The 72,089-nt window shown below is 37.0% G+C and overlaps 1 long non-coding RNA gene across 2 annotated transcripts; it reads left to right on the top strand.

Moving 5' to 3' along the window:
* The first annotated feature begins 18,603 nt into the window (after positions 1-18,603).
* On the top strand, positions 18,604-51,385 carry LOC131873458 (uncharacterized). 2 transcript variants are annotated; one of them, XR_009371402.1, is made up of 4 exons: positions 18,604-20,525; positions 23,318-23,419; positions 49,721-50,887; positions 50,990-51,385. It is a non-coding gene; the product is annotated as an uncharacterized LOC131873458 (long non-coding RNA). The 2 variants fall into 2 exon arrangements; XR_009371401.1 differs by lacking the exon at positions 23,318-23,419 and having other exon boundaries at positions 18,606-20,525; positions 50,990-51,383.
* The last annotated feature ends 20,704 nt before the right edge of the window (positions 51,386-72,089 follow it).

The following is a 72,089-nucleotide window of genomic DNA, read 5'->3' as shown; positions in this document are numbered from 1 at the left end:
CTTTTCTATAGTAGGCTTATTTTGTTTGCATTGTTTGGAGGTATGACCAATTGTATTACATTTGAAACACCTAATCATATTAGAAAATCCAAAAGATTGTTTTTGACCAAATCTTGGTGTTCTAGGCATCATGAATTTGTATGTACTCACTTTGTGACCTAATTTGTTACAAAAGAAGCAATATCCATTGAAGAAAGAATTGAATCTAAAATTGTTCCACTTATTTTCAAATGACTATTTTTTACTATCAGTTGTCACATTCTGATTTGCAAATTTAGAACATTCACCCGTGTCATCAGGTTGCCTTTGTTTTCCAAGCATATTGTGCAAGTGAATAGTTATTTCATGTTCTTCCACTTGCTTTGTGAGAGAACAAACTTGATGTTTGAGTGCTTGAATCTCATTTTCTTTATCAGACGGTACTGATTTGAGATTCTCTATAACTCTTTTAGAGTCATCTAGCTCAGTTTGTAGAGAAATAGTCAAATTATCTGAACTTTTCCCCTAAGAGTAAATATGTTTCTTGAGTTTTTTAATTTCTTGAAGGGCACAAAGCAGTTCACCTTCAAGATTTATCTCACAATTTTCTAAATCTGATTGACTATTCAATTTACTAACAATTTTACTGCTTGAAGTTTTAGATAAATCAATTTCAGCCATGAATAAGGTTTCACCTTCATCACCTAAAGAGTCATCTGACTCATCATCAATGTCTTCTTTACAGAATAGACTCTTTTTCTTTTTGAAGTTGTTAAAGTTAAATTTCTTTTTAGTATTGAAGACTTTTTTCTTATGTTTTTCATTCTGATCATCATCATTATTTTGATCAGCATAAGGACATTGGGCTGCAAATTGACTAGCTTTGCCACAAGCAAAGCATTTTAGAGGTAGTTTGCTTCTGTATTTCTTTTTGAGATTTCTCACTAAGAGAGCCTCTAAAGAATCAGATAATTAAGATTCATTATCCACATCCTCTTTTTTCTTTGTTTTGAAGGCAGTCTCTTTCAATGATGAATTGGCATTGTCAACTTTGCTTGTTCTCATTTCAAAACAAGTCAAGGTTCCTTGAAGATCATCTAAGGTAAGCTTATTAAAAAAAATCTTATCTTCAAGGGCAGAAATTTTAATTTCATATTTAGGCAGCAAGGTTCTAATCACCTTCTTAACCACTGTGAATTCATCTACCTCTTCACCTATTCCTCTCATCCCATTTATAATTTCATCAATCCTTAGAAAGTATTCAACAATTTTTTCATCATCCTTCATTCTCATTTCTTCAAACTGAGTTTTGAGGGTAAGTATTTTGGACTATTTGACTTTTTCATTTCCATGATAAATATTTTCAAGTTTTTCCCATATTTCATGAGCAAAGTCACAGTGCATGATCTTGAAAAAGACATCTTTAGTCAAAACAGTCACCACACAATATTGCATATTTGGCTCTTGCATTCATTTCATATTTATTTTTTCCATCAGGGTCTATAGGTGTAGTAGCAGGTGCTATGTACTTACTACAAACAATATTCCAGACATCAAGATCTATGAAAATCAGATATGTTTCCATTTTGATTTTCCATAACACATAATCAGTTCCATCAAACAATGGAGCTCTAGTAACATAAGACCCCTCTTGAACATGTGACATGATGAATGACTTCCAAGACCAGGATCTATCCTAGGAAAGACCTAATGCATGACCCTGTGCTCTAATACCACTTGTTGGAAGTGGAAATAATGAACTGTAGAACAATATGATATGCAATGTGAGAGATTTATAACTCATTTTAAAAGCTTGGTATAGTATTGTTCAACTATACCCATGAACAACCTTTAGATGCTTTCTTGAACACAGAAATATAAACCAACAAATGACAAATTTCTTTATCATTCAAGCATACAATATTACATGACAGAATTGAACAATTGAGTATCGACCTTTTTAGACAACTTGAACAATGAGAAAAAGTATCAGAGCTTTGCATGAACAAAATGAAAGACTTGAATAATTAGGCACAAAGACTTAAAATAAATAGCATCACATAACACATGGATTTACTGAGTGGAAAAACCCTCATGGGGTATAAAAACCCACTTAAAACTTGTCTCCTTTATTTATCTCAAAAACCAACTCTTTACAATGGTGGAGTATCAACTCAAAACCTTATCTGAATTCCAATTTTTTGGGAGCACCAACTCCTCAAACTACAAAGTCACTTTCAAAATTTTGTAATCACTACTGACCTTACAACTGCACTAATTGTGCATTCCCAAAATCATTAATGAATACAAAATGCAAAGTATGATTTTCAATGATACCAATTACAATATGTACTATATCTAGCAGTACTACATAATAATTTCTCTCAAATTTGAATAAACTTCTTTGTTGTAAAAACCAGAGATCACAAACCCTCTTTTAAAACTTTTCGGATAGTCAATCTAACACACAAAGAATCTTTCATAATGCTTTGTTTCCTTTGTACAATCATCTAACTGAGCAATGAATTAAAGCCATGAATTTATAGAGCAGAACAAATGAAACCCTTACAACAACTAAAAACTCGAGTCAAGAACAAACCCTCGTTAGGGTTTCCAAAACAAACTAAAGCTCATAAATAGTTGCAAAAATTAAACAATTGTAACTACTTTTTACAATTAAAACATGAATCTTTTCCTTTTTTTGTTCATGAGCAACTAAAAATTTTCCTTTCTTTTGCAAAGAGATGAAACTACTAAAACGAGAAAAGTAAAAAAAACTTTTCCATTTTCACTGCTTATCAAATTATTAACTGATTTCATCCTTTTACAACACGAACTTAATCTCTTAATAGTTTGTTTTCAAAACAAAAAGAAATAAAAAATGCATTCATTGAATCTAAATTTTTCATTTTGACTTTTCCAATTGAAAAATAAAAGAATCAAAACTATGTTCACCTTGAAAAGAATCTACTTGTTTGTAGACCGATAAAATGATATAACCGATTCAACTATTGTTGGCAATTGACACTCAATTGGTTGGTTTCACTATGTTGTCATTGATTCAAGTTTTGCTTCAGTTGTATACTGGCAGACATGTCACAGACACTATACTGACACTGGTACCGGCAGGAAAGAAGGACTTCTTTGGTTACCGACAATGCAAGACGACATGGTTAAGAATATGGTTATCGGTATTGGAGGCCGAAATCTCTTGGATATGGCATGGGAAATTGTTTTTGATATTCATGTATTTATGTTATCTAGACGACATATAATTTGATATTGTAATTATCTTTGTAAACTGACATAAGGCATGATAAGTTGTATAGGGTATATAGGTCAGTTGATTATATCAATTTGATATATGATGCGAATATGTATTAGGAAGGAAATAGTGAAGGTGATGCGAAACATATGGGAGAGATCATGTATGTGAGAATATTTATGTTAGGGTTATTCCGGTAAAGGGTTTAGGGTTTCAGACCGGAATAGTCAGAGCTTAAATCGGAACTGTATTTTGGCATAGAAGATGTTATCTTAGCAGTTCAACACTTCTCCAGATTGTAGTCTAGAATTATATCTTGTCAGTGAGGCTCTATTTGTGATTGAGCAATGTGCTCTAGGCTGTAAGCCTTCCTGCAAGTGCATGCCCCTTATATTTTGTAATATCTCTTCATATGGCTAGTGGATTGATATGGTGGGTCACAAATCCCACTGTGGTTTTTCCTCTTTGAGGTTTTCCACATATAACTCCGTGTGTTATGATTCTCAATTATGTGATTGGCTTATTGGTTGCTTTACTTCTTTCAATTTTGTATGTACTGGTATACTGGTTGGTGTATGCATGTTTTAATAAGGCTAAAATTGATCATTTTGGTATAACACCAATTCATGCCCCCCTCTCAGTGTTATTAGATTCCAACAATTGGTATCAGAGCCTTGTTCCTCAGAGGAAGTTTAATAGCTTAAGGAGGATCCCGAATCCATAACCCATGGGCATGGCTTTGGAGAAGCAACTTGAGATGGCAGTTGAAGATTATGATGTTCAAAGGTTGAAGAACTTAAATCTACAAGATAAATTAAATTCTGCTAAGGAATTCATTTTTGTCCTACAAGAGAGGCTATCATCTATTCAGGCTAGGAGGAAGGAACTTTTGTAAAATCAGGATGATGAAGAGAAAGATGCACTTAAGGAACAATATCAGAAATTGAGTCAAGAGAACATGGTTATGAGAAATGAAATGCAAGCTATAACTATGAGAATGTCTAAAGAGATTAAGGACCAGAAGAAAAAGGAGGAAAATATTGTTGTATCCCTGAAGAACAAATTTGAAGAATGTGGTAGGTTGGTTCATGAGAATGATATGCTGAGAACTAATTTAGTACAATCTCGGAGTAATGAACAAGAGCTTGAGAGACAAATGATAATTTTGAGAGAAGATCTAACTACTGCAAGTGAGTATAAAGAAAAATTCAAGATTAGTTCAGCACAACTTGATGAGTTGTTGAAGAAACAAAGGCAGATTGGAGATTCCAGTGGACTTGGATTTGAGCAAGGACAGAGTTCCGCTACTACTAATGAAGATAAAAACCATAAGGCACTGGTAAGGTAATTTAATGCTTATAAATTTAATGGTAGATGTTGTGTTTGCAATAAATTTGGTCACATGGCTAGGCAATGTAGAAATAGAGCAAATCAGAACCCTGATTTTGCTCCAGGTAAATGTTCTAAATGCAATAAACATGGTCATAAGACAGAAGATTTCAGAATGAATGTTAAATTCTATGCATGTGGAAAGTTTGGACATATGGCTAAACAATGCAGGTCAAGCAATTTCACTGGTTTTAGCAAAACAATTCAAAGGAACAATGTTACATGTTACGCATGTAATAAGGTTGGACATATTGCTAAATTCTGTAGAAGTAGAAATCCACCGATTGATAATGGAGGATCAAATGAGAAAGGGAAATAGAAGGTTAGTGAAATTCAAAAAGATCATACTTAGAGATGGGTTAGGAAGACTGAAGAACAATCATCAGATGGAAATGCACTAGTTACTTATCTGACATAGGAGGTTGCTCCTGCACCGGCAGGTAGCTCATCCGGTAACTAAGGCAAATGCCTTAGAGGTAGGAAAAATTCATGAAGATGTTGCATATGCCCCCCGAAGAGGTTCTGAAAGATGTTCCAGACATTCAAGATGCTTATCCAGCATGGATATGTTTTGTTCGAGATCTGGTATCTTTCACCGGTAGTCATTAATATCAATAGAAGATAAGGGTTTTTCTCGAAGGATAAAAGGTCGAATTCACTTTATTATTGACCACCTTGCATTCAAAGTGACTTCAGAGTGATTAAAGAGCGACTAAGAGCAATCAAAGGCATTTCAGAGCAATCAAATTTCTTCTTGAGCGATTTCACTGACGACTAGAAGAATTTGTTAAGGGTTTTTCATCGGAAGTGATCGACAGGTATTTATCTTTAAACATGGAAGCAGGATCATCATCTATTCCTATCTTTGTTGCAAATCTGACTGTAGTAGAGGTCAAGGACCGCCTCAGGACAATTTTCAAGTGGTATCCGCATGTGGCTACCCCAGAAGATTCTGTTGGAGCATTTTCTCATGTTCCAGAGGGTGTTGTCTATATTGAAGATGTTAGGGCATACATACATTGTCACATTGAGGATTTGGGCACTTATGAAATAAAGGGCATGTACATGAGTGAGGTGATGGGAGAATCTGGAAAGATCAAACCGCCATACAAGCACATTGAAGACTTAGGGTTTACCGACATTCTGGACATCCCAGAATTCGAAGATGAGATAATTAGGTATGTTTTGAGAAGAGTACATGGGGATTTTATTTGGGTAGAGAGACCTTACAAGATCACCAAGGAAGCTATCAGGTCTATCACAGGTTTACCACTGATTGGGCGACATCCAGACAAGAAGGTTTCGAATGATTATGTCAACAAAATCACCAACGCAACATTTGACAGGAGGTCTATGAGAATCAACATTATTACCAACACGAACATCAGATTTGATAGCATGATCATCGGATATAAGGTAACTCAATCAAACCGACTGAATTCTATTTCCAATTACTGCATTCTCGCTGCATACAAAATGATGAGAGAAAATGTGAAATTGGATCTATGCGATTGGATGCTAGATGAGCTATTAATAAACCTAGGAAAGATTAAGAGAGAAAAGAAAGGAACTTTTCAGTATGGCAACTTAATTGTCTTCTTAATGTTATTTTTCATGAATGAAAATCCTAGTTTTGGAAAGAAGCGATGGGCATTTAATATCCCAGTAGGGAGACAATTGAAACATGCAATTGCTACTTTAGGCAGTCAGAGAGATGATAAGATTTGGGGATATTTCAAAGCATTCCAGAAACATATGAAGTCTAGGGAAAGGGTTCCTAAGCATATTGTTGAAAAATATTCAATCGACATATGCTTCACAGTGAAGAAGGATGAAACACTTATGGAAGCAGTTAAGCCCCATAAGATATGGATTGAGAAAATGGGCTATGAAGTGGATGCATAGATTCTTGATGCTTATGCAAAAATGTTGATTGATGCACCTATTGATGAGGCAAAGAAGCCCTATGGTACTACACAACAGAAAACACATGAGGTTGAAACAAAGTTCAACCAAAAGAAGAGAGAGAAACGGGAAGGAAAGGCTAGCAAATTTGTTGAGAAGGTTTCACAGGACATCAAAGCATTAATTGATGTTGTCTCGGAGAAAGGCAAGAAGAGAAAGAATCTAAAAGTACACATTGAGCCTGTTACAATAGAGTTTGAATCCAAGGATGACACACCCATGGCTTTCAAGAGGGTTATAAGGAAGAAAACAGAGGAAACAAAGATAGAAGGTAGAAAGAAACTGGTTAGGAAGGTTACATTCAAAATATCGGCACAAAAGAAAACAACATCTTTAGCTGCATCTGGTATTGCAAAGAGGAAGAAGAAGAGTGACATCGATCTAGAAATTCAATATGGTAATACGACTATCATTCCACCCAAAACTTGTGCAAAGTTAATAGATGAAATCACTAAGGATAACATGTTAAAGAATGTACGGTTTTATTATGAACATTTAGAGGATGATGAAAAGAGAGAGGTAGAGGAAGCAATATTATTATATTTGGATATTTATAAGAAAGCCTTAATAGAAATTGAAAATCAAATACCGAAAAAATTATATAATATGTTAGATGCTAGAAGACTGTTAGCAATGGAAGAAGACAAACACATAAAAATTCAAGAATTGTCATTTGTTTGTGTTTCTATTACTCCAAGGGAATTGGATAGGACACTTGAGGTGGCAGATAGAAAAGTCTTTAATAGCAAACATAGAATAACCAGTCTGATGCTAGCAAGGGTAAATGAGATAATAAAGGAGACTCAAAAGGCATGGGTTAAGTTCTTTGGAGAGAACATAGGGTTCTTTACTTCACCAGAATCATAGAAGGATACTGCAGACATCCCGGTTGAAGGAAAAGGAAAGGGTATTATGTGTACTTCACCCTTAGTTTTGAAGAACATTAAGATAATGGAAATCAAGCCCCCAGTAGACACACGTGTACAGACAAATATTGAGATATCGACTAACATAGAGAGTGAAAAGGTTGTCGATGTACAAGATACTAATATTGAGGATATCAATCCTCTAGATACAAATGTATATGTTGAGGTTACTGTTCCTACAGAGGAACCAATAGTTACAGAGACTGCACCAAGTGGTGAAGCCACCGATGCAAGTGTGGAAGCTATAAATGATAAATCATCAGAGTAGAAGAAAGGGGAATCCGATAGGGAACTGGTAGTAGGTCCATCATTGTTGTCAATTGACACCTCACAAGTTGTAAAGAAAAACATAACAAAGATGAGTCCTACCGAACTCATGATGATGGGAGCACGAAAATTAATGAAGGAGAGATCTACAGATAAAAGGATTATTGATCAATCAATCACTGTTTTACACAGACTAGTCCTAGAGTGCAAGATTGACAATGAAGCAAGCCCATCCGACAAGCTTAAGAAAATTACTTAGCAAATTTCAAAGGATTTTCAATCCTTATAGCAGATTTCAAATAGGCAAGCACTGGAGAGATTCACTCAGGCTAAAAGAGATGCATTTGATCAGGTGATTGAATCTAAGAAGAAGATTGATGAAAAGCTAAAACTGATAGATAATTCTTTGAAGCAATGTACAAATATTTATAGGGTATGTTGTAACACAGATATACTTATAGTTAATGTGGATAAGAAGATAAAAGAATTTTAAGAGAAAATTGCGAATATAGATAACTCTTTTGATGGATTGACTTCATTGACTACATCCATTGATGGTCAAATTTTGACTTGGGAGCCCAAATTTCTGCTCTTGAGAAGGAAAGAGACAAAATCATTAGAAGAGCTAGAAGTTTGAGAGGCTTGGTGAGTCCCTAGTTGGATTCACTCAATGTACATAAAAAAGAATGTATGGATATGGTTGAAAAGCCCACACCGACAAAGATAAGTGAGAAAGAGTCATTTGCAATATATTGAATGGAGTTGTATCTATATCCGAAACTTTCAAAACTAGTTGGGATACTTATCTTGAGCTATTGGAGAAGGCTTATCCGGAAATTTTAAAATTGGTTAAGCTCCAGTAAGATATTTTTGGGAAATTCATTGTATAGTTTTATGATCTTTGACATTCTTTTTGGAATTTTTGATGGCATTGATGTCAAAGGGGGAGTGATATAGATGTGAAAAAGAAAAAACAAAAGGAGTTGTATACATTAGGGGAGATATGGAGTATGGAAATATGGATTATTTTGCATTAATGAATATTTAGCTCAGGGGGAGAAGACAGGATGAAACCGACAGATGAAACCTTGACCATTTTTCACATGAGTGTTGCCATCAATGCCAAAGGGGGAGATTGGTGGCAAATGACACTCAATTGGCTGGTTCACTATGTTGTCATTGATGGAAACATGGTATCTTGTTCCGACTCCGTGTTTTGGTTTAGTTGTGTACCAACAAACACTTCATAGACACTACACCGACATCGGTACCGACAAGAAATAAGGATTTTTTTGGTTACCGACAATGCAGGTCGTCATGGTTAAGAATATGGTTATCGGTATTGAAGGCCAACATCTCTTGGATCCAGCATCGACAATTGTTTTTGATATTCACGTATTTATGTTATCTAGACGACATATAATTTGATATTGCAATTATCTTTGTAAGCCGACATAAGGCATGATAAGTTGTATAGGGTATATAGGTCAGTTGATTAGATCATTTTGATATATAATGTGAATATGTATTAGGAAGGAAATAGTAAAGGTGATGTGAAATATATGGGAGAGATCATGTATGTGAGAATATTCATGTAAGGGTTATTCCAGTAAAGGGTTTAGGGTTTCAGACTGAAACAGTCAGAGCTTAAACCGGAACTGTAATCTAGCATAGAAGATGCTATCTTAGCAGTTCAACACTTCTCCGGATTGTAGTTTGGAATTATATGTAGTTAGTGAGGCTCCATTTGTGATTGAGCAATGTGCTCTGGGCTATAAGCCTTCTTGCAAGTGTTGGCCCCTTATATTTTGTAATATCTCTTCATATGGCCAGTGGATTGATATTATGGGTCACAAATCCCACCATGGTTTTTCCTCTTTGAGGTTTTCCATGTATAACTCTATGTGTTATGATTCTTATTTATGTGATTGGCTTATTGGTTGCTTCACTTCTTTCAATTCTATATGTATTGTTATACCGGTTGGTGTATGCATGTTTTAATAAGGCTAAAATTGATCAATCCAGTATAACACTGATTCACTCCCCCACTCTTAGTGTTCTTGGATTCCAACATAAAACCATGACACCTTTTTTCAATTTCTCAAATTTACCTTCAAATAAACATAATAATGTGTAGATATTACCTCTGATAAGATGATTAAAGTAACAAACACAATCCCACAAAAAAATGATTTCTTCATTTTCAGCTCATGGAGAGTCCACCAATCAACTCGCCATCTGTAAAGACGTCAATCTAGGATCTAACCCTAAACTATGCTTTATTCATAAATAAACTTAAAATTTCAATCTCTAAGCATATTTTATACAAGATATAAGCAAACATTGAATATATCATAATAATGCACTTGAATAATACAATATCCAATACAAAGAAGTTCTTATTTCCTACTTAGGCTTCCAAATTGCCTTAAGAATATACAAGAAGATGCATCTGTCGATCTTTAGTCTAAGTCGCTTCCTTCTATCTTTCGAACGCAGACGAGAACAAGAATCGGGCGCTTTTTCCGCCAACCTTGAAGCTTACGCTTCCCCAGAATTCTTGGTCAATCAAGAATACCCGACCCTGCACGAATTGGTTTAACCAAAGAAATTCAAAAGCAAGAGGGAATCTAGTGCATGCCTAGATAATATATGCATTTTCATTTTTCCTAGTTCATTCTAAGAAACAAGCATTCACTATCATACTAGGATGTGGTAGAGAGCATAAATAAGGAATTTCCATCTTTTTCTACGGATAATTCAAACAATAACTCGACCGAGTAAATGCCATGCACAGCAAAATAATAGTTGGAAAAAGCAACTATTCTCCCTAAAGCATCCACATTCGGCACCCGTCCCGAAAGGTAAATTTTTCCAACTCAAGCTTAACCCTAGCTTGATTCCCTCAAACACAAATTCTTTTGAGAATACAATTTTTCTTTTAAAACAAAAATAGAGATATCATTGTTGCTTACTAATCATTACTTGTCTAATATATCTTTCGAAGACAATCTTTCATAAAAACAACAAACTTTTATAAGCAATAATCTTAAAATCAATCTCTTGACCAAAATAAAGTACATACAATAGAAGGTGTTAAACATGTATGAAATTAATCTCATATGTAACCAAAAGTACGCAAACACATTCTAAAAATAGAATTTAAACTAATTATTTTTGTGCAAAATACGATATTAACAACATCTTTTCTCTAAATTCTTTTCTTCTATTCCATAATGGTTTATAAAGCATTTCAAATACGATATTAATAATTGATACCCATTTGGATGTACATATCTATTATCTAAACTTCCATTTCTACACATTCTATACCAAATTTAACAAATAAAATAAAACATAAACAAAGGATTCTAACCTCTTGGAAACTTTAGAGTGGATTGTAAGCTTTTGACCTTGTCGTTCTTCGTCAAATGATTCCACGCCTTGATCGCAAGTCTCTCTTTCTCTCCAACTATTCTTATCTCTATCCAACTATCTCTCTATCGCTCAATCTCCACGATATTATCAAACTATTTTTTCCTTTCTATCAAACTATTCTACCTCTCTATCAAACTATTATTCCTTTCTATCAAACTATTCTACCTCTCTATCAAACTATTCTTCCTTTCTATCAAACTATTCTAACCCTCCCTTCAAGAAATTATCACTCTTCTAATCTCGTGTGAGAATGAATGAATGAATGAGTGTGTGCATACGTCTATTTATTCTAATCTTTGGCTATGTTTGTTGCTATCCTCTGGGTCTTATTTACTGTTCCACTATTTATATTGTCAAGTGGTTGTAATTATAATCTCCACGCAGTCTTATGGATTAAATACCACCCTTGTTTCATGGCAAGTTTGAGTCTTATTGTTTAAAACTTCCAACCGTTTTAGTTGGAGTTTGATTGCTGCATGGAATCTGTCGACTTCAACTTATCCATCGCATAGTGATGTTGCATGCCAAGTTGTGGGAGTGTTTTACATGTTGTTTATGTTTCAAATGGGAGTAGTGGTAGTTGGTAGTATCTCCCTTAAGCTACGCCTACCTTAAACATCTTACCTTATTGCCTCCCACAGCATTTGACCTGCGTTAATGCTTTGATAGCGGCTACCGTGGATGGAGGAGTCTGTTAACACACCGACCAAAGCGGCTCTTCCTTTGGCTTCGACGGTCGACCACCTTTTTCAACCCGCCACCTTTATTAACATGTTTAATAAAGTGATATATAATATTATATGTGTAATATGGTTTGTTTTATAATTTATTTATAAATGACTTTTCATTAAACATTAAACTTTGTTTTTAATATATTCTTTGATAAACCTTTTCTTTGATAAAGAAATATATATATCAGATTTTCATTTCCTAATTTAATTTCATGCATACATATTCAATATTTACAAATAGATGATCAAATTATTATTAGACAAATTTCGTATGAATAGACAAAACATTTGACGAAGTCAAATTTCACGATAATCGGTTATTGATATATGTATATGATTGAATAAATTTCTCATATATATATATATTAGACTATTATTCAATTTACAAAATTTAAACTCGTAAGTACTCTTTTCATACATTTACATACCTGAACAAGAAGGACATAAAAACCTAGGGTCAATATTCATTTTCAAATCATCTACACATTTTATCTCTTTTAACCATAAAGCTTAATATTTCACCATTACTCATGCAACTTAAATTCAATTCAATCGCCACTCACATCATACAATCAATACACATGTATAATTATTTAAATCAATCTACTACTCATTCCAAATTCATCATTTCAATTTGAACAAACACTCAAATAAGGTCATTTAAATCATCCACATTTTCAAGATGCAAATTATAAATCCTAATGTGGTGTGTGAAAGATTCCCTTTTCTATCGAAGTCGTTCAGTTAAAAGCAATTCTACCTGATTCGTGTTCTCACCTTCGACCTCCTTCACCTCATCCTGCATTACTTGCACTCAAAATTTTATCAGCGTTGACAAACCCAAAAGAATATTGAATTTCATATCATTTGCAGGAGTAAAAAGCATATTATATTTCCTCATACTAGATTATGAATGATCTAATCCATTTTAAATTTCAAAATCACATTACATCTTTAAATTGCACAATATTAAATAAAACGATTCGTGACACCATCCATCATAGTCATGTATATTTGAAACCCAAAACAAAATAACAGCTAAAACACATACAACCTGTGATTGCAGTTGCACCATGGTAGCTAGGGTTCAAAATCAGTCTTGCGAAAAAGAAATGAATATTTGTTTACCCTAAATGCTTTCATTCGTGCCCCAAAGCATAAAGAATAACTTTTCAAGTCGAAAACATATAATTAAGATGGACTTTATCAAATACGGGAAAGATAATAATATAATCACTTTTTAAATGTACTAACCACGTGCCAAATGAAAGGACGACTTTATAACTTGAATTATGATGTCCAAGTATGTTTTTTTTTGCATCAGTATCTTATTTGCAAGTAATTAAGATATCAACTATCCAAGTAATGCATGTGAACCCAACCACATATACCATAGTCGGCTAAACTTTTAAGTATTAAAAAGATGAGATTCCATAACACTTATAAAAGTGGACAAAATTATTAGTCCTTAAACAACATATGTAATGAGTCAATAACCAGAAATAGAATATACCTTCACTTTGAATAGTGATGTAACAAAACAACTACTGGCTATCATCATCAAAACAATATAATGATCAACCATATACATGATAACACCTGAAAACAAACACCATAACCTTGTGAGCAAGAAACCTTATGTCTGCACATGAAACCAAATATATATCAGTATCAGTACCACAACATATAATAAGATTAAAGTGCCAAAACTGAAAGTGTTCATCACCAAACCAAGTATGCTAAATGCCAAGATCACTGTACCAATCACCAGTTTTGCAATCAAGGACAAATATCACAAAGAAAAACTCAACAAGAGGTTATGTTTAAAGGATTTTAATTGAAGAGGGTTAGGTTAAACCCCCACATCAAATCCTCTTGGTTAGAACCCCTCTAGTCTTAAATCATACCTATAATGTAGTCTCCTCTGTACTTATCAAAATGCTAATAAAAAATTTACTTCTAGTTTACCTTTTAGGGGATCAAATGAATTCATTTAGAAGTTATATTTTGTAAATCTATAGCCCTTATTATAATCTTTAAAAAAAAAACAATTTTGAACATATTTAATTTGATTATTATATCTATTTTTTACTTCTTATGAATGAAGGTTTTCACCAAGCATTAAGGTCTTCTTTTTACATGTTAAAAAAATAGAATTTGAAATAATTCTAAAAAATATATGTTCCCTAGTTTATAATTTTCTCATTTCAACAAGAAAGAACAACTTAATTCAAATGTATACAAAAACACAATATGCTATGGCATACACCTCTGTCCAAATTATAATTACTCTCTCTTAAAAAATATAAAAAAATATCCATACACTAGATATTGGTGTGGTAGATGTATATTTTAAAAAGTATAATTTCATCCTTTCTTTATAAAAATTTTTGCATTACAACATAAACGTTAATTTTTAAAAGATTTGAACAATTCACTTCTATTTTACAAAAAAAGTTACGATCCACACGCAAAATCTCACAAACCACTAGTTTTCTTAATCTTCAAATTCTTATTGGTTTAGCTGTTATAGGTGTCTAAAAGTGAAGATTTGGTTAAAAAATATTGATTTCATTGTCTTAATTTGTCCAAAAAGTGGGATTCATTTATTGTAGGTCGACCTTTGTGTTTATAAACACATTTTGTGATAATATTGAAGTGTAAGTGTCGTTTATCCTTAATTGGACCCATATTAGACTAGATTTGTAGGTATGAATGGAAGATCAAAGAAAACAAACATGTGTGCAATGGACCTAAGATGATGTATATTGATGTAATATTTGAATAATGTTGCTATGATGCTCTCATAAATTATCTATGAAAAATCTTCATGTAAAACTTTAGATGATTTAAATGAGAAAATGCATGCTTATAAATACAACCAAACATACAAATCAACATAAATATCAAAGATCAATGAAAATCAAAGAGCAATTATTACAATCAGTAAGAAAACATGACAAATAGCACATGGGGACTTGAGAGAATAAATGTAAAAGTTCAATCCCTCAATGTCTCCCCCTCGACTACTCATGCCACCCCTTCCATATCAATATGTGGTAAAGGAAAGAAGGAAAAGGCACTTAATCTAGAGAATGAAACTGAGGCCATTCTGGGACCGTCAGTTTGCACTCGTAGCAAGGACAAAGATAAGCTAGTGAATGCCAACATTATTGAGGACTTATTTGAGATTAATAGGAATTTTATAGATAAAAATCAATGAAAACCTGAGGAATTTTATAGGAGACGACGATGGTAAAGATCAATGAAAACCTAAGAGTGATTATTGTAGTCAGTAGGACAACCCTGACAAACAACATAAAGGGACTTCAACCACTAAATGAAAAAGCTCAATCCCTTAATGTCTCCCCCTCCATATCGGTTTGTGGTAAAGGAAAGAAGGAAAAGACGCTTAATCTGGAGAATGAAATTGAGGTCATTATGGGGTTGTCGACTCATACTTGTAGTAGGGGAAAAGGTAAGCTGGTGAATGCCAACATTATTGAGAACTTATCTAAGATTAATAGGAATTTTATAGATAAAAATGTTAATTATGTCCAAATGTTGAACAATATTATGTAGTTTCTGGGTTGTTGGACCCTGTTTTGTTTTGTTGTTTTGCTACTACCCCATTGTTGCTTAGCATTCAGTTCATCCTCGTGACTAGTTTTTTTGTCTGGGTTTTGGGTCTCTATAAAACCTATTTTACTCTAATAAAAAATATAAATATACTCTAGGTTGACTCACAATAAATAATATGAGGGAGATGAAATATTTTTTACTTATTTAAAATTTAAAGGTTCAAAGTTTAGATTTTCCACTACATAAATGGCTGGTCAAGTCCACACCCATAATTATAAATTGGGATAATTAATAGGAGATGAAGAAATTAGGACCAACTCTCTAAGAATAATTAATAAAGTTATAATGATATCATTAGCCAAGTTCACGAAAAATATATCTTCTAGAAACTTTTTCTTTGAGGCAGAATAATCAAAGTGGCCCCAAAACATAAGTTTTTCTTAAAGAACAAGTGTTATATATTAATTTGTTAAAAGATTAAAATTACACATATTTACAAAAAGAAGCTACCAAAAAAGTCACCCCTCAAAGTCCACAAAGTAGAGCCTTAACCGACACATCTAGATAGATTAACAAGAATAAGGCACCCAACTAGTAATTACACCTTTTTCATCTTCTTCTTCAACAAAGGGCTAAGCATCACAAATAAGAGAAATGGCCAAAATAAGACAAAGAAACTTTCTAGATTCTAGCCATTTAGCCGCCCCATGCTCACAAAGGTTGAGAAGACTATTTAAATTGAATCTTCTTGTTCAACCCATAAAAGAAATCGAATCCTCTTACTGCCTCTAATTGATTTACCATCATTCATTAGATCATAAGGGATTGATAAGTTATAATATAACTATTAATAGTTCCATTTTTCTTTATAAGAAATGGATAAAGGAGAGGACCTAATAATTGAGCACCCTAACTTCTCATACCTCAAGCTTATAAACGATACATCTCATACCTCAAACTTCTAAATGATACATCAATATTTTTTCAAAAAAATTAATATGCATTTATATTTGAGTTAAAGGCTTAAAACTATTTAATATACTTTTTTTTTTATCTATAATAGTTATATTTTATTAGTTAAGACTAAAAGGTACATCTGCACCAAAATTTCCAAAAACAAATTGTCTCCCCAAACCACCCACAAAAACCATCCAAACCTCCCATCTAAAACCATAGTTTCCCAAAATAGTATACCGCTCAAACCCTATCCCAACCCCACATCATCAAGAGAAGAAGTTCATAATTACATCATGCCAATAAAAAATTTGGCCGAAAATTGTTTATAACAAAAAACAGAAATTCAAGTTTTTCAAATAAACTGCTATCTAAACAAACAGAAGCGCCCAAAAGCACCCTAGTCCGGAGAATTCCTCATCTCTCTTTCTTCATAGTTGCTCTAGCTGAGGCATGTGAATCTCCAATTGTCCTTTCTGCACCTTCAACCGCTAGCCCATGCAAATTTAGTCCTTCTATCACGTCACCAAACCCACTAGCCACACCACCCACTACACCCTGCCGTGCCAATTCCGTCAATAGCTTTCGTAATCGGTCTCCTGCATCTCATCTCATCCACCATCCTCACCTCCTCACTCTCCTGACGAATTACATCTTCGATTTCCATTATTTGGACATAGACCATCAACCCTTCCCAACCTCGCCTCGCATCATCCCTAAAACGGATGCGAGCTTCCTCGCGATGATGAAGGAATTGGATTCGAGAGTGTCTCGCCCACAAATCTAAATTTTCCTTTGGGATTCTGTCAGAGAGATTGAAGCCCCAACCCGACACGACCCATTCCAGCAAGGACTCCATATTTAACAGATACTCATGTGGAATAATCTTCTTCAAAACTTTTCTCACATCCTCGCATGAGTAGCCCAATTCCAATCCCCAAGCCACGATGAGAGAGTAAATGTCCGTTCTGCATCTGTATCTGTTGCCGATAACCGCCACCTCCTCACCCAGGACCAACTGGATTGCCTTAAAAAACAACGAGTCTTTTGCAAGAAACATCTTCTCAAGCTTTTTCAGTGGGACGGGTCCTCGAAAAGCTCGCATTAGCTTGGAGGACTATAGAGTAAAATTTGCTTCCATTTTGATGCTTGCAGGAAAAAATTTGTAGAGAAAATTCCGGTGAGGTTTGTCAAAACCAGTTACCTTCACCAACTTACATACTAATGCGCGAGAATACCAAAATTAGAATTAAAAGTAATACACTCCACCACCGCTGCCATTTCAAAAAGCATTCCACCATAAATGCGCATTAACACGTGACCTTACTCATATGAAATATCGGGCAACTGACATGAAATTTGAAATTGTAGGCATACCAACTTGGCAGGAAACCTTAACTCCATCTCACTATGCCTTCTTTACAATTGTGCCACCTCACTTCCCCTATCGCGAGCTCACACACTTCATTTGAAAGGCCGTCAGCAATGACATTTCCTCCTCTTTTCACACGAGAGATACAAAAGTCTTGGAAAGATTTAAGCTTTCCACTAATAATGTGTATGTATTTATTCAACTTCCAACACGGTGTATTGTCTTCAATCAAAGCATTGACTACAATTTGGGAGTCACCCTCCAGATGTACCTTCGTTACCTTCATGTTTACTGCCAGATCAGCTACAAGTAAAGCCGCTTGAGCCTCCGCCTCATTATTGGTTCCATCTTGAAGCCTTCTTGCACCTGTGAAGAGGATCTTCCCTTCATCATCAGGCCACACATCCCACACCCGAAGTCCATGCATTACCTTTTGAGACCTCATCGAAATTTATTTTCACCCACCCCTCCTCTGATCTTGACCATTTCACCATCTCCCCATCAAGGAAAACACACAAAGGATTAACCCTAGAAAACCCATGAACAGATCTAAGTTTAATGAACAGATCTAAGTTTAATGAAGCCACCTGATGAAGATCTAAGTTTAATGAACAGATCTAAGTTTAATGAAGCCACCTGATGAAGATGTAGCTACCTGATAAAGATGTAGCTGTCATCACTGAAGAGACTACTTCATAAATAACCCGCTCCATCCTCCCACACACTCTATCAAGCCCTTCAAACCCTTCCCATTTATCTTGAAAGATTCTCCTATTTCTTTCTTTCCACAATTCCCAATAACAATGGAAGCGCGAGACTTCTCAATAACAATGGAAGGCGAGACGGTCCATACACTGAGAACAGATTTGTTCTTCTCCGAAAACCAACTCTTAAGAATAGGCACCTGCTTTACCATGTCCTGTGACTGGCAGCTACATATGGTGCGTATGGGGTCGCTCAGTTCTTGTAACTACGAAGTGCATTGCGTGATTCAAACAATCTCATCCATTGCGCATTGCGCATTTCGCAGTGCTGTGTAGAAAGCTTTCTTTGAAGGATGAGCTGCATGATTTGTTTACGACACAGCTCTCCTGTAGACTTCTACACACCTTCGACTGTTGCAGATTGCATTGGAAAGAATTCTCTTTCAGAGGGTAAGCGAATTAACTATTTTATGGAATATGATAATAGGAGCAGACGGAGGAAATGGGTTTCGTCAAGAGGCATTGGCATTGTTTCACCAAATGTAGAGAACAGGTGTGTAACCCAATCATTTAACCTCTGCCGGCATCTTCCCAGTTTAAGCCTAAGTAGGAGCTTTGGAACAGGGTCCGGCGATCGATCAATGCATAACCAGAAGTGGGCTTGCTTCAGATATTGTAGTCCATGGTGTTTTGATGGACGTGCTTGCAAAATGTGAAAGCATCCAGAAAGCTCGCAAGTTGTTTGATAGAATACCTCAACGAGAGTTATTGCAGAATATTCACAGCATATGCTATAAACGGGTTTGCAACCAGATCAGTGCACCTTCGTCAGCATCGTTCCAGCGTGTGCGAAAATGAAAGCTTTGGCAAGGGAATGGACATCCATCATAGCATAAGGAAAGCTGGATATTTGTCCAATTGTATAATTCAGAGTACACTGATAGACATGGATGCAAAATGTGAAAGTATAAAAAAGGCCCGCCAACTGTTTGACACAATGTGTAATCGAGACGCGGTCTCATGGACTGCCACGATTTCAGGATATGCAATGCACGACTATGGCAAGGATACCCTCAAACTCTTTGAACTAATGATGCACTCTGGAATTCAACCCGATCAAGCAAGCTTTGTCTGTGTTTTATTTGTTTGCAGCCATGAATGTTTGCTGGATGAGGGCTGTAAATAATTCAATTTCATGAGTGACTCCTATTGCATCGTGCCTAAAACAGATCATTATATATTATGGTTGACCTCCGTGTACGTGCTGGCTATCTCGAGGAAGCCTTGAACTTTATTATCAAAGCGCCGATCAAACTTGATTAAGTTGCCTGGATTTCTTTGCTTGGTTTTTGTAGATTAGATAAGAATATTGGGTTTGGAGAGTTTACAGCAACTCTACTTTTTGAAACCCTGTAAATACTGCAGCTTTAAATCTTATTTCAAAAGTATAAGCAGAAGTGGGTAGGCGTGGCGACTTTCAAAAGGTAAGGAGATTGGTGAAAGATAAAGAGGAGTTAAAAAGACACCTGGATGCAGCTGGGTTGAAATTGATAAAATAGTATACGTGTTTCTTGCAAGAGACAGATCACACCCACAAACACAGGAGATCTACGCAACGTTGCAGGAATTGTCTCTGTAAATGAAGGTAGCAGGGTATATGATAGATCCAAGATATGTGCAGAGTGATGTGGAGAAGGAGAAAGATTTTCTCCACTACCACCATAGTACGAAGCTGGCAATCGCATTTGGGCTGTTAAACACGTCCCTTCAAACAACCAGTAGAGTTGTCAAGAACCTTCAATTATTTGATGATTGCCACACTGCAATCAAACTACTCTCCAGGATAGTTGCAACAGAAATTATTGTGAGAGATGCACACAGGTTCCATCATTTCAAAATTGGAGATGACGTTAAGTGAAGAAAGCTATGAACAGAGGCTTGACCTATAACAAGGTGCATTGCTGTGCATTTTCTTTGTTAAGAAGAAACCAGTTTTTTCTGTTTTCTTTTTCAGTTTCAGAGCTAGATAACTTGATCAAATTCTATGTATAATATTGTATGTATAGCCTCTAAAATCAGAAATATCCACCTTTATTTCGGAACTTTGATTGGTCAATGCTTCAATTAGCCTTTCTAGATGGTCTAAAGCCCTCTGAGTATTTATTAAGTTCTCTTGTTCCTCTTCGGATTCGTCCAATTGCAATCTGGTCTCAAGGGCCTCTAGTCTTCTAAACACTTCCTCAGTGTTTCTTTGATGGCCTGCATTTCTCCTACCCCTTCTTCCACAGTTCAAACGGATTTCCCTCTGGACCATCGCAGATTGCTCTGATACCAAAAAGTGATGCAGATTGAACCTCTGTTCTCTGCAAACAAGTCTCAGCAATGCTGTTCAATTTTTCTCAGTAACTTTCATGATATGCTCTACTTTAGGAAAGAAAAAAAATCATACATCTCTGAAAAGAAAAAATAACAGTGATTACATATACATATAAGCCCACCAATATGAAATCTAGATTCACTGAATCAGAATATATATGTCAAGTCCAGAAAACACAAAATGCAGTATTAACTTATCCTTTAACAATCCAAAAAAGCCCAATAATAGATAGAACCAAAATCCTCTCAAAACAGAAAGTCTAGCACCCAATATCATCCCTCTCTACACGAACATCAAAAATTCCTAAAAATAAGGAGTGACAAAAACAAAACCCAAAAATAAGGAGTGACAAAAACAAAACCCAAAAATAAGGACTACATGAATCAGCAGTTACATCACACCGCTAGCGAACAGCTACAAAATAGTAAAGTGCACGGGTAGTGGGAATCTACAGTTAAAATGAAAGATCCCTGATAGATCTTTGCTGTTAACCTGCTGTAATTTTTTTATTTTTAATTTTGTTTTCCTGTTTATTTAAGTTTTTCTTACAGAACTAGACAGAAGTGCAGAAAGGGTTGTTTGTTTTTGTGTTTTTGATTGTTTAATAGCATAGGAAGGAATAGATAACAGCAAATATGAAGCAATACTGAAATAAATGAGGTATACAGCAAAAGTCAGAATTATTGCAAATCGTACCAGGCAGATTTGTCTGAATTACAAAGCCAAACAATGAATCCAATGTATTTCCCAAGCTCTCATACAAATTCAAAGTCAAACTGGAAGATGAAGAATGTTCTCCAACCCCACATACACTAGAAGTGAATACAAGCAATACCCTATACACCACGTGGTGTATTTGCTGCAAATGGCATTCCTCCAGCTGCAATGAACCACGTCTCCACTGGAAAGATGGTAGGCCACGCTGAAACCCTACTGAGAATTGATGCCTCTGTCCTTAATCACCACACACAATGCCTTATAAGTCCGGTGCCAAAGATTGCTGAGGGCTACGTCCCAGCCAATCCTAATCCTGGGGTTTGCGTCCCAGTCTAGAAATCGCTCTCCAGAGCAAATTCATACAAGTTGTCAAATATGCAAAAGATGATGATAGAATGAAGCTCCTATCCCCTTATAACCCCTCTCAATTGCAAATCGAACCCTAATTGTCTCCAAGTGGCATGGTCTAGTGGAAATGTTATAATTTCTTATTTTAAAGTGGTCATGTTACTAGAAAATGACCTTTTTCCTCATAGACAGAAATCCGCTCACTGAATTGCCCTGAGACCAAAGAGAAAGATTTAAAGAATTTCAAGATCTTTCCAACGAGCTATCACACAATAGGGTGCGCATCCAGATGAGGCCAAAAATCCCCTTATTACTCCAAAATGGCTAACAACTTAGCCTTATTTAATTATTAAACGCTAACTTAGGAAATATTAAAAATATAACCCAAATAGCCATAAAATGCCCAACTGACATTACAAACCCTAAAATCATCCTGTCACCTGTCTGTGACTGAAGTCAGAAATCAAGGATTCACTGGTAGTCTCATCCCTAAAATCTAGGGATGCTCCTAAAATTTAGGAAACAAGCCCAATCTCTCTGAAACTGAACCCAAAGAGGCATCTCATGGAGACCCAACCTTGGGCATGATCAAACCTCCTAAAAAGTAGGAACTGCCTCCTAAAAACAAGGAATGTCTCCCAACTGATCAATAACTACTAGAATACCAAGTCTCCAACACTGAATAACCATACCGGGTCTCTGTCCAACCCTGTCAGCCTACAAGACCCCATAATAAGCTGACTCACATGTCTCTGCTAGACTGAGCTAGAGTGGGGACATGACATAAAACAGCCATTACGTTACATTATTAGCTAGTTAGTTAGAACCCAATATTGTTCTGATCATTGTGAATGTTGCAGAGAAAGATCTATGAAAAGTAGGTAAGAAACCTTTTCTGCAAAGTTGTTTTCTCAGTTCTGATCTCATTAATGCAACAGATGACCACAAACAAGCTAACTATGACCATTGTTGGAATAATTAGGATATTACCTTAGTAATTAATTATTCAATCATTGCTTAGGTCCCTTATTACTTTATTATACTTAAGCTAAACTTAGGAGTGCTTTTCTATTATTAGATTGAGCTAATAATAGCTCATGTTGTTCATTGCATATGATGAGGACTTTTGTCATTAGCTAATTTAATCTACTTCTAGGGTTTATATCTAGGGTTTCATTATCCTTTCTATAAGGATTCATCTTTCATTGTAATTCATAATCTTTTGTGCTTCAATACAATTCTTAGGTTGTTGAGCAAATCTATCTTGCTTGATCTCCATTTTTGACAAGTGTTTTTCGTGCAGGTGATTGCTAAAGACTCGTGGCGTAAAGAGGAGACCAACCTTGAGAGGAAGGAGTCAAGGGAACCTTTGTCACAGTGCATTGAGCATTACCCAAGTGATCTAGTATGACTTATAACTAAGCCACTTCAAGTGCAACTTTGTTAGCTTGCACATGAATTTGCAATAACAAATTAGAATAAATTATAGCTTTAGCATAGATAGAAAATTGTTGATTAACATAACATCCTAAGATGATAGTAGAAATTTTCTCTTTCCATATGCTAAACAAAATCTCCACCCTGAAAGCATGCCTGATCTGAATGAATTTATGGGGGATATCTAATAACACCATATGCAAGGAAAATGGCTATGTTCAGATGTCTTGAAGAAGTCATGAAGCTAGGACCAAACATCTTTAGCCTTGGGACACAATTAGAAGAGGTGTTTGAGATATTCTTGTGTAGCGTCGTAAATTGTACGCACTCGCTAGGGTGGTACAATTTCACACCTAGTTTAGCACACGCCTTAGCGCATTTTGCATTCTGCATTGCATTTCTCCTTAAGCACTTAATTAATCAAATTAATTAGGTCTAAAGTCTTATTTCATCATTCTCTACATCATAAAGTAGGGCCCTTTCACTAAAGCGCGCCCTTCGCATTTTATTCCTCCAATACATCACTTAACAAAAACCCTAATTAAGTCCTATTTCGAACTTGGGGGCTTGGTTTCGGGGTCTAAACATCTCGAAATCACCTGTAACTTCGGGATTCTCTCTAAAATCATCATATCCGACGGCCCTGAAAATTTGGTGAAAAGTTGTCGGGACCATGGCGCCCATGCAACATGGTCCCGGACATTTTTCCCGAAATTTTGGGAGCACGATCCAATCATAAAATAAAGCTTAACCCCAAGAAATTGGCGGGATATTCAATCTCTAGGTCGGCCAAAATACGAATTTACGACCTAGGGTTTCATACATAAAAGCTCTCTTTCCTCATTGGAAGGGATCGGATTTTTGTTTCCAGGAACTTCATATGCAGCGACAGAGCAGATCTTTGAAGACTTCAACAATACTCAACATCATTCTATCAAGCATCTATCAAATTCATTCATTCATCCAATTAGGGCTTGGAAGACATTGAAGAACAATAGGAGATTACCGATTGAAGATTGGCTTGTACTCCTCCCTTGAGGGTTGGGTATGATTTCATATTGTTTTCATGTCTTTACATAAGCTTTGATATATCATTTATTCATGCTTTAGATCACATTGCATCTTGATTTAGAGCATTTGCATTATCATTTACAAGCAATTAGGGTTTACTTTCTAGGTTGCTCTAGTTTGCTTTCTTGCATTTTGGACCTTGCACACACACTAGGTCTGCACACACAATACATTTTACAAAACAACTTGGCTATTCGTGGAGGTGGAAATCACCAAAGCGGGGGTTTGACTAAGGCAAAACCCTATATAGCCGCCCCTCCCCCTTTTCAGATATTATTGCAGGTTTCGGGATTCGGACGACGCCGCAGGACACAGATTCGGAAAGAGGAGACTGAGACAGAACTCTGTGTGCAATTGCAGCTCAGAAGACTGGGACAGGAGCGCTGGGCGCCCTGGTCCTGCTAGGACAGGGGCGCTGGGCGCCCTAGTCCCTGGGACAGGGGCGCTGGGCGCCCTGGTCCTCCGGACCGACAGCTTTCCGACAGTTTCTAGACAGTGTTTCAGGGTGCAAAACAGTGGTTTCCGGTGCAGTTTTCAGGACAGTGGCGCCCGCGCCCCCGTCTCGAACATTTTCAGTCTGATTTCGACTCCAGGTACATATCTGCATTCTTATTTTATCCTTACATTTACAGTTGTTCATTGTTTAATCTCAATTTTGCAAACTTGTTACTAGTTCATACTTACATTTCGAGGTTAGGGTTTGAACTTGTATCATTTTAGCTTTCAATTTCAACAAGGGAATAGAAATCCTAATAGATATCCCGTGGCGCTCTCTTTCACCAAAAGAAGTAGCCAACCGTGCGATATCTCTAGGCTCTTTTGTATTCCGCAATGTGTGTCAAAAGTTAGGATTAGGGTACATTGTCCTAGTCTCGCTTTTTCCCCTACACATTTTGGTGAACCCGACGTGAATCTATCATTGCTTCCTCTTGCATTGCATGTGTTAGATCTAGATCTAGATTTAGTGTGTTTTCATTTCATTTCATTAAAAGAGAAAAAAAAAAAGAAGAGAGAGAACTTGTGTTTCTTTGCATTGTGTGTTTAAATTTTATGCAATCTTTTCAAAATGTCAGATTTTTATTTGCAAAATGTTCATGCATTTGATGATTATTATGAGTATAGCCAAGATGAATTAGATGAAGCTTTAGATGAGTTTTTAAACCCTAAGGATGCTAAACCTTCATTTTACCAAAAACTCATAAACCTTGTTACTATGCCATTTAGGTGTGATGAGAAAGATAAGTCGAATGATTCCTCTCAAGGATACATTCCTATCCACTCTTCCCCTGAATCTAGTAACATGGTTGTTTTCAATAATCCCCTCTATGAGGAGATGTCTCCTTTTGAATCAAAAGACAAACCTTTTAACCGATATGATTATGCTTTGTTGGATGATGCCCTTGATGACTTTGTGGCCTTGTCGAAACCTATAAACAAAAACAAGACCTCTAAGTTGGTTAACATGATAAATTTGAATGAATATAACACACCTCTCTTTGAAGTCCAAGGTGCTTATTCTTCTCCCACCTTTCAAATTCCTAAGACTCCTCTCCTTACTGTCCAAGGGAGGTATGATCATGATTCCTTTTGTACTCCGAATAAACCAATCATTACCGTACAAGGAAGACAACCTATAAGTCCTTACAATTATGCTAAGCAAATAACTAGAGAGAGTTATCATGCGGTTGCCCATACTTATCATACCAGAAATAATAAGCAACCTAATCCTCCTCCTGTTGTTCCAGTCTCTCTTCCTAATCCTCAACCAATTCTTCCTCAAGCTCCCCGTATTTCGCAAGTTATGGGTAAGGAATATGATCTCATAGAACAGCTTAAGGCTACCCCTGCTAAGATATCCCTTTGGGATTTGATTCAAACTTCTTCCGCTCATCATGGAATGTTACAAGATGCCTTGAAAGATTTGAATGTTCCTCCACCGAATACATCTAGTAATATAGCATCTTTTGTTAACTCTGTGATGAATCCTAAACCTCAAATTGTGTTTACGCAAGATGAGTTGCCTACTAGTGAAGTCCAACAACAATATGATCCCTTGATGATTGTGGTTGTCATGAAAGACACTGCTATAAGACGAACACTAGTAGATAATGGCTCTGGCCTTAATGTGTGTAGCATCAATCTATTGCATAAGATGAATGTGGATACATCTCTTATGGAGCCTGACTCTCGTTCTATTCGTGGCTTTGACAATCTGGCTAAGACTTCATTGGGTATCATCACCTTACCTCTCACAGTGGGACCTGTTACTTTGCCTACTCCTATCCATGTTATGCCGGGAAATTTAACATACAACTTGTTATTAGGGAGGCCTTGGATTCACAGCATGCAAGCTGTCCCCTCTACATTGCATAGACAAGTTAAATTCATCTATAACAATAAGACATATACTTTGATGGGAGATACTAATTTTCAAGCTTGTCTACAAACATCTAATTCCAAAGGAGATTCTTCTAAGCCATCCTCGTCTAGTGATGAATCTTTAAACAAGAAACCTATCGATGAGTCTTCGCTTTCCGATGATCAAAATCCCTGGGATGAATCTAGAATTCCTAAGGAAGATCCTTCTCGGCTTGAAACTACACATAAAAAGGATTTTGATCCTGAGAAGGTTCTCGTAGAAGATGATTGGGGATCTCTTGACTTTAACCCTACCTTTGTGGGTGAATATAAGATTCCTTCTAGAGAACTTAAAGTTGAAAAGAAGGAAGAAGCTGAAAATCACAAAGTTGGAAAGAAAGAAGAAACTAAAAGACAATCAACCCTGCCTGAAGCTATGAGTAATAATTTTGTGGCCGCTTCTCAAACTTCCTCTTCTCACATCTATAACTATGAAGAGTTTGATTCTTTATCTTATGAAAAACTACCTTCTTTTCCTGAAATGGCTGATCGCTATGGTCGTGGTTTTCGCATTTTTGCTAAGCATGGGTATCATGGAAAAGGTTGTGGTGCTAATGAACAAGGGATTAGAGTTCCTCTAGAGACTAATTTTCAACATTATGCCTTTGGACTTGGCTATAATCTCTGCAGACGTACTAAAGCCTCTAAAAGACCATGCATTAGTGTTAATGCCGTCTCTACATCTTTATCAATACAACACCCTGAGTATATTGATGAGGATTCTTCGGGTGATTGTGCTCTAGATATCTTCCCTACTGACGACGCTTTAGCTGAGTTCTTGGGAGCCTATGACACTCTTCCTCGTTATCATCACAATAGGGGACTCCCTTATTGTTTGAACACTGAAGCTTATTTTGGAAAAGAGATTGATAATGATAAGACTGTGAAAGAATTCCCTCAGTTAAAGGATACTCCTCAACAAAGTAATCTCCTCATAAGTGATACCCTTGATGTTAAGATGGATCCTTGCAACAAAGAAAAAATCATTAAAATTGGAAAATGTTTGGATGAAGAGGAACAAAAACAATATGAAGAACTGTTGCATGAATTCCCTGAGATTTTTGCTTGGGCATATTCTGACATGCCTGGTATAGATCCTAAGATTGTTACTCATAATATCGTCTTAGTACCTGATGCTAAGCCCGTGAAACAAAAGATTCGAAAAATGAATCCTAAGATAGCTCTGCTTGTTAAAGCTGAGATTGAAAAGTTATTGGAGGCTGGATTTATCCGCCCTATTGACTATTCCCCATGGATTTCAAACATTGTCGCTGTGGCTAAACCAGATAACAAAATAAGAATGTGTACCGACTTTCGGGATCTAAATAAGGCTTCTTTAAAAGATGATTTCCCTCTTCCAAACATTGATATGATAGTTGATTCTACGGCAGGACATGCCCTTTTATCCTTCATGGATGGTTTTTCAGGCTACAATCAAATTTTCATTAACCCTCAAGATCAATACAAAACCGCTTTCACCACTCCTTGGGGTACGTTTTGTTGGATAATGATGCCTTTTGGACTTAAAAACGCCGGTGCAACTTATCAACGAGCGATGACCCTTATCTTTCATGATTATATGCATAAGATTTTAGAGGATTACGTTGATGATATTTTGGCTAAATCCTTTCTTCGCATGGATCATGTTAAAGTCCTTCGTCAAATCTTCGAAAGAATTCGTAAATATCACATGCGCTTGAATCCCCGAAAATGTGTTTTTGGTGTGGGTAGTGGAAAACTATTAGGGTTCATAGTTTCGCATCGTGGGATTGAGGTGGACACTAAGAAAATAGATGCTATTGTTAACATGCCACCTCCTCGAAATGTATCTCAACTTAAAAGCTTACAAGGAAAGATTCAATCTATTCGTAGGTTTGTGTCTCAACTTGCGGATCGTACCTTTCCTTTTACTCAACTTCTTAAAAAGGATATCACTTTTCAGTGGAATGAGGATTGTCAACAAGCATTTGAAGATTTAAAAGTGTATTTAGCTAGTCCTCCTATTCTTCAACCTGCCGAACCTTCTAAACCCTTTATCCTGTATACAGCTGCTTCTTCTCATGCTCTCGCAGCATTGTTAGCACAACATGATAAAGATGGTAAGGAGTGTCCGGTGTATTACATAAGTCGTACCTTACTCGATTATGAGACCCGATATTCTGTGATAGAAAGACAATGCTTGGCCGTGGTGTTTGCGACTCAGAAATTGAGACATTATCTTTTAAATTCAGAAGTCCATGTCATGGTTAAGTTTGATCCGTTGAAGCATCTTTTCTCTAAAACTGATTTATCAGGACGTCTCGCTAAGTGGGTTATGATGTTAACTGAATTTGACCTTAAATTTGTTTCACAAAGAGCAATTAAAGGACAAGCGTTGACTGATCACTTAGTTGAGGCTCCTTCACCTTTTTCATTCCCTAACCCTGAGTCCTTTCCTGATGACTTCATTCTTTCTATAGAGAAAGATGAAACTTGGGAGTTATATTTTAATGGCTCTAAGTGCCGTACGGGATCGGGGGCAGGTGTTGTTTTGGTTTCTCCTACAAAGAAACCTATTCCCTTATCATATCGTCTAAATTTCCTGTGTACCAATAACATTGCTGAGTATGAGGCTCTTATAGCAGGAATAAAAGCAGCCCTAGCTCTTAATATAAAACACATACATATCTATGGAGATTCGCAATTAATTATAAGACAAGTAACAGGAATATATCAAGCAAAACAAGACAAATTATCACAATATAAAGACCTTGCTATATCGTTATTACAAAATTTTGATTCTTATACCATGGAACCTGTCCCTCGAAAAGATAACTGACATGCGGATGCGATGGCATGTGTGGCTTCGTTAGTATCTTTAGAGGACCCTATGGTCGATCTTAACTTCGTTATTCACAATCTTACTTCTCCAGCTATTGAAGATGATTCTAGCTTGGTAACATGTTGTGACTTTGTAGACTCAGATGAATGGTTCTCGCATATTGTAAGATATTTGACCGATGGTACCTTCCCTGATTCTGCTAATAGGAACACTAGGGCTAGAATCCGCAAGTTGTCTGCTAGGTATATCATCCTTTCTAATGTCCTTTATCGAAGGGGTTATGATGGTCTCCTTCTTCGTTGTCTTAACAAGTCGGAAATCCCTGTTGCTCTTGAAGAGGCACATTCGGGTGCCTGTGGGGGGCATTTTGGGGGCAAATCCCTGGTTCATAGGTTGCTTCGTATGGGATACTATTGGCAAACTATGCAGAAGGATTCCTTCTCATTTGTTAAGAAATGTCACCAATGTCAACAACACAATAATCTGATTCATGCTCCTGCCCAAGAACTTCGTTCTCAAGTAGCTTCTTGGCCTTTCTCCGCATGGGGTTTGGATCTTATTGGAAAAATCTCTCCTCCTTCATCTCAAGGACACACCTTCATTATAACTGCAACAGATTACTTTACGAAGTGGGTAGAAGCTATTCCTCTTCGCTCTACTACTGCTGAAGTGATTTGTCAATTTCTTCTAGAAAACATTATTTCTCGATTTGGGATACCTTCCACTATTATCTCAGATAATGGAACATCGTTTAAGAACAAGGACGTGAAGAAATTCCTTGAGAAGTATCATATCAAACATCGATTTTCTACACCGTATTACCCTCAGTCAAATGGTCAAGCCGAATCATCCAATAAGATAATTGAGCAAATTCTTCGTAAAACCGTAAATAAGCATGGTAAGGATTGGAGTAACCAGCTAATCTACGCTCTTTGGGCCTACCGAACGAGTGTACGAATTGCTACGGGAACTACTCCTTATAATCTTGTTTATGGTGCTGACGCTATTATGCCCTTAGAGTTAGAAATTCCATCACTTAGGGTTTCTCTTAAAGGTATAGTAGATGATGACTCCTATAGAGAACAACGACTTCAACAGCTTGAGATGCTTGATGAACAGCATATAAACGCTCTTGAGCATATTCAAGCGTATCACAAAACCCTACAGCGAAGCTATAATGATAAGGTCATTCAACGTTCCTTCTCAGTAGGTGATTTAGTCCTTTATGAGAATCAGCGCAATGTGAATGCCTTGCCGGCCGAAAAGGGAAAATTTAGTCCTAATTGGCTTGGACCATATATCGTTATTGAGGATTATGGATCAGGTGCTTACAAAATAGCGGATGTAGACGGTACGCCTCTTAAAGAACCTATCAATACTATGCACTTGCGTAGATATTATGCTTAAATTCTTCACTTCTTATCTATCTTCTTCAACATTGGATAATATGTTAGTGTTTCTTAATTAAAAGCAAAATAGAATTAAATGTTATGATGTTTGATCTATATTGCTTCGTTCCTGACAAGCATTTCTTCTTACTTTATAGTTTGTCTTGAATTCATTAATGTAAATTGTAAAAGGTTTACATTTTTATAATGCTAGCATATTATACAGTGTTTTTATGTGTTAAGTAGAATCGTATCATGTTGTGTTTAAGTTCACAATTAAATCACATTAGTTATATGATTCTTAGACTTAATGCATATTTCTTCCTTATCATCAATGTCGTACTTGATTAAATATTTTAATTAAGTCACACATGTATCAATTTAATCATGGAGCATTGAGAAATCAATCACATAGAAATTAAAATTCTGAACATACATGTACATTTACCAAATGTATTAGATTTAATCAAAACAAAATATACATTGTTTTAGGCATTAAAGATAACACATTTGAGACAGAACGAGAAGCATGTATATATACATATATATGTGTGGATCGTATACAAACATAGGTCACTGTATATCCAAAATGTGATCTCTCTCTTACATCATACAATCATCTCCTATCCCTAGGGCTAGTGGCTGGAGAGTGTCGACTGGATGCTCCCTCCTGATCTGGCCGTGGAGGTGGACCCATGGGTGTGTAGCGCGATACAGATCGTGATCGACTCCGAGAGGAACTCCTACGATCCCTATCCATGAGGATCGCATGATAGGTGGTAGCCTCGGTCTGGGCCGCTACTAGATCTCGCCGCACCTGCTGGAGGTCCTCTGATAAGACTCTCTCTCTCTGCCCCGCCTGATGGAGATCCTCTGATAGGACTCTCTCTCTCTGCCGCGCCTGATGGAGATCCTCCGATAGGACTCCCTCTCTCTGCCGCGCCTGACGGAGATCCTCTGATAGGATTCTCTCTCTCTCCCTCCATATATCTACCTGTAATCGGAATGGGAAAAACAAATCCTCATGCCGACCCGCGTTCCCCTGAGGCCTGTAGGTAATCTGTGAGGAACTAGGAATCTGTGCTATCATGGAGATATCTGTCATTGCCTGCTGAATCAAGGAACGCCGGTCCTGCACATTAGTTGTGGCAGTAGAATAGATCTTTGTTAGTACAATTCTATATCATCAAAGCATTAATCAAATCAATATAAACCTACTATACCTGGATCTCCCTCGCGCCAGTAGGGATCATGATATGGTAGCATCTGTGACTGGGAACCGCTAGGCTCCCCTCGCTCGAATACTCTATCCACGATGGGTGTAGGCTGGACGGTACTGGTGACAGGTCTCCGTATTGCCTCCTGTTCCTCCTGTTGGGGAATAAAAGGTGGATCCAGAGCTATGGTATCGTCTCCTGAATGGTGGGGAGCTGCATCCGACTCCTCCTCATCATCTCTATCATCCTCCTCGTCGTCCTCCTCATCATCCTCATCCTCATCCGCATCATCACCTGCATCTTCCTCGTCCTCCTCTCTATCTGCATCCTCCTCCTCCTCGTCACTGGGCTGATCGCCTGTAGGTGGATCAGGATCTCTCGTCTCCTCATGACCCTCTCCCTCATCTGGCTCCTCTGACCTGGATCCCTCGTCCTCGTCTCGGTCTCCATGTCTCCATGGGCCTGGATAGCCTGTCGGATGATCTGGTGGAAAGATAGGACCTGGATATGATCTCATGAACCATGTAACATATCTACGCTGTGCTCCAGGCTCTGCAGAATAGTCAGTGACTACATCCTGATCTGATCCCTCCAAGTCTGTCGTCTCGATATCATCCACCGTCGGTCTCGCTACTGCTCTAGGTCTGGGAAGGACCCGTGAGTGTCGAGTATAGATGGGCACATCGGCTGGAACACACTGCTCTAGTCCGAACTGCCTCCGTACTCGGTCGAAGTAGAAAGGGACTATGATGTGTGCATATCGTCCTCGTAGTAGGCGGTTCCTCTGTAGACATGCTAACTGTCTCTCCATACCATCCCATCTGTGCATTAGTAGGTAAGGTCTCCACACTATCATCTCGGATGTCAGTCTGTCAATAGTCACTCTCCAATACAACAAATCCCCAAATCTCCACTCGCTGGTCAGTGGATAAGCGAACACCCTAGGTCGCTCGCTCGCTATACTCAGTGGATAGCCGACGGGCCTGGTGCATGTGAAGTGCTCTAAGATCCACACCTGCAGAAGTGTGCATGTCATCAAACTACAACCCTGTCCGAATACATACTCCTCAAGGTCGTGATAGAGATGTGCAAGCATACTCCGACTCCATGCATAAACTCTCCTATGTCTCTCCATCCCTCTGATACACCATGTGAGGCCCCCATGCATGTGTGTCCCTCGCCCATTAGGGCAGACGGCTAGTGCTATGATGGCTATCATGAGGCGTCTCAGAAGTGGTATCTCTCCTGTAGGATGTAAGAGCCAGCTGACCATGATACGACCTCTCGTCTCGCTCGGCATGACTCTCCCTATGCAGTACATCTGCTCCCTCTGATGATCCTCTGCTACCCGATCAGTCGCATATGTGACTGTCGCTCCTCTGATAGGAAGACGCAGTATACGGTATACATCCTCGAGTGTGACCGTCAGCTCTCCTACCGGAAGGTGAAAGGTACAGGTGTCAGGATCCCATCTCTCCATCAGTGCCATCAGCATCGCAGGATGAAATCGAATGGCCGGCATAAGAATCATGTTGCGTTGGAATCGTATTTTCCTTCTCCTACTCTCAGGATGTTCCAAAAAGTGCTCTGATGAAGCCTATTTAGTGAACACTCCTCATCAACACTCTATTACACAATTTGTCGCAAGTAAACATGCTACCCTGTTTCACCTCCCTAAATAAGCAAGTCGAAACAGGGGGGGGCATATAGCTACTCACAGATTTCATCACTTTCCCTAGTAAGCATTAGGTGATTTTGTGATCTAACGTTTGTTTTGTAGGGTGCGGTTCCTAACTGTGTACTGCAGATACCGCTGGGGGCTTTGTCCGACGACTTATGGATATATCCTTTTTTTCAAATAATGTTTACTTTTATGTACTTTAGCTTGCATATGCACGTAGTACTCATATGACCGCTAAAGTGGGGGCTAAATGTAGCGTCGTAAATTGTACGCACTCGCTAGGGTGGTACAATTTCACACCTAGTTTAGCACCCGCCTTAGCGCATTTTGCATTCTGCATTGCATTTCTCCTTAAGCACTTAATTAATCAAATTAATTAGGTCTAAAGTCTTATTTCATCATTCTCTACATCATAAAGTAGGGCCCTTTCACTAAAACGCGCCCTTCGCATTTTATTCCTCCAATACATCACTTAACCAAAAACCCTAATTAAGTCCTATTTCGAACTTGGGGGCTTGGTTTCGGGGTCTAAACATCTCGAAATCACCTGTAACTTCGGGATTCTCTCTAAAATCATCATATCCGACGGCCCTGAAAATTTGGTGAAAAGTTGTCGGGACCATGGCGCCCATGCAACATGGTCCCGGACATTTTTCCCGAAATTTTGGGAGCACGATCCAATCATAAAATAAAGCTTAACCCCAAGAAATTGGCGGGATATTCAATCTCTAGGTCGGCCAAAATACGAATTTACAACCTAGGGTTTCATACATAAAAGCTCTCTTTCCTCATTGGAAGGGATCGGATTTTTGTTTCCAGGAACTTCATATGCAGCGACAGAGCAGATCTTTGAAGACTTCAACAATACTCAACATCATTCTATCAAGCATCTATCAAATTCATTCATTCATCCAATTAGGGCTTGGAAGACATTGAAGAACAATAGGAGATTATCGACTGAAGATTGGCTTGTACTCCTCCCTTGAGGGTTGGGTATGATTTCATATTGTTTTCATGTCTTTACATAAGCTTTGATATATCATTTATTCATGCTTTAGATCACATTGCATCTTGATTTAGAGCATTTGCATTATCATTTACAAGCAATTAGGGTTTACTTTCTAGGTTGCTCTAGTTTGCTTTCTTGCATTTTGGACCTTGCACACACACTAGGTCTGCACACACAATACATTTTACAAAACAACTTGGCTATTCGTGGAGGTGGAAATCACCAAAGCGGGGGTTTGACTAAGGCAAAACCCTATATAGCCGCCCCTCCCCCTTTTCAGATATTATTGCAGGTTTCGGGATTCGGACGACGCCGCAGGACACAGATCCGGAAAGAGGAGACTGAGACAAAACTCTGTGTGCAATTGCAGCTCAGAAGACTGGGACAGGAGCGCTGGGCGCCCTGGTCCTGCTAGGACAGGGGCGCTGGGCGCCCTGGTCCCTGGGACAGAGGCGCTGGGCGCCGTGGTCCTCCGGACAGACAGCTTTCCGACAGTTTCCAGACAGTGTTTCAGGGTGCAAAACAGTGGTTTCCGGTGCAGTTTTTAGGACAGTGGCGCCCGCGCCCCCGTCCCGAACATTTTCAGTCTGATTTCGACTCCAGGTACATATCTGCATTCTTATTTTATCCTTACATTTACAGTTGTTCATTGTTTAATCTCAATTCTGCAAACTTGTTACTAGTTCATACTTACATTTCGAGGTTAGGGTTTGAACTTGTATCATTTTAGCTTTCAATTTCAACAAGGGAATAGAAATCCTAATAGATATCCCGTGGCTCTCTCTTTCACCAAAAGAAGTAGCCAACCGTGCGATATCTCTAGGCTCTTTCGTATTCCGCAATGTGTGTCAAAAGTTAGGATTAGGGTACATTGTCCTAGTCTCGCTTTTTCCCCTACACATCTTGATTCCCACAAAAAGGGCATCGAGGAACAAGAAAGTATAAATGAGCCTCTTTGGAACCAATAGGGAGACCTTGAAAACGTTGGCACCAAGCAAATTGAGCCAATTTAGGTTCTAGAACTATCAAACAAATGGTGTGAAACTTGCATTGCTAAATGGGTACAGGTTACTATGAATGCCATTATTGATTTAAGCTGGGCACCATGGTTAAATGAGGAGAAAACCATTGATACCCGTGTCAAGGCTTATAATTCTAAAGTGTAGTTCTTGGATACCACTTCCAGACTTTCCTCCAAAGGTTTGCAAGATCTAATTCCAATTTTGTGAACCATGTCAGTTGGGATGGCTTCTATGATAGTGTCAAAGGTTTCTTTATCCTATTTGGAAAGATTGAATTGAACTTTAATTTCATTCCAAGGGACGAGATTCCTACTAGTTCCAGAGAAAATATCCAGGGGTGTCTTGATCCCATTTTTGAAAAATCTTAGAGAACGAACCCAAGGAGTTCTCACAAGAGGATGATTTTGACATTGAAATAATGAGATCACCAAAGGTTTTGTTGGTTCATGGAAAGAGCATTACAAAAACTAGAACCATTCCAGAGAAGCTAAGGCTTCATAGCCCAAGCTTGCTAGATACTTTTCATCACAAGGATCCATTGAATCTCAATAGTCTCTTTCATAATAAGAATGGTATGAAGTTCAATCCCCTTCCAAGCTCGTCACCCAACTAGATGACTAGAGGAAATACAGGGCCACACTAGAATTTACTAGGCTTCATTACCCGCAAGAGCACAAATTATCCACTTAGTGTAGAGGGCCAAGCCCTAGTACTGAGTAGAGAGTAATTCCAGTCTTCCCGACTCATGAAAAAGACAATAATACTCCCAAGCTACCCAATGGAAGATTCAATGATTATCTTGAGAAGACTAAAGAGAATAATGAAGAAGCTTCTCAGATTTCAAATAAGAAGCTTTGGAGCAAAGTCGACAAGAGTAGTAGACATGAATGCCTGCGAGAATCTTAGAGCAGATATGAAATTTTCTTGCTAGACACAGGGGTCTGGTGACCCAATAAGCTGATTTCTTCTCAATTTTGGCAATGATAACTTGCCATAAAGAGGTTAAAGACACCTGAAAGGAAAAGGGTATGTTCTTGAAGGTCTCACCATGACCAATCCACTTCCATCCAAAAGAATAAAACCAAGAAGACTTAGGGAGGAATGACTGTCAGTAGCGTTGCATCTTTTGCCATTGAATAGTAGAGCCCAATGCTTTGCAAAAGATGTCCAGACACAGTAGAGTCTGCTTTATGTTATTTTGCTCCGAAAGAGAGAAGAAGAATCATCGGCAAAATGACCATTCACCAGCTAAAGAGTTAGGTAAATCAATACCTTTAACCAGTCTGAGAAATAGATTGAGATAAGAGGTATCCAAACTCTTTGGCAGAAATCACATATAATGCTAGAGCAAGGGGGCATCCTTAGTGAATAGACTAAAAGAGCCCAAAAGGAATGGATTGCTGACCATTGATTATAATACAGGCAAAGCATCAACAAAAATAATACACACAAACTGCATGAACTGGGGGCCAAATCCCAAGGCTTTGACCATAGCCAGGATGAAGGGCCATTCAATATGATCATAAGCCTTAGCAAAGTCAATTTTGATATAGAGCCTGTTGGTGAGACTGCTTGGTCCATTCTATGCCTTACCAAACTACAATGGTTTAATCCAATGTGTATCTAGATTTAATAAAGCCAATCTGCTTAGGTCAGAGAATTTGAGGAAGGAGATGAAACAGTTTCAAAGCTAAGGCTTTGGTGATGTCATTTTCCTGTAAATTTTCTATTTAAAAACATTCCTTATGAGAAATACTCTGAAAAGGTTATTTCTTTGCCCTTTCAGCCTTATATCTTTTTTGATTTTGATGGTGATATGTACATTAGTATCTCTTATTGTAACATAAGTACTAGTTCATGGTTGGACTGCAAGGAATGTCCCCATTTTAATGTGGAGTAGTGGCTTTGAAGGCCCATGGGTTAGTTTCCATTCAAGTCTTATAAAATAAAAATTCATGGCAGAGTCTCAGTCTTAGGGTCACCTTACCTTGTAGTTGTTACCATTGTGATACTCACAATCTATCGATATACAAGTGGCTTATCTCTATTATGGAATTTCTTTCCATCTCAGTACTCTCTCTCTCTCTGATTTATCCATAGATTGTGTTACTATTTATGATTGAAAGTAACTAGTAATGGGTGAGAGCTTGAGACTTTCAAGATTTTAACATCCACCCTTACCCTACATATCACAAATTACATGATTCTCATTGAAATGTATTCTAACTGTTGACGGGTGTTTTGACACACTCACTAATAGTCAGTTAGTTTATGTGAACACTCACCACCTCTTCTGAAAAGCAATCAATCTTGAAAGACTAATTACTCCAAGGTCTCTATAGTCAGGTCATGACGTTGTTGGATCACTCAGTGGCTGATGCGATTGTACTTGTCAAGGGGCCCGCTGGTTGTAACTACTTCGAATTACCTATTTTTTTTTTGTATTTTTTGATTTTCACCTTCTCAAAATAAACAGCAAAAGATAGATAAGGGGAACAAGGAAATAAAAATGAAATCGATACAATAACAACTTAATTATCCACACGGTTAGAATTTCGTAATCCAAATATTATCAATACCACTAAATCAGCATTCAAATATGAACTCCGGAAAATATATGAAGTCAGACAACTTTACACACCAACGGAAATGAATATCACCCAAATAATAATCGCTCTATCAATTTTAATCCTCATATACCATTTACATGCGCAATATGATTCATAAAATAATAAAGCATCCAAAAGAACTAGTTGCTGATTCAGACAATAGAAGTTACCAGATCACGAAGAACACAACCATATAGAACACACAAGTAGATCAGGCAATCCACAAGTTGCTTTTTGTATTAAACTTCAAAGAGTATCACAAAATCTTCTAAACTTATAAAAATCTGCATAAAATCTCTAATGGAATCTCTAAAATGGACCTCAAATCATCAATTCGTGGACCTTTACAATGACATAAATCCTCCAATTTATAGAGTTTTTTCCCTACATCCTAAGGAAGGCATCATGCCTAAATTAAGGATTACAAAAAGCAAGGAGTCGCAGTTGACATGCAAGTTTCTGCTTTTGAACTCCAGTTAAGTACTACTAAACTAGTACTCAAGGTTCACTTCCAAAATGGTGCTCTGGAAGCAGGTATTTCGTAACATGCATAAATCTTGCCCAAAAAGGAAGTGTGAGTTACAACATTAGTTGAAGGCCTAGTTGTAGTAGTGGTGATGGTAATCCAACATGCAAAACTAGCATTACAAAATGATGGGAGTCGCAATCGACATGCAAGTCGCTGCCTGTGAACTCCACTTAACTGTTACGAAACTAGCGCTCACCACTCACTTCCGTGATGGTGCTCCAGAGGCAGGTATTTCGTAACATGCAAAAATGATGCCCAAAAAGCAAGTGTGAAATCCATTATCAGTTGAAGCTATTGTGGTTGTGGTGGTGGCACTGCTTCAACATGCATTTTTCTTTTTCTAACTGCATGTTTGTCCTTTATTTCTCTTGTAGTTCTGGTAGTTGCTGATGAAACATTCTATAGAAGCAGTTGGTGGGTCAACAATATACTCCATTCTGAATTTAAAAACTCTGAGCACCTCCTCTGTACTCTCTAGTCTTGTTTCGGGATGAGGTGGAAGGTTCCATAAGTCTAATTCAACTGCTACGAAACTAGCGCTCATTGTTCACTTCCGTAACGGTGCTCCAGAGGCAGGTATTTCGTAACATGCAACACAAGATACATAATCAGCTTCATCATATTAGCAAAATCATAAGGGACTCCGAAATTTCGGGATTTCGGGGTTCCAGAGTTTCGAGGTCCATTATTGAGGATTTCGAGATTTCAAGGTCCATTATTGAGGATTTTGGGATTTCGGGGTTCCGAGATCCCGGAACCAAGAAGCAAGGCCAACAACCTATGGATCGATACAAATCATTTTTTATTGAAAGCATGAAATTTAACTCTAAACCCTAAACTACAAAAATAGGAAACACAAAAAACGAGAAAACAAGGACAAGGAAATGAAAGACCAACCTGGAAGAGGAAGGACGAAAGAAACATGAACAAGCAATGACAGGGCGACAACAACGACTAAGGAGAAGACACACAACGAAGACTCCGGGGTTCCGGGGTCCATTATTGAGGATTTCAGGATTTCGGGGTTTTGGGGTTCAACTCAACTGTTACGAAACTAGCGCTCACTGCTCACTTTCGTGATAGTGCCCTAGAGGCAGAAATAACGTAACATGCAAAAATGACACAAAATAGAAGCAACACCGAGGTTCCAAAGTGCAAACGAAGAGGAGACAGGAACAAAACAGAGCAAAGCAAAAAGGGTGGCCCCCAGCTTGAGAAGCAAAAAGTTGGGGTGTGTTATGCAGGGCATAACACTAACCATTTCAAATCTCCCTTCCAAAGATTTCTATTCTGCCTTCACCTCAACCATTCTTTTTTTATTCATCTCAACTCCCTCCATCATTCTTGGCTTCACTTTAGTCTCTCTAATTTCTTCAGCTCTAGTGTGAATCTTATCAGATTTCAGCAGTTGCTCCACCACCTTCTGGCAAATTACTTATATAATAATTTGGGTCAGTTTGTGTTGTTTGTAATTAGGGTGGCGGATTCCAATTGCCGTGGGCAACATTGGAATCCGCCTAAGGGGGCCAGCCCCTTCTCCAACACATAAGGGCTGGGCCCTATATCTCCACGCTTCACCTCCACGCTACACTAAAGTCTACACACCATCATGATAGGGCCTATCCTAAACATTTCACATTAAGCAATTAAATAAATTAAATAATTAAAAAGGTTTTAATTATTTTGCAAGCCGACATGTTAAAGGGCTTTGCTCCTCATATATATAAACATAAAACCCACATCACAATTCATTCAGTTTAGTTCTCACTTCATGCGAAATATACTTGTCTGGATAATGCGAACTTCAGGAAGGAAGACTACATCTGCACCTACAACAATTACATCTGCTACATCAGCAATATGGATCTGCTAGTTGAGGTGTGAATTCCATCATTAGAAGTCAACGAACTTAGTGAAGATAGTGCGAATTCCTTGAAGGTCTGCAATCTGGGTTAAAGGAGCAGCAAGTCAGCAGCAACCAACACACATGTGACAGCCAACCAATCTGTCATTCTTTCTGTGACAACAACATCTGCTTCTACAAGTTCTTGAGATAAGTGTTGTAATGATTGCATAACCATAATCCATAATCAGATCCGAGGATCTTTTTTGGCTGGGTTTTTCCTCCTCGGAGGTTTTCCCAGGGTAACTGTGTCTTGTCTTTATTTCATTCTCTTTCCTTACTTTGCTTAAATCTGTAACTATAAATCTCTAATCTAATTAATCTAATCAGTAAACAAATTCTGATTTTCTGAGTTTAGTTAATCTCAAAGTGTTAAAATTAACATGGTATCAGAGCTATAGGCTAGATCAACTTTCAAATTTTAGAATTCAGTACTCCTTTATTTCCAGATTCTTGTCACATTTGCAGGTTGGGTCAATGGGGTTGAAAGTTGAAGATAGGCTTGATGGGAATCTCAATTTTACTGCATGGAAGGTTCGAATCAAGTTGGCTCTAGAGGAAGAAGATCTTCTCCAATTCATAGAAGCGAAAGAGCTAACTGAACCTACAGATGCAACTGAACTAAAACAATTCAAAAGGGATGCTGTCAAGGCCAGGAAGATTCTCATTGATTCAGTCAAGGACCACCTAGTCACCTCTATTGCCTCATTTACTACTGCAAGGGAAATGTTCAGCCATCTACAAGGTACATATGAAGTTAACAATCTTAGTAGGGCAATTACTTTAAGGCAGCAACTACTTAATATCAAAATGGCAAAAGAAGATTCTATTATTTCCTACTTTATGAGAATTTCAGAACTAAAGAAACAACTAGGTTTAACTGGTCATATCATGGAAGACAAAAACCTTGTTATGATTGCCCTAAATGGTCTACCTCACTCATGGGAGTCATTTATCCAAACCATAAGTGGCAGAACTGAGTTACCTACCCTTGATCGCCTTAAGAATGATTGCATCCAAGAAGAGTCTCGTCTCATCACAAGAGGGCAAACCAAAATTGCCCATGTAGATGATCATCACATGCTTGCAGCCCAATGCAAGAAAGGGGGAAATTGGAAGAAGCCTTATCCAAAAAGAAATAGGGAATTCAGACCATTTAGTTTCCAGGACCCTTGGAAGAAACCAAGAGATACCTCGTGTGTCCGATGCTTTAGATGTGACAAACTTGGTCACTATGCTAAAGAATGTCAGAATAACCCTACCCAAAGTGAAGCCAACCTAAATGAAGACTCAGAACAAAATGATGACTTCTTATTCATTTCCGCTCTGTCTAGCAGTATTCCTACAGATAGTAATACATGGTTGATTGACAGTGGTGCTTCCAGACACATCACAGTCTACTGTGATCATCTTTCAGATTTAGTAGAAAAGGATACTAGCCTTCACGTGGTAATTGGTGATGACGCTCGTTATTCGGTAAGAGGTTCTGGCTCTACTTCTTTAAATTTAGACTCTGGTATTTTTCTGCATCTTAGTGATATCTTGTTTGTTCCTAGAATTAAAAGAAACCCAATTTCCATTTCTGCTCTAGAAGATAAAGGTTATCAAATTGCATTTTCTGAGGGAAAAGTTCTTGCTTGGCCTAAGAAATCTAGTTTTAAATCTGCTCGTATAATCGGTCATAGATATGATAGTCTTTATAAGCTCTCTACTAACCCTATTCAAGCCCTCATTAATGAGGCTCCTGAATCCTGTGAGCTATGGCATAGAAGACTTGGACACTTGCATTATCAAGCTCTTCCCTCTCTTGAAAAGTTAGTCAAAGGTATGCCCAAACTCAGTCAAATTCATGATAATACTTGCAAAGGTTGCCATAGGTAAAAATGTTAAAAGTCCTTTTCATAAAAGTGAAAATAGAACTAAAGACAAACTAGAACTTGTTCACTCTGATTTATGTGGTCCTATGTCTATAGCATCTCCTAGTGGATTTCTTTATTACGTAATCTTCATAGATGATTTCTCTAGGAAAACTTGGATCTACTTCTTGAAATCTAAAGAATCTGATGAAGTCTTAAATAAATTTAAAGAGTTTAAGGCATTAACTGAAAACTCCTCTGGTAAAAGAATTAAATGTCTAAAATCTGACAATGGAGGTGAGTACACCTCCAGTAGCTTTTATGATTTTTATGTTGAGTCAGGAATTAAGAGGGAGTTTTGGGTTCCATACAATCCTCAACAAAATGGAGTTGCTGAAAGAAATAATAGGACTATTGTTGAGGCTGCAAAGGCTATGATTCACGATCAAGATTTGCAAACCTTCCTATGGGCTGAGGCTTCTAGAACAACAGTGTATATCCAGAATAGATGTCCACACCGTGTTCTAAAGAACATGACCCCTGAAGAAGCCTTCACAAGATCCAAACCAGACATCAGTCACCTCAGAATTTTTGGAAGTCCCGTTTATGTTCATGTGCCCAAGGAAAAGCGATCCAAGTTGGAACCCTTCGGAAAGAAAGGCATGCTAGTCGGCTACAGTGAATCCTCCAAGGCATTTAAGATATACATCCCGGGTCAAAGGTATGTTGAGGTAAGTAGGGATGTTACATTTGAAGAAGACATTGCTTTTAAGAAATCAAAAGGTTCCTGTGTTATTGATGAAATTAATGACAATCAAGATATAAATGTTGATGCTAACCTTGAGATTCAGAGGGAGCTGGTTGAACCTCCACCTCAAGAAGAACATAATGATCCACCAGAGCCCATGAATCCCACTGATATTCCTAGTGACATTGTTGTTACCAAAAAGAGGCCTCTTTGGGTAAGAAACACCATTCAAGAAGCTGAAAGATTTGCTGCTCCCAGTGGCACCTTTCTTGAAACTAAGAGACCTCAAGTATTCTCCAACTACGTTGCATTGATGTGCAATCTCATTGAAACTGAACCTTGCAATGTTGAAGAAGCCTTGAATCATCATGCCTGGAAGCTTGCTATGGATGAAGAGTATCAATCAATCATCAAGAATGATGTTTGGGATATTGTGCCCAAACCCAAAGGTAAATCTGTTGTTTCCTTTAAATGGTTATTTAAAATTAAACATAATGCTGATGGTAGTATTGAAAAATATAAGGCTAGATTTGTAGCTCGTGGTTTTTCTCAAAAAGAAGGCATAGACTATGAAGAAACATTTGCTCCTGTTGCTAGATATACTTCTATTAGAACAATAATAGCTATTGCTGCTGCTAGGGGTTGGAAACTACATTAGATGGATGTTAAGACTGCCTTCCTTAATGGTGTCATTGAGGAAGAGGTCTATATTGAACAACTTGAGGGTTATGAGATTCAAGATGGATTAACTCATGTGTGTAGGTTGAAGAAAGCTCTGTATGGCCTTAAACAAGCTCTTCGTGCTTGGTGTGAAAGAATTGATAAATACTTGTTAAGTCTAGGTTTTTGTAAAAATGATGCTGACTCTAACATATACTTTAAGTTAGCCAATGATGAAATGCTAATTCTAGTTCTATATGTGGATGACTTATTTCTTATTGGTAAAGATGAACTTATTATTAGATGCAAGAAAGAACTCGCTTCAGAATTTGAAATGAAAGACTTAGGTCTAATGCATTATTTTCTAGGTCTAGAAGTATGGCAAAGATCTAACGAAATTTTTCTAAGTCAAGGAAAGTATACTATTGACATTTTGAAAAGATTTAGAATGACGGATTGTAAACCCATGTCTACTCCTATGGAATCTAACTTAAAGAAGTTAAGTGTTTCTGCAACTAACTCTGATTTTGCAGATCCATCAGAGTACCGACAATTGATTGGATCACTAATGTATCTAGTTAACACTAGACCAGACATATGTTTTGTTGTGAATGCTCTCAGCCAGTTTATGAGCATGCCCAAACATGTTCATCTTGTTGTAGCCAAGCACATCCTAAGGTACTTGCGAGGCACAATTGGTTTTGGGCTGAAGTATCCACTTAACACTTCAATAACCTTGGAAGGTTATTCAGATGCAGACTGGGCTGGAAGTGTCAAAGACAGGAAAAGCACCTCCGGTATTTGTTTTAGCTTGGGATCCGCAGTGATCTCTTGGGCTTGCAGAAAACAATCCTCAGTGGCATTGAGTACTGCTGAAGCTGAGTATATTGCAGCAAGTGTAGCTTCTAGGGAAGCAGTGTGGCTTCGTAAGCTTCTTGCTAGGCTATTTGGTCAACCTTGGGATCCTACAGTTATTCATTATGATAACCAGAGTTGTATCAAAATGTCTATCAATCAAGTGTTTCATGACAGGTCAAAACATGTGGAAACCCATTATCATTTCATTCGGGATATGGTGCAAAGAGGTGTTATTCAGCTGAAGTATGTCAGCACTGATGAGCAGGTTGCAGATATTCTTACCAAGCCTCTATCCAAAGTGAAGTTTGTGTACTTCAGGGACAGACTTGGTATTGTGGAAAATGAAATTCTAATTGAGAGGGAGTCTCAATCTCATTGATACATTGTGTTGTATCAAACCACCCTCTGTGGGCAATGTAAGGTGGTATTGTAATCTTTTCAAGGAGAAGTGTAATTATTAACCATCCTCTGCGGGCAATGTAAGATGGTATTGTAATCTTCTCAGGGAGAAGTGTAATTGTTGACCATCCTCTATGGGCAATATAAGATGGTAGAAAAGATCCTCTCCACCCTCTGCGGGCAATGTAAGGTGGATCCAGTCTGTGCTTGTATGCGAGCTGGAAGGTTATATTATGTAGTTCCATTATATGCTTGTGTGCAAGATGGAAGACTACAATATTTTGATTATGTAATCCATCCTTTGCGTGCGTGTAAGATGGAAGATTATGGTTATGTTCTCCTCCCTAATTAAGAGGGAGTGTTGTTTGTAATTAGGGTGGCGGATTCCAATTGCCGTGGGCAACATTGGAATCCGCTTGAGGGGGCCAGCCCCTTCTCCAACACATAAGGGCTGCGCCCTATATCTCCACGCTTCACCTCCACTCTACACTAAAGTCTACACGCCATCATGATAGGGCCTATCCTAAACATTTCGCATTAAGCAATTAAATAAATTAAATAATTAAAAAGGTTTTAATTATTTTGCAAGCCGACATGTTAAAGGGGTTTGCTCCTCATATATATAAACATAAAACCCACATCACAATTCATTCAGTTCAGTTCTCACTTCATGCGAAATATACTTGTCTGGATAATGCAAACTTCACGAAGGAAGACTACATCTGCACCTACAGCAATTACATCTGCTACATCAGCAATTTGGATCTGCTAGTTGAGGTGTGAATTCCATCATTAGAAGTCAGCGAACTTAGTGAAGATAGTGCGATTTCCTTGAAGGTCTGCAATCTGGGTTAAAGGAGCAGCAAGTCAGCAGCAACCAACACACATGTGACAGCCAACCAATCTGTCATTCTTTCTGCGACAGCAACATCTGCTTCTACAAGTTCTTGAGATAAGTGTTGTAATGATTGCATAACCATAATCCATAATCAGATCCGAGGATCTTTTCTGGCTGGGTTTTTCCTCCTAGGAGGTTTTCCTAGGGTAACTGTGTCTTGTCTTTATTTCATTCTCTTTCCTTACTTTGCTTAAATCTGAAACTATAAATCTCTAATCTAATTAATCTAATCAGTAAACAAATTCTGATTTTCTGAGTTTAGTTAATCTGAAAGTGTTAAAATTAACAGTTTGAAGACCAGACTTTTCTTACTTTCCATCATTAGCCAGTTAGTTAGGACCCAACATTTTTCTGATCAATGTGAATGTCTCAGAGGTAGAGCAAGGAAAAACAGTTTCAGGTTGCAGGTCAGAAACCTCCTCTTCAAAGTAGTTGTCTCCCTTCTCTGTCATTTGACTTTTGGTCTCCTTAATGCAACAGAAGATAAAGATGATAGCTGAAAAATGAAATGGAGGAGGAAGAGTGGCCTTGTAAAGACAAGTAATTAGATCTGGTATCTCCTGCCTACAGGGCACATTAGTCATTACAAATAACTGAAAATCACTATGAAATTCACCATATATTATTGCTTCCAAAGTATAGATTTCATGATTAAGATAGACCAAGGGGAAAATATATAGCTACCTCAATTAATAATGCCCCTTTTTGGGTTATTCCTGATTTTTGCCCTAAAAACAACAATTCCAACTTAAGATGAGAATTGTAATATATTTATAAATATAATTTTATCAAAAAATGAAGAAATTTTACTATAATATTCTTTTAATTTTATTAATAATTCAGAAGATAGAACTTATCTTGATTTTCTGCAATAATCCTCCTTCAGACTGTCTTGTCGAAGTCAATAAGTTATGATAATATTCAAATCAATGCATCATGGCATTATTAATATTCAGATCAATACATCATAGCATATTCCTCGCAACCAATCACATCGTGAATTCCTTGGATGCTTGCAAATGGCAATTATCAAGGCTGGTTGTCCTTGACTAGCCGAGAGCATGGAAGGTGGGCCACCCTTCTTTCTTTGAGTCCATCTTGAAGGCTTGCCATCCTCCTTGATCATGCCCAAGAGCATGGAAGGCTGGCCGTCCTTCCAACTCCTGTTCAATTTGATAAGAGCATGAAAGGGGGGCTGTTAATGGCAGGCTGTTCCAAACAAAAACCAATGCGAACTATTTCTGCCCTCATGCGACAGGAACTCAGCTATGCAGACCATAGTTGTTTATGATGGCAACTTTCACCATATACAGAGACAACCTACTTCCAGAAAAAAAACAGAACCAAAAACAAACTAACTCTGCCTTAATAGGGACGGAACCCAGACCAATTACATTAGCATCTAGTTGTAACAGGAGCTTCAAAACCTATCAAAAACTGTCAATACACTTATTGTGACAAGAAGATTTACATCTGCACAATACTCATTATGAGACAATCCATAAGTCAAGGAACCAGTACTCAATATTCATCTTATTACAGCAATGTGTAGGAAGAAGATTACATCTATTTGATTGCACTTTTATTCAGAAATCACAAACCAAAATTCACCCAGCCATTGCTTATTGGTGGCTATTTAGCCCGATTCAAAAGATGGGTTTCTGTTCCTTTCGCAACTCTGCCTCAACTACTCTTGAGGGCCTGCCAGTTTCAAACTCCTCTCAAAAACAACTGCTCTTACTCTGCTCCACGGGTTCCATTTTGCCCGACCCCACTCTATCTTTCACTCGATCCTTCTCTCCTTTCAAAAACGATACCAAAAGGTCCTTTTCAAAAACTTTCTGTCCAGCCAGAACATGTGCATCCCTCCGATCCAATCCCTGTCCGTCCTAAAACAGGATTGATCCACCTTCCTTTTTTTCTTCACCATTGCAGATCTGTTTTTGTTTTTTCACGGGAATTCCCCATCTTCTGTAACTCCCACAACTGAATGTGCCAAATAAGCTGATCGGAGGGATAAAAAATGTGAGAATCTCCTCCAATGAACTTGCCCATGAAATTTCCCTAAACTCTAGCAACATGTCTGAAAGAGAAAATAGAAGAAGATTCTGATCTGAACAGCTCAACAACCAAAATGGAAAAACAAAACATAAAAAACCTAACTATGAAAACAAGGAACAAAAAGAAAAGTCAATGCCCCTGTATCAGCTGTCTTTTCATCTCTCAAGAACTTGAAAGGGATTTTATCCTTCCTATTTGCAAGACACTTCCACAAATTCAAAACTGATTTCCCAAAGAATTTGCTAAATTATTGCCAATAGATATTTCTTGATTGATCTTTGCTGATTGCTTTTTCTTGATGGATTGATAAGTGATGCTTTAATAATTGCTTTTATGGAATGATATCAATATATATATATCTTCTTTATGGAAGAGTCACCACTCTTTTCAAGAAATGAGTCATCACTCTTCATTGCTGCCCTTTGAGAATAATGATTTATTTCCAAATTGATGATTAGTGATCTGATTTCTATTTATTACTCAATGAATTCCTGAATTTATGTTCTTCCAATTAATTGTTCTTCCCTCTTATATCTTTACGTTTGAGAGAGACACCTCTCTTCAATATTGCTGTCTCTTAAATGAGTCGCCACTTTTCTTCTTTAATTGCTGGCCACTGATAATCATTAATGAATCTCAGTCGGCCCTTTCTAATAGTTACTCTTTTTAATCTTGGTTGGTCACCTTTGAATTGCCATTAATCTCATTGCCTAGAATTATTTATAAGGTCATCTGCTTTGAATTGCTATTAATTTCATTGCCTAGGCTTATTTATAAATGCTGCGATCTGTATTGTAAAGGCCACAATTTCTTGGTGGGGGGCATGACAAATAAACAAGGAATATCTTGTTGAGCTCTTGATGTTGATGAATTTGGAGTCTATTTTATTTGTTTGCATGTTACATGTAGGGACTTTCCTCAACACGTCATATTTGTGTACTGTAGTGTTGAGCTCTTGATGTTGATGAATTTGTAGTCCATTTTAATTGTTTGCAAGTTACATGTAGGGACTTTCCTCAACACGTCATTAGAAATATTGTGAAAATTTTTCTTTGCTGTATAAGGTTTATTTTTATTTTTATTTTCTAGTGATGAAAATTTTGATGGTGATATGTACACAGGTATCGCTCATTGTAAGAGCAGTACTAGTCCATTGTTGGACTGCAGAGCATGCAACATTCTATGGTGGGAGGGATGTCTTTGGAACCATGGCTTATTGGTCAATTTCCATTCAACTCTTATTCAATAAAAATCCCTGAGAATCTCATTCTCTTGGCCAGCTTGCCTTGTAGTTGTTGCCATTGTGATACTTGCAATCTATTGATATACAAGTGGCTCATCCCTATCAAGCAATTTCTTTGCACCTTCGTCTGCCCTTTTCCTCTCTTCAGCTTGATTCATCTACAGATCACGTTATTGTTTATGATTGAAAGCAACCAGTAATGGGTGGGAGCTTGAGATTTTCAAGATTTTACCATCTACTCTTACCCTACATATCAGAAATTGTTTGATCATCTCAATGAAACATATTGTAACCATTTCAAATCTCCCTGCAAAGTTCTTGGTTCTGCTTTCAGATCAACTATTCTTTCCTTGTTCATCTCAGCTTCCTCCATCTTTCTTGGCTTCAGCTTAGCCCCTGCAATTATTGCAGCTCTAGTGTGAATCTCAAAAGATTTCTGTAAGGACTTCACTACCTACTAGCGAATTATGTTTTTAATTGGTTGGGTTAGTTTGGACACCAGATCTTCTACCAGAGCCTTTTTTCCTTTCTATTTTTAACCAGATGGTTAAGAACCAATATTGTTCTGATTGTTGTGAATGTCTCAGAGCTAAAGCAAGGAGAAAATGTTTCAGGTGCAGATCGGAAACCTCCTTTGCAGAGTCCTCTTCTCAATTCTGGTCTCCTTAGTACATCAGAAGACAGCTGATAAATGAAAAATGAAATGGAGTGGGGAGGAAGACAGGCCTTGTAAAGGCAGATAGTATCATATCTGATATCTCCTTCTTACAAGGCACATTAATCATTCCAATGGGAAGGCAGTCGCATCGAAATCCACCATATGTTATTGCTTCCGAAGTATAGATTTCATGATTAAGATAGGCGGAGGGGAAAATACATAAGCCACTTCAATTAATAAAAAATGTGGAACTTCTCGTTGAGCTCTGGATGCTGATAAATTTCTAGTCTATTTGAATTGTCTGCAGGTTGCATGTAGGGACTTTCCTCACCCACATTAGCTTTGAATGAAGTGTCCAACGTTCGTCATGAGAAATACTGTGAAAAGGTAAGTTTTATTTTCTGTTTCAGGTTTGTATCTTTTCAATTTTTCTAGCGATGAAGATTTTGATGGTGATATGTACATTGGTATTTCTTATTGTAAGAGCAGTATTAATTCATGGTTGGACTGCGGGGCATGCTACTGTTTGTGGTAGTGGTTCTTCTGGAACGTGTCAACTCCCATTCAATTGAAGTCCATGGCAGACCCTCAGTCTCCGGGTGACCTTTCCTTGTAGTAGTTGCCATTGTGATGCTTAATCTTTTGATATACTAATAGTTCATCCCTATTGTTGAATTTCTTTCCATCTTTTTATGTCCTCTTTCTCTTCAGCTTGATTTATTCACAGAATGTGTTGTGATTTATGATCAAAAGAAACCACAAATTTTTACCACTAGATGTGACTAGAAGGCAATTAAAGTCTGATAGTTTACATTCAATGTGTTATATAATACTTATCTCCATACCTACATCAATACATGCCATCAAACATATTATAAATTTTAAGTTGATCAAGCTGCAAAAAATTTTCTTTTAGGTTTGAGTTGGACATGTTTAAATTTGGATGTATGAACATTTGAGGAAAAAAAATGGTATCAAGACAAAATAGTATTATTCCTTAATATTTTGTAGAGAGACTGATATGATATACTATATGGAAAACACTGCTCGATGAACTTCACCTATAACCTAAGTTACTGATCTTGGTATCAGTTTGTCTCAGTTTGTTGATTCACCGAAAAAATCTGGAGTTGGGTTTGTTTTGGGTTCGTCAATACACAAAATATATAAAATCCATGTATATATACATATTTACAACATAAGAACAAAAAAAAAATTAAAATTATATAATTAAATAATATTAGTCATATGGATTTAAATAAAAAATATTAAAATTTAAATATATTTATATATTATATTAAACTTCATATTCATTATATAGCGTTCCCACCTCTTAGTTGCATAATGTATCTGCATGAAACCAAAACAATTATGATGGAATCATGCAATTATAGAGAAAAGAGGAAAAAAGTTGCACCTCCCATCTGGATGCTGGAAATATTTGTTTGCTCTTCTTTGCCAGAGACCTTTGCTTATAAGTCAGGCGCAAGACTTTGCTGGCATACATGCCCATAATCACTAATCTAGTAGCTAAGGATCGAGAATCTGCACCTTGTTTGAAGCGAACAAACTTTAATTTTTTAATTTTTGTGCTATCGCCCACCCAGTAAGCCCAACACCAAGGTGAACACTCTCAGAGCTGCCATGGCCGCATTTCTGTTCGTGCTCATTTTTGTTATTGCAGGAGGTGTTGTCATGCCATTTGCTAACAAGATCTTTCATTTTTTTAAGCAAATCCAATTTTTTTTTAAATTCGGGATTCGAAAAAACATTGAGGAAAAACTCAATAATGACTCGACAAATTTACTGAACATTTGAAAATCCATAAATTTTTAAAATTATTGTTAAAAATACACATTACTGATTTTATCATATAAATCAAAACTTAAGTACACATCATAGACCAAAACATGAGTTAAACCTATCAAAACTTACGTACACATCATAGGCCAAAAAATGAGTTAAACCTCTAAAGACATATGAACTTCAAGTTTCAGTATTAATAAAAAATGTCAGAAATTTTGTTTATGACTAAAAATAAAAAAATCTGTTGCCATTATGTAGATGTTGTAGAAATGAATGTTATAGTTGCAATATCCTTCATAGGAGCCTTGTCTCGTCCATAGTGATAGGTTCAAGTTATGTAGGTAAGGGACCTACCTTTGATGGCACAACGACCTTGTTTTTTTGTCTCCTCATATGTAACCGCATTTGCTTCTCATTTAGTTGCCTCCCTTTCCAAATCAGATATCTCATCATTGATTAAAAATGGGTCTAAATATTCATAGGTTCAACAATCCAATTTGATTATGGATTAATGCTATCAAGGTTATATGTGTCATGTATATCCTATTTGTGTACCTTTTTCCTTTTTCATACAACCAAAGGTTGTATTGCATATGTGCTTTTGAGTTAATCTATTGTGTTTATTTTTGTGAATGGCTTTAAAAGCATTCTATTTGCACTCACAACTAGAACCACTACAAGGTTTGGATAAAATGCAAATGATAAGATTTTGAAGATTAGGCATTGTGGCACCACAATCTTCCCATCACAATGTCCAAGGATAATATTTGTCATTTATAACATAGTATTGTAGCAAACTTAAAAGATAAATAAGTAGTAAACTAAAATTAAACATAGATGTCTTTTGTTAGTTAATTGCAAAGTGGCTCTCTTACAAATGCAAAATGTAAAGAAACAAGCGCCCTTTCTACTTGTTTATAACTTTGTATCTCATCAAGTATGAGCTCTTGAAGGTTTCCATCAACCAATTATTCAATACATGTGTTGAGAAAAATTGCAACCTCTACAACTATTTTGAAAGAAGGGAAGAGAAAAACTTGGTCTAATTAGTAGGCAATAACATGAATATGTTGTTGGAGTTGTTGGTTTCACCTTCAATCAATAATGTTCCATATGGGCTCATATTTGGTCTTATGATGTCCATGAATTTGGTAAATATATCATCAAAAATAATCTTCACAATCTTATTTGCTTCAATCTTACTACAATAAAGACTCTTTAACCTCATTTTTTCCCACAAACATGTGCTCAAGGTTGGACATTGTAGCCAATATACTCTAGGGTATGAGAAAACTAATGGTATAGTGTGTGACTCCTAATAATATGAGATACTTTCCATTAATGATATCTCATAAGAGTGAGGACCAATGTGTGGTCATAAATGTGCTTTGTGATATTCCTTACATCTTCAACAATATTCTTCACCTAGCTTAGTTTTTTTACATCCTCAATGAGTACGCCAAGAGAGTGGGCACCATAAGAGCTCCAAAACAATGTTGGGTGCCTTGACTCTATAAGTCTATTGGCTACCATATATGCAATTGCACTGAGCTAGTCACTATTTTAAAGATAGTTTCCACTCTGCCTCCATCACCATTTCATCCAACATGTTGTGCAAGGTCTTTGGATTTTTTATTTTATTGAAGGCATGAACTAATTTTAAAAAGATTAGTAATTCATTTGAATCCACTAAACCAATAATGAGTGTCATATTCTTTCCATCCATCCATTCATCAAATAAAATGATGCAACCTTTTTTTCTTTCTCATTTTTCTTTTGTTCTTCTATTGGTACTCATATGTTTTTCACCTCATTATGCAATAATGGTTCACTCAACTAATGATGACTTGGAGCCTTGAACCCTCACTTCTCATGGTCAAATCATTGATTAGTTGCTCCTAATAAGGACTTGAAGCAACATTAAATAAAATATTTTTGTAATACCAAAATCTTGCACATGCACACTTCACCTCATGTTACGATTCTCCATTCCATGCAGTACCTTCCAATGAAGGTTGTGCACTAGAAGTGTTACAAATAACAAAATATCTAGAAGGATGACCACCCACACTACTTCATTCTTGTATTTGTGACCCAATGGAAGAACTTCTTGTTGGCAAGAGACATTGCAAAAGTGTAGATAAGTGTATGGGAGTTGTCATTGATGGCAACCATGCTCAGAGATTCCATCTGGATTGTATAGATTCATCCTATTGGAAGTATGAAGTCGAATTTTGCTCAAGTTTGGAAGGTAGAACACAGTATTTGACAATATAGGAGTATTTTGAGTAGAACTTCATTTTGGGTGCACATTTTCCTTTGTGGTGATACATGTAGTTGGTTAGATGTCTAGAGAGATTATTCTAGAATCTTAGCCTCCGGTGTTGTCTTTCGTGAATAATTGAAGATCTTGTTAAATTTTATGATCAGATTAATAGAATGCAGATATAAGAGAATTTAATCAGATTTGCACAACATATACCCTTGGAAAACCTTCCAACTTGAAGGTGAAAAACCCAGCAACAAATGTCTTTTATTATATTTGACAATTAGTAGAATGTTACTACAATTTGAATTGCTTCACTCCTTGAAACTAGATAAGGAGACTTGATAATACATGGTTTGATCTGAATGTGCTATTTGAATGAATGGATAATCACAAGATGAACCACATATTGTTGTAGAGAATCTGTGAACTGTTGATGGAGATATACTATATGTCTTAGGAGTTCGATCTGGTGTGTCTATATTCAATCTGCTTAGTATGTAATTTGATGTCCTAAAGGTGAGAGAATCGATCTCTAGTTATATCCAACAATGGTGCCCCTTCATCAAGGGTTGGCACCCTTCAAACCGAAATGACCCTTCATTAAGGGGTGGTGGTGGTTCACAAAGTTGGCTTCCATAATTAATGTATATTCAGACGTATATGGAGCGCTCTAGTTAATAGGGTCGGCTCATATATAAAAGTAATAATCACAAGATACAAATGAGCATAGTCGAAAGGCTAAATGCTTATCTAGATAATGTCGACTACTAAAGGATTACTCCCATAGCTTATACGACAACACTCCCTCTTAGCTAGGGAGGAATCCTTCTTGATATCTGAGTCATGGAATGACATCCACCATGGCTACTCCCAGAGGGTGGAACAAAGTTCATCACAGAGGTACTCAATGTGATGACATCCATCATGACTACACACATGTATGGAAACGAATATGAACACAAGTGCCCATCACAGAGTCACTCAATGTGATGTCGTCATCTCATCATGACAATCACCATGGCTACTCTCAGAAGGTGAGAAAACACAAGTGATGTTGTCATGGAGTCTCAACATGACATCCACCTTGGCTACTCCTAGAGGGTGGAACAAGGGCTTTCACCTCAAACTTCTCTCTCATAGAGAAGAATGCATTAACAAGGGCTTGCACTTCAAAATTCTCTCTCACAGTGAAGAATGCATTAAAGTACATCTTAAGAAATCACTGATGCTGAGACTCCCTCTCAGCAAGTGCTTCATTCTCCACAACTGCAAGCTTGTCTTGAAAATGTACATACTTCACTTTGGCAAGAGGCTTGGTGAGAATGTCAGTCGTTTGTTCATTAGTGCAAATATATCTCAACTGAACAACTTTCCTTTGTACCATATCTTTGATGTAATGGTATTGGATCTCAAAATGTTTTGTTCTATCATGGAACACTAGATTGACAGAAAGTTTCACATAGCTTTGGTTATCACAATGAATAACTGTAGGCTCCAACGATTGTCCAAATAATCCTGCAAGGAGCTTTCAAAGCCACACTGTTTCGCAAGATGCCACACATGCTGCAATGTATTATGCCTTTGCAGTGCTCAGTGCCACTGAAGACTACTTCCTGCTACACCAAGAAATCATAGCAGATCCCAAACTAAAGCAATAACCAGAGGTGCTCTTCCGATCAGTAACACTCCCTGCCCAATTAGAATAAGAATAGCCTTGCAGATTCAGGTCCAAACTGGAAGAATATTTCAAGCCATATCCAACTATGCCACACAAGTATCTCAAGATATGCTTGGTTGCAACTAGATGTATCTGCCTTGGTTCAAACATGAATTGGCTAAGTGCACTCACTGCATAGCAAATATTCAGCCTACTATTAACTAGATATATCAAAGATCCAATCAACTATCTACACATAGTAGGATCCACAAGATCTGGACTAGCTGCAGATTCACTCAATTTCTTCAAGTTAGTTTCCAATAGTGTAGACATAGACTTGCAATCTAACATTCCAAATCTCTTTAATCTATGTCAATGGTGTATTTTCTTTGACTCAGGATGATCTCATTAGGCCTTTGCCACACTTCCAATCCTAAGAAAAAATGCATAAGTCCTAGGTCCTTCATCTCAAATTCTGAAGTCAACTCCTCCTTGCATCTAAAGATGAGATGTTCTTCTCCAGTAAGAAATAAGTCATCAACATAGAGAACCAAGATTAAAGCTTCACCATTGACTACCTTGAAGTAAAGGTTTAGATCAACATCATTCTTGCAGAACCTTAAACTCACCAAGTATCGGTCAATCCTTTCATACCATGCACAAGGAGCCTACTTAAGACCATATAATGCTTTCTTTAATTTGCATACATGAGACTCTTTCCCATGAATCACGAAGCCTTCAAGTTGCTCAATGTAGACCTCTTCTTCAATTACACCTTTAAGAAAAGTTGTCTTCACATCCATCTGATTTAGTTTCCATCCCTTAGCTGCTGTAATGGCAATGATGGTCATGATGGAAGTATAGCGAGCAACTGGAGCAAATGTTTCTTCATACTCTATTACTTCTTTTTGAGAGAAACTGCATGCCACAAATCTAGCCTTGTACTTCGCAATGCTTCCATCAGTTGCATGCTTAATCTTGAATAGCCACTTGGAAGATACAACTGACTTCCCTTCAGGTCTAGGTACAATATCCCAAACATCATTCTTAATAATGGATTGATATTCTTCATCCATAACATCTTTCCATACTTGATGATTTGAGGCTTCCGCAACACTGGAAGGTTCAGTCTCAATAAGATTACACATCAATGCAACATAGCTAGGGAATCTTTGTGGTCTTCTACTTTCTTTGAATGTGCCTCTAGGAGCCACAAACTTTTCTACCTCCTACATAGTGTTCCTTGCCCAAAGAGGTATCTTTCAATTCACAATAATATCTCTAGGCCGATCAATAGGATCCAAGGGTTCAATTGGATCAATAGTCTCTACTGGTTCAGTAGACTCCCCCTGAATCTCAGGAGTATGATCAATGTCCATGTCTTGAGGAGTCTCTTGATCTTCATCATGTATCTCCATGCATGAACCTTTAGATTTTTTGAATGCAACATCTTCTTCAAAGGTGACATCTCTGCTAACCTCTATATGCTTCTGACTTGGAATGTAGATTTTGTAGGCTTTAGAAGTTTCATTGTAGCCCACAAATATCCCTTTCTTGTCAGAAGGATCCAACTTAGTTCTTTATCTTTAGGTACATGAACATACACTGGACAACCAAAGATTCTCAAGTGATTGAATTTAGGCTTCACACCTATAAAGGCTTCTTCTGGAGTCATATTCTGTAGTATCTGATTAGGACTTCTGTTTTGAACATATATTGTTGTCTTGGATGCTTCGGCCCAAAGAAATGTTTGAAGGTCTTGATCATGGATCATGGCTTTTGCAACTTTAACAATGGATCTGTTCTTTCTTTTTGCAACCCCATTTTGTTGTGGGTTGCAAGGGACACAAAACTCCCTCTTAATTCTTGTCTCAATACAGAAATCACGAAAGCTACTTGAGGTGTATTCACCTCCATTATCAGAACTTAAAACTTTAATTCTTTTCCTTAAATCTACCTAGGACTTCATCAGATTCTTTAGTCCATAAGAAATAAATCCAAGATTTCCTAGAGAAGTCATCTATGAAAATTACATAATACAAAAATCCACTTAGGGATGCTATAGACATTGGACCATATAAATCAGAATGTACAAGATCTAATATTTCTTTTGACCTACTTTCACTGCTATGAAATGGACTCTTGGTATTTTTACCCATAGCACAACCTTTAAAAGTACTGTCATGTACATGCCTAAGTTAAGGAATACATTTAACCATCTTTTCTAATGATGGAAGAGCCCTGTGATGTAGATGATCAAGTCTTCTATGCCATAGTTCTATGGAACTGGAAGAGTCATGTAGAAGAGCTTGAATTGGATGAATGAAAATCTTGTACACACTCTCATGTCGATTCTCGATCACACGAGCAGTCTTGATGCTGGAGTTCTTTGGCCATGTAAGAACTCTCGCTTCTGAAAATGCTACTTGATAACCTTTGTCCTCCAAGGCTGAAATAGATACAAGATTCCTCTTGATTCCTGGCACGAACAAGACATCACTTAGATGAAGGGGAATGTCAAATTCTAGATGGAGAGAAGTGGCACCAAATCCTTTCACGGAATAGCATGCATCATCTCCAATGAACACTTGAAGATTAGTCTCCCTTTCCACCAAATCTGAAAGATGTTCTCAATAGCCTATGATGTGACAAGAAGCTCCACTATCAATCAACCAAGTGTTACTATCCGTGGGAGCATTACTTGATAAGGTGGATATGAAGAGGAATCCATTAGTATTGTCTCTAGCTTCCTTTTGATTTGAGACTTAATTAATGTTTTCCACTTGTTGCTTTGGCCTTGTTAAACAATCTCTTGCATAGTGACCAAACTTGTCACATCTAAAGCACTGAATATGGGAGAGATATTTCTTCTTCTTCTTTGAATCGGGTGCAGAATTTGATCTTTGATCTCTATTCCTCTTGAAGTTGCCTTTTCTCCAATTTATTTATTTCTTCTTAGTAGATTGAGTGGCTAGAACGCGAGTGTCTTTATTTTGAGAGCCTTTACCATTTCCTCTTCTAGCCAACTTAGATTCTTCTTGGATACAATCAACACGAAGACAATCAAACTTGGGCAACTTGGATCTCCCACTGATACTTTGAATAAATGGCTCCCAATAATGAGGAAGGCCATTTAATGCTAACATGAAAAGATCTTTATCCACAACTTGATCTCCAATGACGCTTAATTGATCCCTCAACTTTGAGATCTTCATGAAGAATGATATGACTGTTTCTCCTTTCGCCATCTTGACTTGATGAAGTTGTTGACTCAATGCAAGAGCCCTACTTGTGTTGCTGATCTCATATAAACATTCCAAGATTTTGAACATGTCTCTTTCAATTGTCATCTTGGAAATGAGAGACACTAAGTGATCCTTCACAGAGTCAATCAAGATCTTCTTCGCTTTTATGACATTCTTCTTGAATTGAAGTTTCTCTGCTTGATCTTTTGGCTCAGATAAATCTTTTTCTTCCACAAACTGAAGAAGATCATTTTATTCAAGTGCAATAAGAACTCTAAACTTCCATGAAGTGAAGTTTGAAGCACCTTCAAGTCTATCTTTGACCTTGAGACCGTTCACCATTTTTTTCTTTTTTTCTTTTTTTCTTTGAGGCTTTGATATTGCACCTTGAAGGTGAGAGATGAAAGAGAACTTCGCTGCTATAAGGAAATTTGATCACGATCTTCTCAAACCCGCTCTGATACCATGTTAAATTTTATGGTCAAATTAATAGAATGCAGATATAAGATAATTTAATCAGATTTGCACAGCATATACCCTGGGAAAACCTTCCAACTTGAAGGTGATTAACACAACAACAAATTCCTTTTATTATATCTGGCAATTAGTAGAATGTTACTACAACCTGAATTGCTTCACTCCTTGAAACTAGAAAAGGAGACTTGATAATACACGGTCTGATCTGAATGTGCTATTTGAATGAATAGATAATCACAAGATGAACCACAAACTGATGTAGAGGATCTGCGAACTGTTGATGGAGATATACGATCTGTCTTAGGAGTATGTTCTTTTGTGTGTATATTCGATCCGCTTAGTGTGTAATTTGATGTCCTAAAGGTGAGAGAATCAATCTCTCTTTATATCTAGTGATGGTGCCCCTTCATCAAGGGTCGACACCCTTAAAACCAAAATGACCCTTCATTAAGGGGTGGCGGTGGTTCATAAAGTCGGCTTCCATAATTAATGTATATTCAAACGTATATGGAGTGCTCTAGTTAATAGGGTCGGCTCATATATAAAAAGAATAATCGCAAGATACAAATGATCATAGCCGAAAGACTAAATTCTTATTTGGATAATGTCGGTTGCCAAAGGATTACTCCCATAGCTATATACGACAATAGATCCGATATTTGGCATTTCAGGAAGAATAGTGGTATTTGGCCGACTAGTGATGTAACATGTTATGCAAAATTATTGGAATGTTTTCGATGATTGATTTTGTGTTCGAGGTTGCTTAGCCAACATGTGGGAAGCGTATAGTCAATTTGTTTTGGTCCGCATATGCATTAGTGATCAAATTCAGCCGACACATCTTACACGTTTCATATTTTGCAAGTGTTCTCGAAGTCGACTTGTTGGTGAGATAAATTCATGTTGCAGATATTTATAAGAGATTGGAAAGTTCATTTTGCATATCAGAGAGTGTGTGAATGTTGTTCCACTTGCGCAATTGAAGGATTTTTGCTCCGGGTTAAAGCAGATCAACTGAGCAGAGAGTCTCATAGCAGAGAGAGTTGTATTTTGTGCTTAAACCGGAACTATCCCAGGCATTTATAGATGCTAATTTATAGTTCAATCTTGTTGTTGCCTCATGTAATCGTCTTGTAAGGCAATGAGCCTTCCGGGTTGTAGCTCTTAATGTAATTTGAGAAGTGAGTTCTAGGCAGTGTGCCTGAATGCATGTGCATTCCTATTGCAACATTTTCATTTACTCCTAACAGGGTATTATCTCATTATGGGTAGGTTCCCATCATAGTTTTTCCTTGACCGGGTTTTCCACGTACAAAATCTTGGTGTTGTGGTGGTATCTTTGTGTGTGTTTTGCTTATGCTTATCTCTCTCATTCATTTGCCTTAAGTGGTTTGTAGAATTGGATAAGAAAGTTAAAAGTTGTAGAACACTGATTCACGCGCCCCCCCCTCCCTCCCTCCCTCCCTCTCATTGTTCATTGATTCCAACATTGCTCTCCATATCTCTCTATGACATTATACCATTGTTTCTATTATCAACTTTTTTTATTGTTCATATATCACAAGTAGTGTTTTGACCTCCTCAATCTTTAGAATAACTATTGTACATGACGTAACATCTCAACAAGGGATCTATGCAATGTGATATTTGAGTAAATTTATGTCTTTGTTCATAGTCTTAAATCAAGGGATACAAATAACATCCCTTCACATTAGAGTGGTGTCTCATGTTTCTGGAAAAGATCCTTAGGTTTGCCACTAGTTATTATATTTGTGGAAGCCATATTCCTTTTAAAGAAATGAAACCTAAAAAAAAGAGACATCATAAAAATATTAATAATATCATAGTAGCTTAAACTTAGAAATAAAAAAAATGTTGTATTAAATATTTCCATATTCTACTCTACATTTATTCAAAAATGTGTAGAACATTGCATCACAAGATCATAGTTAGTGTTATCTTTACTCTACATTCCTACTAAGAATTAATACAATATGCTCAATTTCAAACAAAATAAAAGTGTAAAATATTTTTATTTTTTGATCCAAAAATTTATAATAGATATATATTTTCTATGTTGAAGATTGAAAGTGTTGACTCATGGATCAATAGAATGTTGGATGTGGAAATTATATTAATTTTTAAAATTTGCTTCATATTCCATGTTTAAATGACTTGCAAGCTTCAATTTGTATAGTTATAATTATGAAAATTCAAGCTTGTAGGTCATTCAATTGAAATTGTGTTCATATTGCAAGTTTAAATGTCTCATAGGCTTGAATTTTCATAGGTGTCAAATTTGAAGCCTACAAGTTGTTTAATAGAAATGTTGTTCATATTGTAGGTTTAAATGACCTATAAGCTTGTATTATAAATGTGAAACTTTCAAGCCATAAAAAAGAATCAAAGTATATTTAACTATGAAAATTACAACCTACAATGAAAGGAATCCAATGAACACTATAAAAAATTCTTAATTTTTTTAAGAACTTTTCTTATATATGGAATATCCATTACAAACCATTGATTTTTTATTGTGTTTGTAATTTAATTGTTTATTTAAGTTTTCAAGTTTAAATTTTGAACTATAAAAAATTTCACAATCACATAGAGATGTGAGGGCCTGAGAGATCAAACCCAAATAAAACTTGTATATTTGTGTTTCAGTACCACTAATTTTGTGTCACAAGTTGCCACTAGTCATCACCAATCAAATGCTTGAAATGTTCAAAAAATAACTTTAGGTTGAAAAAATAATTTTATACTCATTTCGTGAGTTTTTCTTGAATAATTCATGAGTTTTATTGATATTTTTATGAGTTTTTAGCAATAAAATGCCACATTACTAAAAAAATCACCAATTTTGTTTTGGAAAGTTACCACTATTTTTTACTTAGTTTTGTACGTACCCTGGAGTTATGCATCTATGGCCTAGAGCTCAAAACTTGTGGTGATTAGGCCCTCCCATTACCCATTTGTTCTCATTTCAATTTTTATTTTTTATTTTATGGGTGTATTTCAAAATTTCCTGTTGCATGGATTCTCTAATAAGACCTACTATACATTATTAGCTTTTAGTTCACAATAAGGAAAACTAGCTTTTGTTTACCTCAAAGCTCTATGCTTTTGAGTAGTGAAGGCTTCACATTCATATTCTAAGATCTTTACATATGACATTCATTTTATTTTTCACCATAACTTAATCCATTTATGTGTTTGAAAGAAATTGTTGGGCCAATGCCTTAATCCAAGTGTTTTATGAATTAGAAAATCAAGAACATATAGAAATTGGCCTTGTTACCTAGATTTGGATTACTATATACTATGTTTTAAGGAGTTGTATAGTAGCTAAGGTAGCAAGAATTTTTTAGTGTTGGTCTAACCAAACAAGTATGTTGGTAATATGAGATAAGAGAGCATTCCTATGTATTCATCATGGTAGATTAATGACAAAGAACGAAATAGATAAAACTATTTATATGTTCAAAATGATTAGTGACAATTATGTTCTTCCTTTTCTTTCTCCTTCCTACTTCACATTTGTTCAAATCCTCTCAAGTATACATTACCAAGCTATTAGACTAAAATTGGGTTTCAAAGTTGAGGGGCTATAACTTCCTATTACTTTTAAACTATATATCTTATCTTGAGATTAGTTTGACACTATGAAGATTTTACATCAAAACAAAGGCTAAACAAGTTATCCCATGACTAGCATGAATGCTTTTATCATTTTTAATTTTTTTCTATCAATTTGGCTTCATATTTTTGAGACAAGTGGATAACTGTAGTTAAGTGGAAAAATTTGCTTGACCATTTTCTAGGTCAAAGCAAAATTCTATAATTTGGCATCCAAAGAAGCAAAAATTATGAGTAGGAATCAATTTTAGATTCAAAGGAATGTTAGTGTGTGTTTTAAATATTACTATTATTTATTAGTATGTATTTTTTGTAAAGAAACTTGCAGCCAACTTTATGAGAATTTCTACATAATCCAATTGAGATTTCAACAAAATAATCACATGGAATCCATATGCAAAGAATAGACAACATACCCATCAAAGATGATAGAACATATATCCTGGAAAAACCCTCATGAGGTAGAAACACAACCTCCAAAAGCATCCATCGCCATGTATTATTCAACAATGCAACATTACAATACAATTGTGAAAGCTTCTGAAACTTAGGCATCAACAAGCCATCAACAAACACTCCATGTGAACAAGCATGTAACCACATATATCTCATGATATGCTTCCAACCTTCACAAATGCTAAACTTAGCTAACCTGGCTAACCCAAACAACTACCCTTGTGGTTGTTTTTATAAACACAGGCTCCCACAAAACCACCAAGTGGTATTACATCAAAACCATGTTCTACAAAACCATGTGCAAATACCATGGGCTAACTACCCCATTGACCCCACATCTAATATTGGATACTTTATTAAACTACATTTCCCAATATTAAATAAATACAATATAATGTATCCCAATGTTACAATACAACTCATCAAGTGGTCACGAGAATATTTCCAAGGAATCTCTACATGTCACACATCCATGTGCAACATCAAATAAATAACTATTACATTACATGTCCATGGGAAACTCACATAATAAATAAATATTACAATTACAAACATTATTATGCAAGGTGTACACCACCTATTTTCCCAACATTCTCCCACTTGTTGTATACATCAATGCATAAGGGGCAATAAGTAACTGCAACATGAACAAGGAAACTATCCCTCTAACACATATACCATCATGGAATCCAAGTGCTCCTTGTTCTCCATCAATATACCTGCAACAAGAAACAAAGTGACCACCATCTCATACAAGAATGCTCCCACCCTTCATCATGCTACTACCACTGAACATGAAAAGGCCATCCAAAGAGAAAGCCACACAATTTGTCACAACGAATGATAAGTCTCATCTCAACTGATATCCAAACACAAACACTCAATCCAAAAGTATCAAATGCATCTGTAGCTGTCAAAAACCAATAACCATAGCTGAAATAGCACCCATAGCTAGTGCTAACACAACCAACTATCCATACCTCCAAGGTATGCATATCAAGTGAATCTGATACCATCAATGTATACAACCTGTAACATACAACCATAAGCTCCAAGTACAATACCTGTCACATATGCACCCCTAGAAACTCTCATTGCATAGGTAATATCAAATCTGAAATGAATCTACTAACATCATCACATAGAAAGTGTAACCATAACCATGTAGTATCAAGGAACATCCACAACAAAATGAATAACCTGTAAATCAATAATCCGCAAGTACAACTCTCACCACAAGTCACCATAACTCTTCCATGTTCTTCACAACCAACAAAAGAAAGAGATAAAGCAACCTCCATGTCATCTCCCACATGACAACACATGAACACAAACTAGTGAACACATAGCTCCAAACAACCTCAGATCCAATGTAATGTGAAACCGAACATCTAGGAAGATAACCAAGACCAAAGAGAGAAACATTGCAAATCAAAACATGTAGCATGTCCTTCTACATACACCTCTAAATGCCAACTGTGTCAAGTATGATCTCCTCCATAAAACCCCAAATGCAAAGCCATAACAATAGCCAAACCCGTTTAGTCCCTTGGACCAAACAAACATATATAACATGTAATCAACATGGACACAAGCCTCTCATAACCAAGAAGATCAAACTAATACCATTCCAAATCCCAAGGGAATATGTCCAATAAACCATCTCCCAAACTCAATAATCAATGAATGCCATCATAATAATAACTCAAATGCACACGGAGATAACCAATGCCATACATCTCTCAAACTAAATCCTCCAGAACTAACCATCTATCCATAGCTCAAGATCCATATCTATGAAAGATAAGCTTAAACATAAAGCACCTAAAAGGAACAATGGGCAATACCTCTCAAGTAGTAAATTGTCAAATAAACCGAGTGGAGAATGAGAATGCTCATCTAAGACATCCAAGTCATCATGACTCATCTAAGAACAATCTCCTCTCAAGTCTATACCAGGTGAATGCTCCTCGATCTTCCTGCTGAAACCATCAACCATCTCAACACATGCCTCTAATCACAAGAGAATACCAACATAATCTATGTCACCATGCATCCATGAGTACCTGTAACCAATGAATCCATGCCAAACTCCAAATGCAACATAGCACCACCATGAAGTAATCAAGCAAATGATCATGTAGCCAATACAAAGAGAACTGCCAGATCAATATCAAAGCTCCAACTGCAAAATCAAGAACATAAACATGACAACATGATCTAACCATCTCCTCCAAAGAGATAAGTATCAAATAACCATATCATGCCAAAACTCGAAGCATGCAATCAAGTGAACCATGACATAATACCAACCATCCTATCAAGCAAGGATAACATGTCAAATGAAAGCATAAACCACACCTCAACCAAGGACCCCTTGAGCCCTCAAGATGTCAACATCCTCAAATATCATGAAGATCGCCATCTCCAAGTGTATCCGCAAATGTGAAAGACCCTTCTACAACAACAAAATCTAAGACATCCTCCAAACATCTGCACACTAAGAAGATCATCCACCATCCAATGGTGAATACACATCACTACCATAAGCTCCCACTGAATCGTGATACCAAGCTCTCCATAGCATCGTGATAACCATCCTTTAAATGAAAATCATCTAGGTCTACACATATACAACTGAAAGTATCAATAACATCACGTAAACCATGAACTCCAAGCCAAGAAGATACAAAACCACCAACAAACAATCAAGAACCAATCTTACACCACCACATCATCACTGTCAAAAGCTCCCACTAAAAGTGTATAAACAAGCTATCCATGACATCATGATAAAACTATCCTCTAACATGAGAATCAATCAAAGCCATCTAACAATCAAAGAACTCAAAGTCGACATCATGAGCTCCCAAAAGTCAAAGTAACCATGATCCTCAAACAAGAAGATACATCGCCATGACCAATCAAGAATCCAAGTCAAATCATCACTATTCAAAGTACCTACAAATCCAATCATGTCCTACCAAAGTCCTCAAACATAATGAACAACCAAGGTCATGATCACCTCCATGAAATAAGCATCTAACCCTCAATGTGTCCAACCTATCAGCATCACATAGTCAACACCATAAGTCCTCCACCATGACTGTAATTGGTAACAACATCTCTCCTTCTCAACATGCCAACAAAATCATCAAACCATGTGACTAACCCAAGTCACCAATCTGAATATGCATCGACAATCAAAGGTCTATGAGAATAGACAACTCATATCCAAGCCATAAATGCAATCCTGTAAGTATAGACTGCCTACAACTGCACAATTTGTAGACCCAACAATGCAACATACATACTCAAACCAAAACTGATAACCATGGCAACATGAGAACAATCGTGATACAACACTAAGTGTACAATGACATAAACTCCAAATCTCCAATATGTAACATGTCATAAACTCATAATGTCACCATAGTAAAAAGAAACCATAAATAACTCAGATCAATATATCAGCAAATAAATCATGTCAAACCTGCTCCAAATATGAACCAAAGTTTAGTTCTCTCCAAGATCTTTCCGTCGACTATTCAAAGTCCAAAATCTGACTTCATATGCTCAAGTTATGACCTCTCAAAGCCATAAAGGTAACTTTGAGTTCTAGCTAACATTTCACTATCCAAACAATAAAATCTGAAAAAACTAATCATATCACAATGAAGTACACTGAATCACTTTTCCAACGACTATAAGAAGTCAAAAATACGACATCATATGCTCGAGTTATGCTTCGTCAAGGAAAAACAACCAATTAGGCTATATGCAAACCAACAAGATGTTAGACAATTCAAATAACCGAAAGACAACTGAGAGGGGGGGCGGGCGGGTGAATCAATTGTCATAGATTACCAGAACCATTAGCAATTTAAACTTTAATACCGGAACCCAAAACATTAATATCGGAATAGCAGTTAAACCAATTAATCATAAACAATAATCACACAATAAATACCATCCACATGACACCAAGATTTGTACGTGGAAACCTCGGTAAAGGGGAAAACCACGACGGGAAGCCTACCCACAGTTAGATAATACTTCTGCAGTAAGTATGTGAATTAAAATTGACGGGCTTGCACTTTAAGGAAGGCCAACAGCCTAGAGCGCACTGCTCATCACAAAAGGAGCCTCATTGACTACATAGAAATCCAAACTACAATATGGAGAAGTGTTGAATTGCAAAAGATATCATCTCCTATGCCTGAGTATAGTTCCGGTTAAGATCAATACCGAAGGACTAAATCCTTTTACATAAACCCAATTTGATCTCAATGATCGACCAACTCCTCTGCCTGAATGATATTACATTATTTGCACATGATATTCCTTGACCATGACCTCTAACCATAACTATGATAATCTACAATGAGATCTTACATCTATATATACAAACCCTCGACCATAAACAATTAGGTCGGCCACCAAATAATAAACCAATTACATAATTACAAACCATGTCGGCCTTAGACCAAACAAATAATATCCAACACATAAGACATCCCGGGAATACATCGAGAGGTCCAATCCACATGTTACATTAAAGCTGGTCCATAACCTAGATCAACCGGGACTCAATATAGGTCCACATGCTAGAACAATGATCTCCATCCTCCAAGTCTCAAACATGATCACCAACAACATCCTAAAACTCCACCAGAAGCTGCACCAACACCACTTATGCAATTCATCAAAGATCTTCATCAAAAGATCTGTCGGTGAAACACTCACCGAAACCAGAAACTAAGCTTCTAAGCAAGTAGGATAGTATCTAATCACCAGACCAAAACCAAGTGACCAAATATGAGCATGAGTATCATGAACAAGCCAATTCTATCACCAAACTATACCGAAGCCTACTAGATCATGTCAGATCCAAATCAACTAGAAACCACTCAACCTACCGGGACTAGAAGGGTGCCGATAAAGCATCCAAATAGCTAGTGTTGGTATCAATGACAAAACATCAATGCAACACATAATCAATTCCAAATGGCCAACAATCTCCCCCTTTGGCATTGATGGCAACATTAGATGTGAAATGCATCTAAGTACCAAGAAATGCCAAACAAGTCTCCCCCTATGGAAGATACCCAACAATCTCCCGCATACAACTCTGAATGACAATATTTCTCCTCTTTACTTTTCTTATTCATATCTCTCCCCCTTTGGATTTTCCCTTTTCTTTCTTTGTCTTTTTCACATCAATATCTCTCCCCCTTTAACATCAATGCCAGAAATCTGACAAAAATATCAAAGCAAAAGCATAAACCACTGAATCACAAAGCTGACTACTCCCCCTGAGCAGTAGCATCCCACATCAGTGCTATAATGAATAGTATCTCTGGTAATGCATGCCAGACTGATGCTAAACCACATCAATCAAGTCTCTACCAGAGGGGCAGGAACTCCCAATCTGTCTCTCAGGTACTCAAATGATTCCTTGGGCAAAGGTTTAGTGAAAACATCTGAAATCTTCTCTTTAGTGTTCATATAAACCAGTCTAACTTCATTTGTTTCCACCTTTTCCTTCAAAAAGTTATTAATTATAGATATGTTCTTTGTTTTAGAATGAAATACCAGATTCTTTGATGTATCAATAGCAGTAGAGTTATCATAGTGAATAACTATACCGATGCATCACAATCCACCTTTATATCCTTCAACATTTGCTTCATCCATAAAACTTGTGTACAGTTAGTAGCATTAGCAACATACTCAACTTCAGTAGTAGATAAAGAAGTACATGACTGTTTCTTGTTGATCAATGAAACCAACTTTTTTCCAAGAAAGAAAACTCCACCAAAAGTACTTTTCCGGTCATCAACATCTCCAACCCAATCAACATTTGTATATGTACATAAAGTAAAGTTATCATCCTTAGGGTACCACAAACCATATTCTGATGTACCTTGCAAGTATCTAAAAATCCTTTTCACCGCCATCTCATGATTTTCTCTAGGATCACTTTAAATTTTTGAAACAATACAAACAACATTCATAATGTCAGGCCTAGTCTGAGTAAAATAAAGCAGACCTCCAATCATAGATTTGTATCTTGTAGGATTTATCTGTGCAGAAACATCTTTTCTTGTTAATTTCTCACTTGTAACCATAGGAGTACTTACCGGTTTAGAATCTCCCATACCAAATTTATTTAACAATTCCTTAGCATATTTAGTTTGACAGATGAAAGTACCTTTGTCAGTCTGAGTAATCTACAAACTTAGGAAAAATTTCATCTCACCAATCATAGACATCTCAAATTCTTTCTCCATATTCTTAGAAAATTCTATGCATAACTTATATTCACCTTAAAAAAAAATGTCATCAACAAATACTTCAATAATCAGTATATCATCATCAATTATCTTATAATATAAATTACTGTCAGCACTGTCCAAGTAGTAAAACCAAGCTTCAAAAGATATTTATCCAATCTTGCATACCAAGCTCTAGGTGCTTGTTTCAATCCATATAAAGATTTCCTTAACCTGCAAACCATATTTGTATCATCTAATAGTGAAAAACCATCAGGTTGCTCAATATAAACTTCCTCATCAAGTAAAAAATACGCATTTAATATCCATCTGATAAACCTTGTAGTTTTTATAAGAAACATAGGCAAGAAATAATCTTACAACTTCAATTTTAGCTATAGGTGCAAAAGCCTCTCCATAATCAATTCCTTCCTTCTGATAATATCCTTTACAAACCAATCTATCCTTATTCCTTATAACTTGACCATCCTCATTCAATTTATTCCTAAAAAAGCCATTTAGTTCCAATAATATTTTTATTTTTAGGTCGGGGAACCAAGGTCCATGTGTTATTTTTCTCAATCTGATCTAATTCTTCTTCCATAGCTTTCAACCAATATTCATCTTTACATGCCTCAATTACTGATACCGGTTCAACTTGTAAAATTAAACATACCTCATTAGTTGCCAGTCTTCTTCTTGTCATCACTCCATTTCTCTTATCCCCAATGATTTGATCTTCTGAATGATTCAATCTCACATACCTAGGAGTCTTCCGAATTTTTGTTCCTCTTCTCTATTCTTCAATTACTATAGAATTCTTTGATGTTGTCACAGTAACTGGTTCAACTCTCTGTTCCAGTAAAGGTGCTACTAGTTCAGATATAATCATTTCCACTGACAGTTCCTTCTCATAAACTTTGATTTGACTTCTGTTCAGCTCATCTACTTTGACATTAGCACTCTCCACAATTCTCCACAATCCCTTGTTATAACATCTATATGCTTTGCTTTCATTAGAATAACCAAGAAATATGTCTCTTGGCATTTTGGCACTAACTTGTCATTGATGTCAATTAGCATGATGGATAATCACATAAGGGTGAGCATAAAGAATGAAGGCCTACCAGTAAAGTACAAACCGGTCTGAAGGTTGGCTGCTTGTTTATAATGAAGAGGTAGAATGTGAAAGTTGTGAGTCAAACCACCGAGGTGAAGATGTGCTACTAGTATAGTGTGCTCTACCAGTTAATAGAAGAAGAAACCTTGACCAGCAAAGGGATGCACCGGTATGTGTCTGCCGGACTGACTGTGTGTTGGTGGGCCATGTCTTGAGCGTTGTGATGCCATGTGGAGCAGAGGTGGAAAACGTGTTGTGGTTGGTGAAGCCTCATCGACAGGGTCGATGAAACAGATAATCACCATTAATGAAGGAGCCACAAATCACAAGATTGTATTTGACCGATTGTGTCTCGAGAAAGAAGGAATGACAGAGGAAGACCAGTGAGTTGTTGGCACTTGAATCAATACAAAGGAAATCCGATTTAGGAAATCCTCAAAAAGGAAACAATTGAAGTGTCTTTATGTGTCGACGAATTTCAAGGCAGGAGATCTTGTTCAAGATTTCTATTTTCAACAGATATGCATTGGATAATGCAAACAGTGTACAAATGCATCTCTAAAGGACATGTGATCGATCCAAGACAGGCTAGATTGGATCAAATTGAAGATCTTGTTGGAAAGAGGAAACCCTAACCACTTCGAA

The sequence above is a fragment of the Cryptomeria japonica genome, chromosome 2 (assembly GCF_030272615.1).
Source record: "Cryptomeria japonica chromosome 2, Sugi_1.0, whole genome shotgun sequence".
In the NCBI taxonomy this organism is placed as follows: Eukaryota; Viridiplantae; Streptophyta; class Pinopsida; order Cupressales; family Cupressaceae; genus Cryptomeria; species Cryptomeria japonica.
This window is presented reverse-complemented; position numbering and strand designations above follow the sequence as displayed.